Genomic DNA, 72,089 nt, shown 5'->3' on the forward strand with positions numbered 1-72,089 from the left:
ATCTCTTCAGCTTGGTGACTTTTGGTTGCATGTTTAGCTTTATGACTTCTAATTGCATGTCAATACTACACTTGGAGGCAATACTCTCCACATCTAGCACAAATAATGAAAGTAATTCTCAATTTTCTATAAAAACTCTTTTCTCTTCATCATCTTATAGACACCATCCATGAGTTTCAGACCTTCAGCATATTAGTTGGTGTGTCGACCTGCACCTTGGGCATACTCGGAGTCTGATCTTTTTCTTACCCTTCCTGATGGGTGGTGATGGTGTCTTTCTCCCAATTCTGGTTAATCTTGCCATGTAGGTATATGCTCTTTAATTTCATGATTATGCATGTGATTAGGGTTACTCTCATCCTTTGGTCTTCCAAGTAACATGGGTATGCATTTACATCACTGGTCATTCTCATGACCACTAGACTAACATTATGCTATCTCTATTACCTCGCCTCTGATTATTCCAAGAGGTCTTACTCATCTCTGATGTCTACCGTTCTGATGTTGAATGGGGGTGATATCCGATCTACTTGCTTACATGAACTTTCTATTAAAAAATATTCACTCTCGAGATCCACCATCCAACATCACATCAGATACTTTCTACCCTTTGATTAAACAAGTGTGACCTTAGGCACTCTGGTGTCTATGTCAGGCACCTTCTCCATAATGGTTATGTTACAATCCACTTCTTCCCTTTTAACCTCATTGTTAGTTGTATTTATCAGTAACAACAAATAGCACTAATATCTTTAAAAGAAATATTTTAAAGTTTATCCTAAGAGATAAAATTTGATCTAACATCACATTAAAGCCATAATTGGATGTGACATAGCCTATAAAGCGGCATGTCACCCATAATCTCGCCACCTGCTGCTAATGGCAAAACTACAAAGCTATCATGAATATTTGCACTAATTGAGCTAGATATCTCAACACTTTCCCTCAAGCTCAACTCCATACCCTGCACTCCAAGTAAGCTCATATGCCTACATAGCTTCTTTGCAATGGCTTTGTGAAGATGTCAGCTCTGTAAGGTTCCCCCCTTCCAAAATAGGGGAAACACTTAAGATAGTCTACTAAGTCTTAACTTGGAGAAAATTTCCTACTCGTCGACACCTTGACCATGCAGAGATTCAAGGATACGATTTGTAGGTAAGACCTAGTCCTATCCCGCAGGGGGAGCGTGGTCTTCTAAAAATCAAATCACCCATAGGGTAAATGATCATAATTTGGGCAACTACTAATCTTGATTTCCTAGCGACAATGCTTTTTTCCTCATCCATGCAAGGTACAGCCATTGGCCTAGTCTTCTAGAATAGAGTTGCCCAAGAATCTCTTTATCTAGCGTAGGGATTTCACTTAATCTATTGGAAAGCTACCCGACTAATCGAGTCCACCCATTTGTAGGATGGCGCTGTCGGGGCATTCCATCCTCCCACTTTCCACCCTACTCATGCGTCAATTTGTTTTCTAATTAATCCTACCACACTGTTTGACATAAATAAACATGTTTCTTAATTAAGGCCCTTTTTACAAGGTTCGTTAAAATAGCCTCTTTCCATAGTACAATAATGCCAAAGGCAAGATTTATATAAAAAAAGTTTATACAAGAGTAAGAAAATTCATATTTATTCATTTTAAGATGAAAGAGAGCTTATGCTAACATTCTTATAATTATTTTCATAAGGAACTAATATTTGGGTATTTTTTTAATAAACAAGATGCTTAGATGCAATTATGCTTATAGTTATGCTTAGGTTTATGCATAAAGAATTTTTATATTAAAAGAGAAAGTCCCACCATATTTTATGTAATTATATTTATGCATAAATTGAATAATGCCAAAAGAGAAATTTTCATGATATTCCATGCATAACATTTAAATGCTAAAAGAAGGATTTTTGTTATATTTTTTAATATACATTCATAGTATGTGCATGCATAAATATCTAGATGTCAAAAAGAGGAATTTTCACGATATTCTATGCATCAATATTTTAAATATTAAAAGAGAAATTTTTGTTATATTTTAAATAGGTATATTCATGGTATGTATATACATGGATATTTTTATTTATCAAAAGAGGAATTTTCATCGTATCTTTAAATAGGAATATGCATAACTAATTTTGGTATCAAAAAGAGAAAGTTTCATCATAATTCTATGTAGATAATTGTGGCATGTTGATACCTAGGTTCAAATGGTGAAGAGAATATTTAAGAATATTTTTATGTTAATATTTTAATAAAATGATGTATTCATATTTATTAAAGGATCATTTAGAAAACAAAATATCCTTGTTAAATTCCATTATTTACGAATAGAATTATTTATAGTCCTATTATGTCCAAGGAAGAATGAATTTTCATATTTTTGGATGTTTACCCTTACGATTAGAAATCAGAGTTATTTTATGAGATAAATGGAAAAATATCTTAGGAAATAAATCTAGGAATAAATTCAAGTAATTCTGTGCTAGACCATACCATGTGAGAAAGGTGGGTCAGTAAGATGCCTGTTGTTTGCTGCTGTAAGGTCCCTCCCAAGCCATGTATGTGTCTCTTTTAATATAGATTTCAATAAGGAGAGAGAGTGCACTTAAAGAAGAGTGAGACAATAAAGCTAGAAACATTAGGAAAGTGTTAGAATAAAAATATTAGCTCCAAAAATCCTAAAAGAAATAGGAAGACAATAATAGTTCTATTAAAAGAAATAAGAAGACAAGAATAGTTCTATTAAGACCGCGTTGGCTTCTTATAGACTAGATGCCTTCCGGTTCTTTTGACTAGTTATACGACCATATTCTGAGTTTTTATCAGAGAGTTATGGCCAAAACAATTTGCTGATTCTGTCAGGGTCTCTACACAGGGAAAACTGTAAGAAGGCAGCAAGTAGCCTTAAGGTAATCCTAGAGCTTGAGATGTATATATCCCTTCATTCTTATTTAATATCTTAGAAAAGAAGGTTAGATTGCTATGGTCTTTTGGAGAAAGAGACCAAAACTCCATAGCTTTTCTTTTAAAGAAAGAATAGTATGCTGTAGCCCTGCAAGAGAAGGCTATTTTGCAAATTGCCATAGACCTTCAAAAGAGAGAAAAGTCACAGTACGAGTAAGAGGAGATAAAGCTTGGGGATAATCAGATGATTTCAATCGTAAGAGAAGATATTAGAAGACTCTCTATTCTCATATGTCAAGTTCTAAAGCTCTTGTTAACGCAAGCAAAGGCAACGATAAACGATAAACGATAAATTTCTATAAGGTATATACATATTTTGTTTTTCAATTATATATCATTCTGAGGGGTTGAGGTATGGCCCTGGCTTCTCTATTAATTGTTAATAGTGATCTATTTGATTGATTTACTAGTTAAAGTTTGTATTCTTTTAAACAACAACATATGCCTTAATAAAGAACGTCTTATCGCAATCTCAAGTTGAAATGCTAAAATCTTTGTGAAAAGCATTGTTTTCTTAAGAAGGTAACATGGATTCTAGTCCTATGGTTTAGTTGAGTAAATGGATTGTTATCTTGGTTAAATTAAGGTACAGATATAACTCTCCCTGCCTTGACGCTGCCCCGTTCTTGTGCTTGTATAGCTGGACGATGGAGATGATAGTAAAGCCTAGAGTTGGCCCATGGTATCCCTCATACCATTTGGAGAATGAGGTTCGCCTATTGAGGCGAGTGATTGTGATGCTGCCTAGTTTTGAGGGCCCAGGCTAGTGCGGTGAATTAGCCCACCCTAGTGCGTAGACATGCGTATGAGGGTGTTAAAACCCTAAGATCTCTCTAGATAATTGTTATGCATAAACATGCATAAATTAGGCATAAACTCAACCACCCAACCACCCCCGAGCTGCCTGAGGAATGCGTGAATTATAAATGAAATACATCATACCTCTACCTTCATGTCCCATACCATCAAGAGGTATAACTCCAATCCAATAGCATGTAGCTATAGTGTGAAATGGTAGGTGACTAGATATGGACCTCTACACAAGAGACCATAGCCTAAGCCTCCAAGCTCCGAAGCCTCCCTCGAGTGTGCCCCATTCCCCTATTATATAGGAGGGCCCTCAAGTGACTCTTGACTTTCCATTTCCCATGTGTGACCCTTGGATGCCTGACCCTAACCTTAACCCTTAAGGTTAGTCTTAACCCATGCTCCACTAGAGCTTGTTCCCATGCTCCCATGCTCCCATGCTCACAAGCCTAATGTAGGTTAGCCTCCTAGTATATGCACACATAATGTGCATATAACATTGCACACATAATGTACATATAACATACTTCCCCTCTCTCAAAACATTTCACTCTTGCAATGAAAAGAAGGAGAACTGCGCTGAACAATCTCAACCGACTCCCAAGTCAAATCCTCTATTTCCCTATCTTTCCACCTAATTTTAACCTGAGGGATTAGTCAACTACAAAGTTTCCTTTCCCTGAATTCAAGTACCTTATCAGGTTCATGTGGAACTTAGGATAAATAATCGACTTCAACGAGTTCTTGAGGAGTAACTGTGTTGTCCTCACCTCCCAGTTTCCCTTTCAATCTATTGATATGAAAGACTAAATGAACTCTAACATGTGGAGGTAGTTTTAAGTTCAAACGCAATCGTGCCAATCCGATGTATAACTCGAAAATGGACCACAATATCTAGGAGATAAATTGGAGCATTTTTCTATTGACAAAGTGTGAGAATCTTTAGGAACATTAAAATAAACCAACGCTTCTGGTTCAAAAGACTGAGATGAGTGTCCCCTATCATCACCATAAAACTGTGCCCTATCTTGAGCACTCCTGATAGAATCCCGAGCTTCGGTCAGCATTTCCTGTATATCACGCAAGAAATCCCTCGATGCATCAAGCTCAATGTCCTTAAGACCGACATCAATAGGTGCCCTAGGTTAATACCCATACATAAGTATGCACGGACTAAAAATAATAGCCGTATATTTAAAACTGTTATAGGCAAATTCCATCATTGGAAGATATTTTTCCCGATTTGATGATTTTCTAGAGACATATGCACGAAGCATATATTCTACAATCTGATTCATACACTCTGTTTGCCCATTAGAATGTGGATGATTAGAGCAATTCACATTCAAAGTAACTTCCTCATTGTAAACCATTCATAGAATAAAGTAGGAAAGCATGACATTATAATAGCAGAAACCAGGGATTCATTGCGGTGCCCCGACATACCCACATCTGTATATGGAATAACTGACATCCTGAGTTACCCATATCAACATAGAGAGTCATCATCGTCTCAATGAGTCACATATGTCTGTGAGGTGAAAAGAAGAAAAAAGAACCATGCCTCTATAGTCCTTCACCTCCCAAACTTGGATACAACAACACAAACGGAGGCACCACCAGCCACTGGCTGGAACACTCTCTCACGGTTCACCACCCACCCATGCCAAAAAGACAGCACAAAACAGGGGCACCATAGACCAAAGCAAACACCCAGCAATATATTCCCAGTCAACACTGTATACAAGCTTCTCTCGACATAGAAGCCTTACTCACACAACCATACAAACACTCAAGCCTGGGTTTACTACCAAGGGAATTCCACCACGGCCACACCACCTCAGGAATTGCAACCTTGCGTCTGACGACCAAGCCCTTGCAACCACAAACACATCAACACTCTGACCTGTCACTGCCGAGGATACACCACATCCTCAATCATCGCGAACCTCTCGCCTGCGTGCTGTGCCAATCACACTTGAAAGAACCCGGCCACTTCACTCTTCAGAGGGCGCCCCACCAGCTAACCCTCAACTCTCTCTGCAGCCCATCACTTCTGTGTGTGTCGCCAGCAGCAGCTACCCAAATCTCTCTCTCTCTCTCTCTCTGTGCTGATCCTCTGCCAGCCACTTCCTCACTTCCTTTACAATGCTACCGGCCCCACTAGCCAAGCAGCAATACCCCTGTCTCCTAGCCTCTATCTCTGAATAGCTTCCACCAGAGCAGTCTTCTCACATCTAGCTTCACCTGCAACTGCACATCCAGCTGCACCCTCTCTAACTGCACCCAAGCGGCTCCCCTCTACTTTCCTTTGCGCCTCCATGCCAACCTTCACTACTCTACGGCCTAGCGCTTCGCTTGTCCGCTCTTCAAAACCCAACTCTTCACGGTAGCTCCCAGCAGTCTCTCAGCCCATCGCATTTGACGCCAGCAGCTGCTCCTCTGGCCTGCGCACTCACCTGTGTGTGTGTGTGTGGCTGCGCCAACCTGTCAGCGCCCGAGAAACCCCCAGTCTCTACATGACGGCCACCTCACAAAAGGCATCGCTCTGTCCGCTCCAGGGTGCTTCCGGCTGCCTCTTGCCACATGCCACGACCACTTCTCTTCCCTACGCGCCTGTGGCTACACACGCCCAAGCTGCTCTCTGCAAGGCGGCCACACTACACGGCGTCTCTCCTCTTGTACTCGGCGCACCCACAGCCCACGCTTCTCATGCGTTCGCCAACTTTCCAGAGCAACCTGCTGTTGGCAGCAGTGCTAAGCTCCACGTAGCTTTGCTTTTTTGCCACTTCAATATTATTATTTTTTATTTTGCCTAAAAGATGGCCACATCATATTCCTTTTCACACCAATGCTCAAAGTGACCTTGGCCCCTTAACTGCTCCCATGCTTCCACACACATTTCAAATACAGCTTTGAGTGCCCACTTTATTTTGGACGCATACACATACGAGCTACCGAACAGCTGATACCACACCTGCAGCAGCTGACCTTACTTCGGACAGGCCTGCACAAGCTCAAAACAAAAACATCCACCCTGTACACCTGGCAACGCATTCCATAGCAAAGTCTTCACACATGCCATGCATCCATATGTACACAAGCCCAAAACACCTCTCAAAAAAACGCCTGACATACTTTGCCAACCCCCCAGCCTGCTAGAGCATTCATGCTTAGCAGCAAAAGATAAAGTCTAATAGCTATCCCCACCAGGATCAAAAGGAAACAGCTCCAACTGACCATCCCATTCCCCAATATCCATGAAACACCATGGCTGCATCACTATATACCAAACATCAACCATATGCACCACAAAATCATCCACGTCCACTTCACCCACAACAAACCTCCTCGTCTTCAAAACCTGTGGCATTACAGCATTTAGCATCCCATTCATCATTACCTATGAAGGCCAGGTTTCAACATTTTGACATTTTTGCACACAAAAATCCAGATCCTTTCCAGCAGCAGTGTCCACAAACAGTTCCAGCTCTTGTAATTCAGGCATCTCTTCACAACCATACAGCTCAGCTGGTTCAGAACCCTTGTCATCTATGGACTTTGCCTTTAGCATTTCAGCAACCCGCAAAGAAGCCTTAGTTACACTCTCGACCATATCTGCATCCATGTCCATCTCTGGCTCCTGTTCATCAAGGCTAGCAACTTCCCACACATCATCCTCAAGCACACTACTCACCTCACAATGCTCTTCATCAACCAAATCTACATGCATATCTTCTTGAGTGTTGCCAACCCCCCTGGTATCATCGTCCAAAGACTCCTCAGCACACAATGCATCAAATGGAAAAACATCCACTTCATTCATCGCAGGTATCATACCATCATCAAGCTATCCCAAAAAATCCATAATAATAGGATCTTCCTCCACACTCTCCACATCCGCATCACAAACCATCACAAGTCTCTACCCCATCCTCCTCCCTTGTAGAATCTGGCAAAGAATCTTCCTCAAAGCATTCTGTATCTAACTCCTCTTCCTTCTTATCATCAACCAATCCTAAGGCATCCTCTTTACTTCCATGTGCATGCATATCATCCAAATCCAAATGCAAATGATCTCCAATAGAGCATTCCAAATCACTTTCATGTATAGCTATGACGTCCAAATCCAAAGAAGAATCCACTGGCAACTCCTTATCTGCAAAAGTCTCAAACCTTAACCCAGATTCCTCATCCTGCTTTTCATCTTGGGGTTGTTGCAAGATCAGGGTGTCCAGTTTTATCCAGTTTCTGCTGGACTGGGACAATGCTTGGAGAGCAAATTTTGGGGGGCAAGGTTCTTAAAATGAGATCAAGCAAATAATAGAAAATATGCTTGCCCTTAAATTAACCCAATATAACTTAAATTAATATAAATTAGTCTAATTAATTAAAATTAATTAAAAATATGATAAAATGATAAACAAATGATCTTTCCATACTTAGAGTGATCCAATTTATTTTTCCATAGATGCACCATTACAAGTACACTAGTCCCTATAGGTTTTAGATGATTTGTTACCATATTATAGTAGTGATGTGTGTGAACACACTTAGGACCGCCGGGGCACTTTTTCCCTCACTAGGAGGTTTTTTCCCCCGTGCATTGTATATACGCCCATTATCTTCTAGGGCTTGTCATCTTTCATTTTTGGCACTCATAATACACTACTGTGTTGTGCTCAAGCTTCCTCATCTTCTTGAAGTTGTGTGTGCATTCCTGCAACCCTAATTCCAACAATTGGTATCAGAGCAGGCTTCCTCCTCCCGGGCAGCATCACCGGCACCTGCCGCTTCATCTCCTCCGATTGCAACAAGGTTTCACGAGCGTCTGCAGGTTAGTATATGCCGTGGGAGAGCCCGTAGGGCTTGGTCGTTTCAGAATTTTGATCTGAAGTCATTTCGCCCTCCGTTTTTGCATTCCAAGTACTGCGCAGGCAAAATCGTCCTACTGTGCAGATTTTCTGTCAATATTAAAATCTGCAGGACAGGTGCCCATTCGTCTGTTTTGGGCTGTGCTGCATAGCACAGGTCGATTTTATACAGGTTTACCTCTTACAGACAGCATTTACATCTAGTAGTACAGTCATTGGCCATGGCTGACAACAATGATGTATTCCGCATGTTGGCTGCTGAGGATAAGTTGGATGGCACCAACTATCCATTGTGGGCATATATGATGCGACATGTATTGGTAGCAAAGGGGTTATGGAACATTGTGCAGGGTATTGATGCACGTCCTATTGTGGCTGGGAATGCTGCAAACACATCAGAAACAGGTACTGTAGATGATGGTGCAGGCACAAGTGCTGTAGCAGCTGTTCGAGAACCACCACTTTCAGCAGAGCAGATTCGTTGGGATGGTAGAGATGCGCAGGCTCATGCCTTGATTGCGCTGTCTGTCAAACGTACCATTATCCCACATATTCGCTCTTGCAGGACTTCTAAGGATGCTTGGGATGTACTTGCCACATTGTATCAGGCAAGAAATGAGGCTCGTGTTGCTTACCTCCGAAAACAGTTGGAGAATGAGCATATGAACGAAGGTGATTCTATGGATAGTTTTTTGACAAAGATCAAGGATTTCAAAGAGCAGCTCATTTCTGCAGATGAAATCCTGTCAGACAGTTCACTTGTGCAGACTGTTTTGAATGGTCTACCAGATTCTTATCAGGGTTTTGCTTCCACTCTTCGCTTGATGATGAAAGGCAATCCCAATGCCTTATCATTTGAGGAGTTAGTTTCTGTTTTGCTGCAAGAAGACCAGTCAAGGCAAAACAGGAGTAATATGCGTGTCGCAGATCAAGCTTTCGGTGCTAGTCAGAGAAGCGGGAAAGGTAAAGCTGGCTTTTCTTCTAGTAAGCAGAAATCTGCAAATGCTGCGCAACCAAAGAAGGAAGACAAAGATGAGAAGAAGGGTGACAAACAGAAGACATTTTGCAAGTACTGTAAGGGAAATGATCATGTCATCAAAGCGTGTCCTAAGCTGGCTGCGAAAGAGGCTAAGAAGAAAGAGGCTGGTATGGCTGTTGCAGATGCCTCTCCTTCTAACAATGAATCTGCTAATGTTGTGCTAGATACAGAATGGGCATTCAATGCGCAGTGCAGTTATGACCCATCTTTGCATGACACATGTATGTCTGCAGTAGATTCAGATGTATGGTACTTTGACAGTGGTGCCACTAAGCATATCACCTCGCAGCGCAGTTTATTCACTTTCCTTGAGTCTGCTCCCACAGGGAATACTGTCACTTGTGCCAATAACTCCTCTTATCCCGTTAAAGGAGTTGGACAGATTGTGCTGAATGTTGCAAATGGCAACACCTTTACACTTTTTGATGCATTGTATGTGCCAGGGATCAAAAAGAATCTGCTGTCAGTTTCCGCATTTGCCAAAACAGGTTTGGTTGTAAAATTTGTGGATGACAGATGTACTGTTCATGATCTCTCTTGTGGTGACATCATTGTAGCATCTGGTTCACTATGTCGAGGGCTGTATAAGCTCAATATGGATGGCAAATGTGTAGAGGATTCAGCATGTGCTATTATGGATACGCAGGCTATTTCAAATGCAAAACTGTGGCATGCACGTTTTGGTCATCTGAATTTTGCAAGTTTGCTGCGCCTGCAGAAATCTGAAATGGTGTCTTCTTTGCCTAAGCTTGAGGCACCTGTCAAGCATGTTTGTGAGGGCTGCATATTGGGTAAAATGCAGCGTGCTTCCTTTCCCAAAGATGGATCAGTGAGAGCTGAACGCAGATTACAGCTTGTTCACAGTGATGTTTGTGGTCCCATGCAAACTCCATCATTTGGAAACTACCTTTACTTCGTGACTTTCATTGATGATTTTACCAGGCATGCATGGGTATATCCTTTGAAGGCAAAGTCCGAAGTGTTTTTGTGCTTCAAACAGTTTTTGGTTATGGCTGAAAATGTGTCAGAAAGTAAGATGGGCACCCTCCGTACAGATCGAGGGGGGGAGTATATGTCTTCAGAATTTAATGCATTTCTGGCTGAGCGTGGGATAAAACACCAATGTACAGTGCCGTATACACCACAGCAAAATGGTGTGGCTGAGAGAAAAAACAGGTCTCTCATGGAAATGGCAAGATGTATGGTTAAGAGTCAAAGTCTACCACATGGTTTTTGGCTTGAGGCTGTCATGTGTGCCACTTATGTACTAAACAGGTGTCCCACCAAAGCATTACAGGTTGTCACTCCATATGAGGCTTGGCATGGCCGCAAGCCATCTGTTGGCCATTTACGTGTTTTTGGTTGCCTGGCATATGCGTTAGTGCCTGTGCAACATCGCAGAAAATTGGATGACAAAGCTGTCAAATGTATTTTTGTTGGATATAGTGCTGAGAGCAAAGGCTATCGTTTGTATCATCCACAGACAAAGCGCATTTTGGTTAGCCGTGATGTTGTATTTGTGGAAGATGCAGTTCAGCCCTTGGTTTCATGTACTAAGGAGACAGATATCAGCTCACGTGATGTCTATGATACATTGTTGCCTCTTTTCAGTGGTGCACAGTCAAGTGCAATACCTCATGAGGCAGTTTTTCAGCCTATGCAGGTTTTAAATGATGGCACAGATCAGCCTATATCTGATGCAGATGTGCATGATGCACTTGAGGATGAGAGACAAGAGATTGAGGGCTCTAGGAATATGCCTAGATGGCTGGTGCAGACTTTGCGTGACAGCAAGTTGGATGCCCCTTTGTCTAGTCGCACTCGTTCTGGCTCTCATGGTGCCTCTTATGCGTCAGATTGTTATGCATTGGCTGTTTCTAGTATGTGCGATGAAAGTGAGCCTGTTTCATTTGATGAGGCACAAAGTTCAGAAAATTGGATGGCTGCTATGCAAGCAGAATACGATGCTATTATGAAGAATGGTACATGGTCTTTATGTGACTTGCCCCCTGGCAAGAAGGCCATTGGCACTAAGTGGGTATACAAATTGAAGCGTAAGCCTGATGGCACAGTGGATCGCCATAAGGCTAGGCTTGTTGCAAAAGGTTATGCTCAAGAGAAGGGCATTGATTTTGATGAGACTTTTGCTCCCACATGTCGTATGACCACTGTTCGTAGCATCTGTGCATTAGCAGCTCATAATGGTTGGAATGTACATCAGCTGGACATAAAGACTGCGTTCTTAAATGGAGATTTGCATGAGGAGGTGTATGTATCGCAGCCTCGTGGTTTTGTTCAAAGAGGGCAGGAAAACAAAGTGTGCAGGTTAAAAAAGGCTTTATATGGTTTAAAGCAAGCTCCACGAGCTTGGTATGAAAAAATACATGCATATTTGACTGCACACGGGTTTCAGAATAGTCCAACAGAAAGCACTTTGTATGTTAAACGTGTGGATGGTGTACATCTAATCATTGCTCTCTATGTCGATGACATGCTGCTCACAGGACCAAATAAGAGTCATATTGCTGATTTTAAGGCTGATTTGAATGCCTCTTTTGAGATGTCAGATTTGGGGCATTTGCATCATTATTTGGGGATACAATTTAAGCAGTGTGATGGAGGTATTGCTTTGTGTCAGACAAAGTATATTGAAACATTGTTGCGGAGATTTGGCCTTGAAGACTGCAAGCCTATTGCTACTCCAATGGAGACAGGTTTGAAGTTGAGTCTTCATGATGCTGGAGATCACTTTGATGTCACACTCTATCAGACAGCTGTTGGTTGCCTCATTTATGTATGCATTACGAGGCCAGACATTCAGTTTGCAGTCTCACAGGTGAGCAGATTTATGCATAGCCCAGGCATTAAGCATTGGCAGGCAGTGAAGCGTATCTTTCGCTATTTGAGTGGTACTCGGCATCTTGGGTTGTTTTATCCCAAGGGGGGATCATTGCCGCCAGATTTACATGCTTTTTCAGATTCTGACTGGGCTGGTTGTTATGACACACGCGTGTCCACGAGTGGTTTTTGCTTCATGCTTGGAAGCTCATGCATATCATGGTTGAGCAAGAAGCAGCCTACTGTGGCCACTTCTAGTTGTGAAGCTGAGTACAGGGCAGCTTTCACAGCTACGGTTGAGTGTGTGTGGCTCAGACGCCTTATGGCTGATTTGGGTGTTGGGCAGCCATCTGCCACCACCATCTTCACTGACAGTCAGAGCGCATTGGCAGTTGCGCGGAACCCAGTGTTCCATGCTCGTACGAAGCACATTGAGGTGCACTACCATTATGTCAGGGAGAGACTCTCTGCAGGAGAGATCAGTTTGGCTTATGTGCCAACACAGGATAACCTTGCAGACCTTTTCACAAAGGCTCTGCCTCGTGAGAAGTTCGAAGCTTTTCGCAAAGCTTTGGGCTTACTCCCTTTTGTGGATTCGTCCACATAGCTAGACACTTCCCTATACATGAGTGCTAGCTCTTGTTCACCGCATCACTCCAGGGGGGATTTGTTACCATATTATAGTAGTGATGTGTGTGAACACACTTAGGACCGCCGGGGCACTTTTTCCCTCACTAGGAGGTTTTTTCCCCCGTGCATTGTATATACGCCCATTATCTTCTAGGGCTTGTCATCTTTCATTTTTGGCACTCATAATACACTACTGTGTTGTGCTCAAGCTTCCTCATCTTCTTGAAGTTGTGTGTGCATTCCTGCAACCCTAATTCCAACATGATTCACATCAAAAATGTAATTTTACTAATTAGATTATTAATATTTACAGGCCTTCTGATAGTCTGGAAGAATTTTGAAAAAGAGATCATTAAAAATCCAACCATTGGATTTGGAATTTTTACTAACCACCACATTCTACTAATGTCTCAGTATCTACCCACTCTTTTTATCTACAAGATTGAGGATTTTAAGTGGTAGCTATTGTGGGTACAAAAAGTGGCGTATATTATAATACTTTAAAGACCTTGAAATATTTAAAGAAAATAGATAAATATCTTAAAATTTTCTCAAAAAATCAAGTTAAGCTCCACATTATGTGAAGATATAAGGTACAAAGTGGGAATCTCATATGAGTTTATATGTAAAAGATATTAGCATTTTATGGAATCAGCTCAAATTTGGGACAGGGTGTATACATTGACTTTGTACCTAAGAAAATGAGGACTTTTGACTATCTAATGCTTAATCAAATTATGCAACTATATTTCCAACTTTTAATATGATGTTCCAACAAAAGAACTTGAAACAAAATTCCTTCATCTACTCGGAGAGATTAGCCACTAAAGGTAAACAAATGCCTGTTTTTTTACTATTTACAGGGTGCTTGAGTGGACAAAACTGGGCACCCTGATCTTGCAACCACCCCTTGCTTCACCTGCTTAAAAGTCTTTGGAAAAAAATCAGAAGGCACATAAAACATCCCCCTTTGCACCTGTACGGCCTTTGAGGCTCCTGTTCAATCAAACTTTGCATAGAACTCTTATCCACCTCAACCAAATTTACCTGCATATCCCTTGCAGACACAACACCTTCATACGGATAAATACCCATCTCCATCTGCTTCAAAATCTTGCCTTCCTTTTCCCTAGCAACCCTAACTGCATCATCAAATGACTTGGGATTCTTCAACTCAACCCTGACCTTTAAATGAGGTAACAGACCATCAATAAACAAGCTCTTCTTCAAAAACATAGGAGGAACTTCCTGCTTCAATGTCATACACCACTTACCCCACAGATATGTAAATACCTGCACAAAATCATCCAGTGATTGCCCATGGACCTGCTTCAAGATGCTCAACTCCTACCAAAGCACATTAGAATCCTCCACTTGCTGCCAAAAGCCCTTCTTTCAACCTGTCTAAGGTCAAAACACCATGTAGCTCACATGCCGCATCCTGTGCTTCAAAATTCTTAAGCCAGCTTCGGGCATCTCCCTTCAAGAAAATCTTTATCAGCTTCAAAACTTGCTCTTCATCTGTAACATGATTGCTAATGCATGCCAACTCCATTTGCTCCAAAAAGTCACACACATCTTCACCCTTCCTGCCATAAAATTCAGGATAAGACCACATCCTGAAAACCTGTAACAATCCCAAAGCTCTCCTCACTGGGACATACGCCCTTCTAGGCAAAGAACAACACCAGAGTTATCCTCAGTGGAGACACCAGAAGAATGCGAGGTGAAAAAAAAGAAAAAAGAACCACGCCTCTATAGCCCTTCACCTCCCAAACTTGGATACAACAACACGAACGGGCACCACCAGCCACCCGTTGGAACACTCTCTCACGGTTCACCACCCACCCATGCCAAAAAGACAGCACAAAACAGGGGCACCATAGACCAAAGCAAACATCCAGTAATATATTCCCAGTCAACACTGTATACAAGCTTCTCTCGACACAGAAGCCTTACTTACACAACCATACAAACACTCAGGCCTGGATTTACTGCCAAGGGAATTCCACCACGGCCACACCACCTCAGAAATTGCAACCTTGCGTCTGATGACCAAGCCCTTGCAATCACAAACACATCAACACTCTGACCTGTCACACTGCCGAGGGTACACCACATCCTCAATCACCGCGTGAACCTCTCGCCTGCGTGCTGTGCCAATCACACCAAAAAGAACCCGGCCACTTCACTCTTCAGAGGGCGCCCCACCAACCCTCAACTCTCTCTGCAGCCCATCACTTCTGTGTGTGTCGCGCCAGCAGCTACCCAAATCTCTCTCTCTCTCTCTCTCTCTCTCTCTGTACTGATCCTCTGCTAGCCACTTCCTCACGTCCTCTGCAATGCTACCGACCCCACCAGCCAAGCAGCAATACCCCTGTCTCCTAGCCTCTGTCTCTGAACAGCTTCCACCAGAGCAGTCTTCTCACATCCAGCTTCACCTGCAACTGCACATCCAGCTGCACCCTCTGTAACTGCACCCAAGCGGCCCCCCTCTACTTTCCTTTGCGCCTCCATGCCAACCTTCACTGCTCTGCGCCCCAGCGCTTTGCTTGTCCGCTCTCTTCAAAACCCAACTCTTCACGATGGCAGCTCCCAGCAGTCGCCGTCTCTCAGCCCATCGTCTCTCAGCCCATTGCCTTTGACGCCAGTGCAGCTGCTCCTCTGGCCTGCGCACTCACCTGTGTGTGTGTGTGGGGCTGCGCCAACCTGTCAGCGCCCGAGAAACCCCCCAGTCTCTACACGACGGCCACCTCACAAAAGGCGTCACTCTGTCCGCTCCAGGGCGCTTCCGGCTACCTCTTGCCACATGCCACGACCACTTCTCTTCCCTGCGCGCCTGTGGCTACACACGCCCAAGCTGCTCTCCGCAAGGCGGCCACACTACACGGCGTCTCTCCTCTTGTACTCGGCGCACCCACAGCCCACGCTTCTCACGCATTCGCCAACTTTCCAGAGCAACCTGCTGGGAGCAGCACTAAGCTCCACGTAGCTTTGCTTTTTTGCCACTTCAATATTATTATTTTTTATTTTGCCTAAAAGATGGCCACATCATATTCCTTTTCACACCAATGCTCAAAGCGACCTTGGCCCCTTAATCTATTAACTGCTCCCATGCTTCCACACACATTTCAAATACAGCTTCGAGTGCCCACTTTATTTTGGACGCATACACATACGAGCTACCGAATAGTTGATACCACCTGCCAGCTGACCTTACTCCGGATAGGCCTGCACAAGCTCAAAACAAAACCATCCACCCTGTACACCTGGCAACGCATTCCATAGCAAAGTCTTCACACATGCCATGCATCCATATGTACACAAGCCCAAAACACCTGTCAAAAAAATGCCTGACAATGTCCATCTGTAAACCATCAGGTTGACTATATAAATCACTCACCTAAAGTACGAAACTAGAGAAAGAAATGCCAACAAAGGAGTACGGAACTAGAGAGTCATCAGCGTCTCGATGAGTCACATATGTCCATCCGTAAACCATATGTGACTCATCAACGTCTTGATGAGTCACATATGTCCATCCGTAAACCATCAAGTTGACTATATAAATCCCCTAAAGTACGAAACTAGAGAAAGAAATGCCAACAAAGCAAGAATCCAAATTTCCTTATCCGAACAGAACAAGATAAAGTTGTTTGAACTCTAAAGAAAGAGATTTCAACAAGTAAAAATGCCGACAAGATTACACTCATCAAAACATGCAAGCTATAGATAAAAGAAGTTTATCTAAAGAATGCCCACAGTAAAACTTCTAGTGAATTTAGAAAATGAGATTGTCTTTGAATGTTGAGGTCAACATGCTAAGTGATGTAAGCAAAGCAACAATCTTGAGCCATAAGATAATATATGTGAGGGATCACTACCGTCCCATACCACCATGATACCACCCATACATACCTTAACAATTTGAAACTCCCTAGTATGCCGTCTAGGAAAATATGAATAAAATCTTGTATAAAAGGAATAAGATGGCCTTATCCAGACTTTCACATACTAAACCTATCTCTATATACTTGTTGAGACTACATCAAGGAATAACCCTTATCGAGTACATCATCAGAAAAGAATTTTGAATTATTGACGCCTTTCTAATGATAACTACTACCCAAAACACAATAAAGTTAGGGTAGAAAAATAACTCACCTAGATACATAAGCAACTAGGTATCCGAGTTGGAATATGTACAAGAGTACAAGGAACATAGTCCAAAATCACGTGCAAAAAACGAAGGCAAATGCTACCTTCAAAGCACATGAAATTATCCAGAAGATCAAAAGATCCTTATGCAACCATCGATAAAAGCATAGAAGCTCCTTGAATCCATAAAAACTATAGTTGATCTCATAAAAATCAAAGCATACAATCTAATGGTCATTAATCATGCCAAAAGAAGCATTAAAATTGGTGGTGGCCAACTCATCAATCCGGAGTATATAAACATTGTGTTGTTCAAATAAAACTCTAAAGTAAGAAAGTGAAACACATGTGTGTAACACTCATCAATCCGGAGTATATAAACATTGTGTTGTTCAAATAAAACTCTAAAGTAAGAAAGTGAAACACATGTGTGTAACACTCAATAAAAAATTCCTAGACACAAGTGATCTAGGCAGAACCTGATGAGTCCATTATTCCCTAATTTTTTCTAATTTTCTAGGGCCTCAAAATATAATAATTTTGAATTCCACTAAACCTATCTTATGGCATTTCAAACCTATATTTTTTCAAAAAAAATTTAGCAATTTAATTTGCTAAAATACCATTGATATTTTATAAATACCAAATTTTAAGATTTCTAAAAATAATTTCAGAATATTCCTAATTTTTCCTGAGAATCCCACTGTTCATGAAATTTCCAATTCCGCCCAACAAGTCTCAAATCCAATGAAAATTTTTAAATTTGATGGATTTTTTAATTTCTTGGGTCAAAAAATATATTCTAAAGGAATTTGAATGGTTACGGGTTCTCGAATGGACACACCACATGCCAAACACCAACCCCATATTTTCTCAAAATTTAAAATAATCTTTGTCTAATTTTTCACTAATTTTCAGGAATTTTTAAAAATTTTTAATTTACCCCGAACGCATTTAGAATATGAACGGTCAAAAAATTTCAGAATTCCAACAGTTTTCCCGGAGTACGAAAAGCCAAAAGTTTTGGGAAAATGAAAAGACGGATTTAAGATTAATCATTTTTCAAACAAAAATCATGGTTTTCAAACAAAAATCAAAACTGTAAACTTGCATAGAAACCCTATTTTCTTAAAAGACTGTCTTACGCCAGAATGCTGGAGGGAGCATTTGGCATATATGTTTATCTAAGGGAAGTTCGGTTGCAACAGCTGGCGGGGAGTGTTCGAAGGACAGCTCACGTGGCAAAGCCTGCCGAGGTCTTGACCAGCCTCGGTATGGTTAAAATGGTGCGCTTCCCGTACGATGGACAAGGGCCGACGAAGCGGTCCCTGAGTGAAGTGCTAGGACACCTAAGGAGGATCCTGGAGGGTTCTGACCAGGCGATGCACGGGCTCGCGGTGCTGAGGACACCCATTCATATGTCGAGGAAGATATTGTATGACAGACCAATGTTATTGTAATCTAACTGGATCTCGTTGTTGACTCGTTGGTCTCAACGGAGAGTCTACAGTGATACTGTTTTGTGAGAAACAAAGACTCAATGGAAATTTTAAAGTATGGCATGTGAAACCAGTAAATTGTTTTGTCAATGGATTATTTTTATATTAAAGTTTTAAAGAGGAGTGTGTGCGTATCTGTTTTCTAAAGCTAAAATTAAGAAAGGCATTTCAATTATGGGTGGGTGAGTACTTGTTTGGTTCCACCGATTCCAGTGGTAGGGTGGTGGCTAACCCATGGGCCGGATGGGGTTAGGTTGGAATCATGGAGTTTTAATAATCAAACTGAAAAATCTTAGGATTACGCTAGGATTCAAGAAGATAGTTAATTCCCTGCTGATAAATTTCTCGATTGAGTGGATCAATGGTTGTGCCTAATCTTGATTAGGAAAAAAGCGTTGAATTGCTCAGATGATCAAATTATATCAGTGATAGTTTCCTTCTATCTGTTTATTCAGGTAGAGGATAGTTTAGATTTTGATCTCGTTAGAAAACTCGTTAAGAAAAATTCAAAAAGGTGGAATCGTCCTCGCTTTTCGGGCATGGGAAATTTTTCGGTTTCGGTTTTCGGAGTGACCACCAGCCTAGTCTCCTGCCCGGACGAACGCATTTAGAATACGAACGGTCAAAAAATTTCAGAATTCCAACGGTTTTCCCGAAATACGGAAAGCCAAAAGTTTTGGGAAAATGAAAAGACAAAAAAAATTCGGAATGTGAAAGGTCAAAGGTTTCTGGAATACGGAAGGTCAAAAGTTTTTCCGGAATTCGGAAAGCCAAAAGGTTTCAGGGAAACCCAAAGGTTTTCCGGAAGATGAAAAGCCAAAATTTTTCAATAAGAATTTTTCAGGAATTTTTCAGAGATTTTTTAACCTCAAATTCTAAATTTTTTGAAATTTTTCAAGCTTTTTTAAGCTTTTTTTTGAAATATATTCAAAAGCCTTTTTTTTAAATAAAAAACTCATTTTTTTTTAAAAAATGAAAAAAAATAAGCTTTAGTAAGCTTATAGCTTACTTGGAGTGCAGGGTATGGAGTTGAGCTTGAGGAAAAGTGTTGAGATATCTAGCTCAATTAGTGCAAATATTCATGATAGCTTTGTAGTTTTGCCATTAGTAGCAGGTGGCGAGATTATGGGTGACATGCCGCTTTATAGGCTGTGTCACATCCAATTATGGCTTTAATGTGATGTTAGATCAAATTTTATCTCTTAGGATCAACTTTAAAATATTTCTTTTAAGTTGTTTGTTGTTACTGATAAATAGAACTAACAATGAGGTCAAAATGGAAGAAGTGGATTGTAACATAACCATTATGGGAGAAGGTGCCCGATAGATACCAGAGTGCCTAAGGTCACACTATGTTTAATCAAAGGGCAGAAAGTATCTGATGTGATGTTGGATGGTGGATCTAGAGAGTGAATATTTTTTATAGAAAGTTCCTATAAGCAAGTAGATCAGATATCACCCCCATTCAACATTAGAATGGTAGACATCAGAGATGAGTAAGACCTCTTGGAATAATCAGAGGAGGCGAGGTAATAGAGATAGCATAATGTTAGACAAAAGTTAGTCTAGTGGTCATGAGAATGACCAGTGATGTAAATGCATACCCCATGTTACTTGGAAGACCAAAGGATGAGAGTAACCCTAATCACATGCATGATCATGACATTAAAGAGCATATACCTACATGGCAAGATTAACCAGAATTGGGAGAAAGACACCATCACCACCCATTAGGAAGGGTAAGAAAAAGATCAAACTCCGAGTATGCCCAAGGTGCAGGTAGACACACCAACTAATAGGCTGAAGGTCTGAAACTCATGGATGGTGTCTTTAACACTAGTTCTGTAATTGGACACGTAAGTGTCCTGAGACACTAAAGTGTCCTGAAAAGTTCTTGAATTTTTGTGGGCAATCTATTAAGAGTTTTGAAATGCTTAACATCCACAGATGTTCCTCAAGACCCAAAAAATCCTTGAGATTTTTTAAATTGCACTTTTCTTAGCTTTTGCAAGGTAATATTTTAATTTTCTTAGACACATGCTGAAAAAATGCATGATTTTTGCTGCTTTCAAAATAGTAGTAATTTGGACATAACTTTTAGAAGGGACATAGTTTGATCATGAAACTTGGCTTGATGGAAAGCCCATGATGTAAACTAAATCTTGGAATCATCAAACGATAATTATTGGATAAATTTTTGACTCGCTAATATTGAAATGACGTTTTTATACAGGTGGAGCATGAATTTTTCTCCTTCCATATGCAAGCTAATAATGTAAAACTTGAGGTGCACCCATGTTATATAGGGTAAATACTACTTTGTTTTGAATTTTCCAAAACTTTAGAGCTACTTTTTGGGCCTCTTCTCATACATGGCCTTTTGTGCAACCTGTTTTTAATACATAAAATGTCTAATTATGAGCCTAATTTTGATTTTCATCAAAGGGGAAAGCTGTGTAAGTGCATTATTTGTTGTAATTATAGGTGTAGACTACTTGTGCAAGCATATTTATGATTAGTTTTTGATAAAAGATGATCAAATTTTGCATTTTTATTTTTTATAGTTTTTTTAGAACTAGGCGAGCCTACTTAAGTGGAGGCTAAGTTAGTGTCATACACATCAAATTATGGCTTATTTATCTCATCTCAAGCATGAAAACCAATAATCAACATTCTCATTGATAGGGCTACATTATTTTTTAGTGGCGTGATTGAGTTTTGATAATACCCGTTACTTTTGCTGATTTTATGCAACTTTTTTAGAAAAAATTCTACGAAAGAAAAAAGATTTTTTTGGTGAACTTCTACCTCCTTGGACTGATGTATGCTATCAAAATATCTTGGGAAAAATGCTATTGATATCATTGGATTTTTTTTTGAGAGAATGATGCTTGCATATTTGGAAAAATCTTGAAAAATGTTCATTTTCAAGACATATGCTACTTTGTTGCTTCTGTACTTCCAAATAAAAAGGCATTTTATATGTTTAGCATTTTTTACATAAGCATAGGGTTATGTTCTACATGCCCAATGAAGCATTTTGGTTTTTAAAGCCTACATTAGGAGTTTGTTTTTTTTTCGCAACCCCCAAAAAGGACACTTAAGTGTCCTGTTTTGGTACCAAACTAGTGTTAAGATGATGAAGAGAAAAGAGTTTTTATAGAAAATTGAGAATTACTTTCATTATTTGTGCTAGATGTGGAGAGTATTACCTCCAAGTGTAGTATTGACATGCAATTAGAAGTCATAAAGCTAAACATGCAACCAAAAGTCACCAAGCTCAAGAGATCTCATGGATGTTAGAATAAGAAAATAATCCATCAAAAATTAGAATGTGAAAAAGGTTCAAAAGTTCAAAGGTTTTGGGGCATCCTGAGGAATATTCTTGAGTTCTCACTTTTAGGTACTTTTGGTGCCTATAAAAGGTTCTAAGGTTTTGGGGCATCCTAAGGAATATTTGAGTTCTCACTTTTAGGTACTTTTGGTCCCTACAAAAGGCTCAGATTTTAATAGAGAAAACACACTAGTAGTTCTTGGCTCATTCTCACTTTTTCCCTTTATGTGTGTCCACATCTTGTGCTAGATTATTACTATTAATCATTCATATTCATTAACAATGATCACCATGATTAATCACCACTTATTGCCACCTTAGGCTCTCTCTAAACCCTAATTATAACATGGGGTTAACAAGGGAAAAGAAGAAAAAGGAGTCTAGTTAGGCAGCTCAAGAGATCAATCCACGAACACTTTCAAATGTGAGAGTTAGATAGAGAATGAAAAGGCTAATGAAAATTATGTCAAGAAGATAAGATGGATGAGGTAAATCTTGGAGTAGAGGATGATCCAAATCTTGTAAAATTTATGGAAAGTTGGATGACCAACCATTCAAAAATCAAATTTGACAGAGTTGATGTAGAAATATAAAGACGTATTTGCTTGGAACTACACTAATATGGAGGGTATTGACCATAGTTTTTGTTAGTGCACCTGATCAACTTGAAAGAAGTGTTGAAAGAACGGTAGAGAGAGAGGAGATACACACACAGGAGCAAACCCTAATGTATATTGCAAACCCTAACCATAGAGGGAAGCCATGTCCACTCTCACACAAAGCATAATGCACTAATCCATAATCCACACAACACACTATGAGTTATGTCCACACTCTACTAACCCTAGCTAATGTCCACACACTATGACCAGCTCGACACGCAGTCATTTATGTCTCACACATGTTCCTACCTAATCTACCAGCACATAGCATAGCTGGCTCACACTGACATCGAGCTTGAATCTCAACAGCCCCTCTCAAGCTCATGATGTACTGCTGATGAAGATGTAGATGAGCTTGGGATATCAAGACTCTCAACACTCCCCCTCAAGCTCATCCCATGTACTCCCAACATAGTCCGGAAGTACTCAAATTTCTCCCTGCTAAGTGGCTTCGTAAAGATATCTGCCACCTGCTCATCAGTCTTCACATACTGAAGATCAACTGTACCATCTAGCACCTTTTCTCTGACAAAGTGATAATGGACCTCTATGTGTTTGGTCCTCGCATGAAACACTGGATTCTTTGCCAACTGTATACTGCTCATGTTGTCACAATGAATGACAACGTTGCCACCAATAGGCTCACATAAATCTGTCAAGAGACTCTTTAACACTAGTTTGGTACCAAAACAAGACACTTAAGTGTCCTTTTTTGGGGGTTGCAAAAAAAAATCAAACTCCTAATGTAGGCTTTAAAAACCAAAATGCTTCATTGGGCATGTAGAACATAACCCTATGCTTATGTAAAAAATGCAAAACATATAAAATGCCTTTTTATTTGGAAGTACATAAGCAACAAAGTAGCATATGTCTTGAAAATGAACATTTTTCAGGATTTTTCCAAATATGCAAGCATCATTCTCTCAAAAAAAAAATCCAATGATATTAATAGCATTTTTCCCAAGATATTTTGATAGCATAAATTAGTCCAAGGAGGTAGTTCACCAAAAAAATCATTTTCCTTTCCTTGAATTTTTTCCAAAAAAGTTGCATAAAATCAGCAAAAGTAACGCGTATTATCAAAACTCAATCACACCACTAAAAAATAATGTAGCCCTATCAATGAGAATGTTGATTATTGGTTTTCATGCTTAAGATGAGATAAATAAGCCATAATTTGATGTGTATGACACTAACTTAGCCTCCACTTAAGTAGGTTCTTATCGCCTAGTTCTAAAAAAACTCTAAAAAATAAAAATGCAAAATTTGATCATCTTTTATCAAAAACTAATCATAACTATGCTTGCACAAGTAGTCTACACCTATAGTTACAACAAATAATGCACTTACACAGCTTTTTTCTTTGATGAAAATCCAAATTAGGCTCATAATTAGACATTTTATGTATTAAAAACAGGTTGCGCAAAAGGCCATGTATGAGAAGAGGCCCAAAAAGTGGCTATAAAGTTTTGGAAAATTCAAAACAAAGTAAAATTTACCCTATATAACATGGGTGCACCTCAAGTTTTACATTATTAGCTTGCATATGGAAGGAGAAAAATTCATGCTCCACCTGTATAAAAAACGTCATTTCAATATTAGCGAGTCAAAAATTTATCCAATAATTATCGTTTGATGATTGAGGATTTAGTTTACATCATGGGCTTTCCATCAAGCCAAGTTTCATGATCAAAATATGTCCCTTCTAAAAGTTATGTCCAAGTTACTACTATTTTGAAAACAGCAAAAATCATGCATTTTATCAGCATGTGTCTAAGAAAATTAAAATATTACCTTGCAAAAGCTAAGAAAAGTACAATTAAAAAAATCTCAAGGATTTTTTGGGTCTTGAGGAACATCTGTGGATGTTAAGCATTTCAAAACTCTTAATAGATTGCCCACAAAAATTCAAGAACTTTTCAGGACACTTTAGTGTCTCAGGACACTTAAGTGTCCAATTACAGAACTAGTGTTAACCATATAGCCTCACAAGTAGCAATGGCTGCACCTCTGTACTCAGCCTCTGTACTGGATAAAGCAACTGTAGGTTGCTTCTTGCTACTCCAACTCACCACGGCACTTCCAAGTGTAAAAGCATATCCACTAGTAGACCTCCTGTCATATGCGCTACCTGCCCAATCAGCATCTGTGTAGCCATGTATGTCCAAGCTTTTACCACTCTCATAAAATAGACCATGATGTGCTGTGGTCTTCACATATCTCATGATGCGTCTCACTGCATCCAAATGTGGTTTCCTGGGGCTCTGCATAAACTGACTCACTAGCCCCACAGCATAACTCAAATTCGGGCGTGTGATAGTCATGTATACGAGACTACCAAACCATCTTCCTGTACATAGAAGGATCATCCAATTCCTCGCCATAATCAGCCCGCAACTTCACATTTTGCTCCAATGGTGTACTCATAGGCTTACACCCTGTCATGCCATACTTTGCCAACATATCCAATGCATATTGGCGCTGTACTAACCAAGTACCTGCATGATCTTTCACCACTTCAATGCCAAGGAAGTATCTCAACTCACCAAGATCTTTCATGTCAAATTGCCCACTCAAAGCTTTCTTGACATGCATCACATCTGCACTATGATCACCTGTGATAATCAAATCATCCACATAGATGACGAGTAAAACAATCCCATGCTCTGTCTTCTTCACATAGAGTGAAGAATCTGCTGTAGAAATCTGAAAACCAAGTGAGATAAGATATCTGCTCATCTTATCACTCCAAGCACGTGGTGCTTGCTTCAAACCATATAATGCCTTTTTCAACCTGCATACGTGAGTGGGATATCTAGGGTGTACATACCCTTCTGGCTGTGCCATGTACACTTCCTCTTGTAGATCTCCATTCAGAAATGCATTCTTGACATCCATTTGATGCATTTCCCAGCCATTAGCTGCAGCCATAGCAATGACTGCTCTCACTGTGCCCATCTTAGCCACTGGACTAAACGTCTCATCATAATCCAATCCTTGGGTCTGTGCATAACCCTTTGCTACCAATCTAGCTTTATGTCTCTCAATAGAACCATCAGATTTGCACTTCACTTTGTAAACCCATTTACATCCAATAACATTCTTGTCCTTTGGTAATGCAACCAAGTCCCATGTATCATTATGGACCAATGCGTCCATCTCAACATCCATTTCTTTTTCCCATACATGCTCTCCAATAGCCTCTGTATAGCATGTAGGTTCCACATGCTTCACCATAGATGTCATATATGCATAGTGCATACCAAAATCTCTATATGTCAATCTGTCAACAGGATATCTGACTCTCTGGGATACTTGATGCATAGTTACCACCATGTTGTGCATAGTTTTCACCATAATGACCACCACGTTGTGCTCTTCCCCCTCTCAAATCATTCTGTTTGCGGAAACAATCTCTCGCCATATGACCATATTTGCCACAATAATGGCATTCCACATCTTGCATAGAATTTTGTTGGCCTTGCCAACGTCCTCTACCACCACAGGGGTTGCCTCTACCTCTTTGAGGGGTATATCCACGACCACCTCGAGCACCATATGAAGGCTGAAAATTCTGTTGTGGAGGCCTATCCTGCCATCCACGACCATTACCACCACGTCCACGTGATGCGAATCTCCCCCTGCCTCTAAAGCCTCTCTGCGAGTAGAAAGCCTGATTTCTGCCATCATCATGGCTAGAAGATGCATCCAAAAATGAATCACTGAGCTTGATTTCCTCAACCAACAAGAGGAAAACCAACTCATCAAAGTCGGGTAAACCTGTACTCCTCACTGAGATAGATGTATCAAAAGATTTGTATTCCTTGCCAAGACCACGCAAGGTAATATCCACCAAATCATCATCAGGCATGGGGGCATTTATTGTGGCCAATGCATCTGCAAACTTCTTGATTTCTTGCACATAATCATGTATGCTCCTTTTATTCCTTTTCACATTGTGTATGTGTTGTCGCAACTGAGACTTGCGAGCACTCGTATCTGTATCAAACATCTTGACCAAAGTATCCCATGCATCTTTGGGATTCTCAGCATCCTGTATGTGTATGAGCATAGCATCAGAAATACATATAGACAAATAATGCAGCACTTTGAATGCTCTCTCTGACCATTGCTTATGAGCAATAAGCTGCTGCTGTGTAGATTGTCGAGGAAGCTGAGGTATTCAAGTCCCCAACACTCCTAGGTACATGTGCAATCCACCAATGGTTGGATTTTAGCCAAAATCACACTCCAAATGCTTCAATTTTGGGCTTCTTTTTCACTGTTTTGTGAGAGCTCAAAAACCAGAGATTTTCACACTTTCATTTGCATCCAAATTGCTCCAAAGTTTGTTCAAGGCTTGCATATGGGTTGCCATTACATCCCTCATTGTCAAATACATATGTCTTTTGCCAAAATCACACGTATTTCCACCATACATCAATGTTCCCAAGCTTTAATGGAAAGCTTCAAAAAACCAGAATTTTGCTTTGCTTTGATTTGCTCTAAAATGCTTTGTTTTTGCCTGTATCACCTGCAATCCACTCAAGGATGTTTAGAAGACCTTACCCGGTAGGCCAAGCTTTCAGATCTGATAGTATTTGGTGTGCTCCAAGCTTCACAGCTCCAATGGCAAGCTTCACAGCTTCTCTTCACAGCTTCTTCTCCCTCTTCTCTTCACTCACTCATAAACCGTAATAAACAGCACAAGGCTCTGATACCATGTTGAAAGAATGGTAGAGAGAGAGGAGACACACACACAGGAGCAAACCCTAATGTATATTGCAAACCCTAACCATAGAGGAAAGCCATGTCCACTCTCACACAAAGCATAATGCACTAATCCATCCACACAACACACTATGAGTTATGTCCACACTCTACTAACCCTAGCTAATGTCCACACACTATGACCAGCTGGACACGCGGTCATTTATGTCTCACACATGTTCCTACCTAATCTGCCAGCACATAGCATAGCTGGCTCACACTGACATCGAGCTTGAATCTCAACAAGAAGATGTAGTCCCTATTAGACAACAATGGTACATGATGAATCACAACTATGCTAAGGTCAAAGAAGAAATTGACAAGTTGCTAAATGTGGGTTTCATCTATTCCCAATTGAAAAGGCTAATTGGATCCCACCCATAGTTATTTTACCTAAGAAGAATGGTAAGCGAAGAGTATGCATTGATTATAGAAAACTAACATAATCTCTGACCCATTTTCCTTGCCCTTTATAGATTCTATGCTTGATGGGGTGGTAGGTTCATGAAATGTATTCCTTCTTAAATGGATTCACTTGAAGACAAGGAAACAACAACATTCATCACAGAATGGGGTGTCTAATGTGATGACTTGTGGCTTGAAAATTACCTCAACTACATTTCAAAGGATGGTCCTAGAGATCTACTATGACTGATGTGAGGCCCCTACCCCTCTTTCTATATGATAATATGGAAGTGAAACTACACTAAGTGTAGAGAAATTCACTCAAGGCCTCATATCATAATATCCTAATGCACTCCTTCCTAAAGCTAAAGTTGTAATTCTAATGGCATCTTGGGGCCCAGAATCTTGACCTCCTCTAGGTTTACTAGCCTTTGGGACTTGTTGTCCCTGATTTCTCTTTGGTTTTGATAACCTAGATTTTGTTGGAGTTCTCTTTGGGGGAGAGGGCGTGCAACATTTTTGTTGGGCTATCTCCTTTAGAAAAGCTTGCACAAAATCTTTGGCCATTCTCACTCCTTAGGGTATGAAAGAGGGCTTCACATTCTTCACTAACCTATCTAGAGGAGGATCCAACCTTTGAACAAATCGGGTCCATTATCCATTATGTGGGCATAGTAGACAAGTCTTGCATAGGACTGAGATGATTAAGCTTCGAGGATAAAGAGGACTCTACCACAGATCCTATATTCCTTTACAAAATCAAAGCTTTCCATAATCATAGCTAAGCTCAGATTTGAGGCATACTGTGGAAGATAGTCTATGTCTATCACCATAATATATTTCTCTTCATCCTTGTCCCATTGATGATGCCACATGAATAGGGATTGATAAGGTTGTTGGAAGTAATATTCTTTGTAATTAAGATAAAAGGTTACGACCATTACTCTATCACTAGCCAAATGCTTAAATGTAACTTGGATGGTGGCTTGTTGTTTCCTGGGTAGAAGACACTATATTTTTTATTTACATGTCATTACTACAAAAGATAAGTTATTTTCATATAAAAAAAAGACAAAGCAATATATTTTATTCTAAAAGTTATATTTGAGTACAATGAAGAAGGCTATCAAGCTATCAATAATCAAGACTGCCCTCATGGAGTGGTGATACATACAAATGGAGATGTCATAATAAACACGATCATAGGCTCAGCTATAGTAGTTGAGATCCTATGATGAGGAACATAGTTCCTAAGAGTTCTATATTTCAAATGATGGACTTTGTGGTGATCACATTAAAGAGGTTCATAGAGAACCATCACTTTCACAATGTTCAACCAAATGAGACTCATCGTCATCGCATGAGGAAAATGTTCTCTACTAATATCTTATCCAGGCTATAGAGTGCCATGATCCACTACCTTGAGTGCTAGACAACACATCAATGTCACATTATCTACATAAATATCCTCGCACCATAATCATGATCGGAGCTCAAACTTGGATGGCATACACAACACTAACCTTGAACACTCATGGACCATTGTGATGGACCAGAGGTGTTATGACCCATGTTATTTGAATAATAATCATGGTCATTTAAATTTGTATATATTTTTTATGATGCCTATTTCTCATGAACACGTTAGGATTGATTGATGTGATGTCAATTGATTGTTACTACTGACGTGGTTTATGTTTATGAATTTAGGTGATGAGGTGTGCAAGGGTACCGATTTAGGTGTTGCACAGTGCGGGGGTACCGATTTAGGTGTCGCATGGATGGTGGATTGAGTCATGGCGTTTGGACCGATCTCACAATATTTTGTGGCTGTATTATGGTATTTGATATTATTTTGACATCAGTGTGATGTGTGTGTGCATGCATCAATTTATTGTACAGTGTGCATACGAGCATTAGTTGATTTATTTTGTAATGTGCATATGTGCACAAGTTAGATTATTGCATTAGAAAAATAGTGCAAACCTTAGAAGGTTAATTGAGGACCAAGGCTAAAATTGAGGACAAAGGTTAATTGAGGACCAAGGCTAAAATTGAGGACAAAGGCTAAAATTGAGGACAAAGGCTAAGTAAATGGCAAAGTCCAAATATGGATGTATACTTTATTTTTGGCTTAAAGCCTACTTTTTGGAATATATAAAAATACCCACGCGAGAAGAAGCCACTCACGTTGGGGGGGGAAGATTGCACCCAGTCTTGTGTTGCCTTGTGTTGATGGTGATGTATTTCTTTCTCTTGCTCTATGTTTTGATATGTGCTTTAATTTTTAATTTAATTCAAGTAGTTGTTTTGATAATTGATATAATTTTTATTAGTCTTTTGATTATTCTCTTCAAGAAAATTAAAGGTCCGGTTGCAGTGGTATCAGAGCAAAAAAAAAAAGGAGACCATATCTATAAATATACCATCTCTTCTCTAAATTTGGGTTAGTTGAGTGACAGTTTCGGGCTGAGAAATGCTTGAAAAAGCTTTTATTATAAAGCTTTGTTAAGTTTTTCAAATAAGCTTTCAAATAAGCTTAAAGCTTAACATATGAGATTAGTAAAATATTTTACAAAAGAAAAATATTTTTTAACTATTTTCATCATATTTTAAAAAAATAAAAATTAAAAAAAATCTCATGTGCATATAGTTAGTTTGGATTTCTTCTACAGATTTTTAGAACTTATCTCAAGAGAAATTTTGAGACTTTAGTCAAATTCTTGTGAATAATGTTGTTTTCTAAATCCTTATGAAGTACGAATAATATAAACAGCTTGTTAGTGAAGATATCATTAAAATATTGCTTTAATCTACGGCTAGTTTTCTAATTTTAAAGAGTACATAGATTATTTATTGGAAAAAAAATTATGCATTTGTGTATTGAGCTAACTTGGCAGGACTCACATCTAATTCGACATTTCATATGAGATAAGAAACCCTATCTTTTCTCTTTTAAATTTTTCCTATTCTTTTAATTGTCAAGAAATGGGTGAATATATCGTACTATTCAGGAACAGCTTGACACCGAAGAGGTTAACACACTCAACACACTAACCAAAGGTGGAGGTATGTGTTAAAAAAATTATTTATTGTATACAATTTCGTGTTTGCTTTTGTATCTATTTTTTGAATATTCTTTTCTTCTAGACCTAGTTAGAAAACTTTAGCTCCTAAAAAGAATTTTAGATACCGTGACCTAACTAGAGAGATCAAGATAAGATTAGCGAAAGTTATCTTCAAGATCTAGTTGCCCAAATTCAAGTAAAAATGATTGCTAGACATTTCATAGAAGATTAAGACCAATTTGAAGATTCAAGAACCAAGCAAGTTTCTCCAGTCTTTGATTCAAGTTATCAATTACTTCAAATTTAGTGATAATGAGAAAAGTAAAGAAATAGCTCTCAAGTGACTAGAAACCAAGTTTAAGTTGTATACTAATCACAATTACAAAGTTTATACCAATTCAAGTAAAGTTTTATCTAAATTTTCAAGTATTCTAGTTTAAGATCTATCTGAGTACAAGATTCTTTCAAGTAAAGTTTTGTCTAAATTTTCAAGTGTTCTAGTTTAAGATCTATCCAAGTACGAGATTCTTTCTAGACCAAGAATTGCTCTAAGTCAAAGATATATTCAACCACAAGATTTAAACCCCTTAAGAATAAGATTTATTCAAGAATTGCAATTATGATTGATTAAAGACTAATCTCTCAATTTTTGTCAATTCAAGTATTTTTAATCTAAGCCAAGATTCATTACTAGTACATCAAGTTCTTGCTATCAACTAGGGCACAAGATGTCTAATTTTATTATTCAAGTTCTGATTTCAAGTTTAAGATTAAGCTTAAGATCAAGATCCTCTTTAGATTTCATTGTTTACAAGTAAAGATTCACAAATTCAAGAATTATAAACCTATTCAAAGACTATAATTTTTGAAATTTAGTTAGACAATTACAAGATCAAGATTAAGATCAAGATCAAAAACAAATCTAGAGAATTCATCAAGTTAAGATCAAGAACAAATCCCCAGAATTCATCAAGTTATTGACAGTAATGTAAGTGATTATTTTTCAATCTTAAGTTAATAAGAATTTCCATTTCGACCTAATTCATTTTTGGAATAAGACTTGTAGTCTAATTTTGAGGATAGAGAAAAGTTATGTCGGAATGAAAGTTTCAGAGGGAATTAGCTACTCCATCTCAAACTTCTATTCTTAAGGTAGTGTCGTGTGAAATTAATCTATGGTATGGGACATTAGATTGGTTTTACATACCTACCCCAGACGTATCTATGTCTTCTATCTTTCACCAGCGAGTGTATGTGGAAGGTACCTAAGTGGTATGGGACACTTAGATCCCTTTTACATGCGTTCATTTGTTTGGTTTTATTTTTAGAAATTGTTTGATGTGATGATATTGTCCTCCACTTGTACCATGAAGCCATCCACTCATTGATTATGCAACTGAGGACAGTTGATTCCCAACAGGGAGGACTGTTATGACCCATGTTATTTGAATAATAATCATGGTCATTTAAATTTGTATATATTTTTTATGATGCCTATTTCTCATGAACACATTAGGATTGATTGATGTGATGTCAATTGATTGTTACTACTGACGTGGTTTATGTTTATGAGTTTAGGTGATGAGGTGTGCAAGGGTACCGATTTAGGTGTTGCACAGTGCGAGGGTACCGATTTAGGTGTCGCACGGATGGTGGATTGAGTCATGGCGTTTGGACCAATCTCACAATATTTTGTGGCTGTATTATGGCATTTGATATTATTTTGACATCAGTGTGATGTGTGTGTGTGCATGCATCAATTTATTGTACAGTGTGCATACGAGCATTAGTTGATTTATTTTGTAATGTGCATATGTGCACAAGTTAGATTATTGCATTAGAAAAATAGTGCAAACCTTAGAAGGTTAATTGAGGACCAAGGCTAAAATTGAGGACAAAGGTTAATTGAGGACCAAGGCTAAAATTGAGGACAAAGGCTAAGTAAATGGCAAAGTCCAAATATGGATGTATACTTTATTTTTGGCTTAAAGCCTACTTTTTGGAATATATAAAAATACCCACGCGAGAAGAAGCCACTCACGTTGGGGGGGGAAGATTGCACCCAGTCTTGTGTTGCCTTGTGTTGATGGTGATGTATTTCTTTCTCTTGCTCTATGTTTTGATATGTGCTTTAATTTTTAATTTAATTCAAGTAGTTGTTTTGATAATTGATATAATTTTTATGAGTCTTTTGATTATTCTCTTCAAGAAAATTAAAGGTCCGGTTGCAAGAGGAGTGCTACATGTTTCACATCCACCTCAACATAAGTATCATAATTCTAGGATCTAGTTCTCTATTAGCTTGTCACCTATCCAAAAATCATGAACACTCTAGGTACTGACATTAGGAGGAGCCACGTATGTCTAGATACCAACACACATACTTAGCCACCAGGCATTAACTTTAAGAACATTTACTTTTGTATGCAAAGTTAATACATTGTATCAACTTTAAAAATTTTATTTTTTGTATGCAAAGTTGATGCATTTTACATGAACTTGATGTTGTGCATAGAGTTAACGTATAACATCAATTTTGTGTGGCAAAATTGATGCATTGTATCAACTTTAAGTGTTTATGTATGTGAAGCTGATGCATAACATCAAGTTTGTGTGGCAAAGTTGATGTACTGCATCAACTTTATTTGTTTGTGTATGTAAAGTTTATGCAATCAATCAACTATATACACAAACACTTAAAGTTGATGCACTCAATCAACTATATACACAATCACTTAAAGTTGATGTAGTGCATCAACTTTTCCACACAAACATCAACTTTGCATATAACAATATATATCTTTTAAAGTTGATGTGTTGCATCAACTTGTCACACAAACTCAAGTTTATGTGACAATGCATCAACTTTTCTTAAAGTTAAGGCCTTGTCACACAAACTTGATGTTGTGCACGAGCTCAAGTTTGTGTAGCAAAGTTGATGCAATGCATTAAAGTTTCTTAAAGTTTATACCTTACATCAACTTTACTATACAAACTTGATATTATTCACAAAGTTGTAAGGTTTATTTGAAAAAGTTGACGTTGAGTCTATATGATAAAATTAATGTACTTCATCAACCTTGTATACATAAATGAAGTTTTTAAATTGGATGCATTGCATCAACTTTGCATTAACTCAATGCATAGCATGAAGTTTTTGTGGCAAAGTTAATGTAATGTATCCCCTTTTAACAACTTTGTTTGTGTATGCAAAGTGTATGCATTTACTTTGCCACAAACTTGATGTTGTGCATCAACTTGATATATAACATCAAGTTTGTGTGGTGAAGTTGATTATATACAAAAAATAAATCTTCTTAAAGTTGATGCATTGCATCAAATTTGCCACTATACAAATTTAATATATTGCATCAACTTTGCTACACACAAACTTGATGTTGTGTATCAATTTTGTCATTATGCAAAGTTGATATATTGCATCAACATTGCCACACAAACTTAATGTGAGTTGATGCATAACATTAAGTTTGTGTGGCATAGTTGATGCAATGCATCAACTTTGCATTCTTAAAGTTCATGCATTTCAGCAACTTTGCTGCACATACTTGATGTTGTGCATGTATCAAGTTTGAAGCTGATTGTATCAACTTCTCCATACAAACTTGATGTTGTACGTTGCCTCAATACATGACATTAAGTTTATGTAGCAAAGTTGATGCAATGCATGTACTTTAAAAACTTTGGTTGTGTACATAAACTTGATGTTATGCATCACATTAGTGCACAACATCAAGTTTGTGATGCAATGCATCAACTTTAAGAAAATTTGTTTATGTATACAAAGTTGATGCATTACATCAACTTTGCCATACAAACTTGATGTTGTGCATCGAGTTGATGCACAACAAAAGTTTGTGTGACAAAGTTGATATAATGCATCAACTTTAAGAAGATTTATTTTTGTATACAAAGTTGATGCATTGCATCAACTTTGCTACATAAGCTGTGCATCGAGTTGATGCACAATATCTAGTTTGTGTGGAAAAGTTGATGCAATGCATCACCTTTTCATAAAAGTGGATGTATTTCATCAACTTTGCCATAGAAACTTTATGATGTACACATCGAGTTTGATGTTGTGCATCGAGTTGATAACACAACATGATCACAACATCAAGTTTATGTGGAAAAGTTGATGTAATGCATCAACTTTAAGAAAATTTATTTGTGTTTCCAAAGTTTGTGCAATGCATCACCTTTACATAACACTGGATGCAGTGCATCAACTTTGCCTCATAGAAACTTGATGATGTGCATTGAGCTGATAACACAATGGCAAGTTTGTGTGTGAGAAAGTTGATGTAATACATCCACTTTTAAAGACTTGTTTATGTATGCAAAGTTAATGTATTACATCAACGTTGCCACATAAACTTGATATTATGCACATTGAACAACATCAAGTTTGTATGGCAAAGTTGATGCAATGGATAAACTTTTTTAAAAAAAAAATTGTATGCAAAGTTGATGAATTGCCACACAAAATTGATGTTATGCATTGAGTTTATGCACAACATCACGTTTGTGTGGAAAAGTTGATGCAATGCATAAACTTTTACTTTTTAAGGAATTTTTATGTAAGCATGAGATGGCTTTAGATAAAGCCAATACACTGTGAGTAAGGCTACATGAATCTATGATGAGTTATTCCATACCTAGCCCCACAAGAGTTGTATGTAAAGGCATTTCCCACCACGATGCGCAGTTGGACCTAACATGCTACATAGCCAGGGAGTGGGGGGCATGCCCCCTTCTTAGAGAGTCTGGGGGACAGTCCACCCCCCCGAGCCTAAAGGGTCGTTATAGTAAAACCTCATTGATTTTTTCAGTCATCGATAGTGTAATTGGTGGTCATTTAGTGACCACAAGCTTATGTGTGTTTTTTAGATCCTCAGGTGGCAACAAACCCAAGGGGTCTTAGCTTTAGGTGTATACATAGATGAAAAAATGTCTGTGTGGATCGTAAAAAATGAAGAGGATGCCTCACCAACTAGTGTTGTTGATGATATAGGTGGTAGTGATGATGAATAATCATAACTGTGCCCCCCAAACATACTATATATGAAAACACCAGTGCACAGCAACCCATTTGGGGTTTACTGCGAGTTGTAATATCGAATAGCAAAGAGTAAAAGAATGTATGATCAATCTATGAAGTAAGAGTGCCCAAATCTATAACTTGGGATGTACTACGAGTTGCTAATATCAAATAGCAAAGACTAAAAGCATGTATGGTCAACTATGAAGTAATAGTGTCCAAATCTACAACTTGGAGGTTTACTACTACGAGTTGCCAATATCGAATAGTAAAAACTAAAAGCATGTATGATCCAATCTGGTAAAGCAGAATTCAAATGGGTCTCTAAGAAAGTACAAGTTAAGATTGTAAAAGCCAAAGGATATGCACATACCTATGACATTAACTATGATGAGGAGGCTTTCAGTTGTTGCTAGTATGGCAAACCATGAGAGAAATCATTTCTATAGTTAAAGCTCAGGGATGGTCTTTACATTAAATAGATGTAAAGAATGTATTTTTACATGGTGATTTATAGGAGGAGGTCTACATGGTGCAACCACTTATAGGAGGAGGTCAACCACTAGGATATGAGGACCATGAATGCTTAAATTTTATTTGTAGGTCGCGTAAAGACTTTTATGACTTCTTGAAGGAAGCACCTAGAGAATGATCAAACAAGATAGGAGAGTATCTTGTCACCATTAGATTCTATATGTCTATATAATAGAATTTTCACTTTATGTGAAAAAGATTTTATAGAAGCTTTATTCTAGTAGTCATCTATGTTGATGACTACTGACTTGACTGTCGCACAAACAATTCAGATGTTGAAATTCATGAGGTGAAGATGCTCCTTAAGAGGAAGCTTGAAATGAAAGATTTGGTTGAGGTGTGTGATACTTCATGGGATAGAGGTGATTCGATCCCATCACGTGATTAGATCACGTGATGGGATTTGGCTGTTATAGGAAGTATGCTTTGGACATACTCTCCAATTATAGAATGATAGGTTATAAGTCAATCTCAGTGCCATTGGAGTAGAACACAAATTGGCTACATATAATACATGTTATCTTTTGGAGGACCCTACTATGTACATGTACATTGTTGTAACATACCCATTGTAAATAACAATGTACTTGCTTCAGAGTTGAAAAATATAACTTAGTTTGTCATTTTTACGATAAAAAAACTTCTATTTTTGGAAAATGAGCCATTTTTGCTTAGAAATTTATAATTTTGAATCCAAATTTGGAATCTACGTGTAATTTTACGCTTAAAATAGTTTTTTCTGAACTAAAAACGGGTACCCGGAATGGGTTTAATTAAGCTTTTAAGCCTTTAATCTGTAAACTTTCGACCTAAAATAGTAACTATCCAGGTGTCTAATCAATGAACGGAACACGCCTCCATGGTCACGGGGCAAGGCCGCACATTTCCGTCAAAAAAAATTTTTGACCCCTCGGGACGACGGCGGCGGCGGCGGCCGACGTGGGCCCCACCACGGGCGCCGCCCGTGAAAAAAACCGACAATCCACCCGGGACACCCAAGCATGTACACGACCTAGACGCACCCTCCAGCACACCCCTACACGTACCCCCTCCTCCCAGAACCCTCTATCCACAGGTGTCGCGCTCTCTCTCTCTTCGGGACACCTCCACCCCCATGTGTCACACTTTCTCTCTCCTCGAGACACCAGGTGTCTCACGCCCACACTCTCTCCCGGACACCTACACCACCCAGGTGTCACCTTCCCGCACCCGGATGTCCACCCTCCAGCACCTATAAAAGGACCCTCCCAGCCCCCTTCTCCAGACAAGCCCCCAGCAAGGCCCTACGCGCAAGCCCTCCCTCAAGCTCTAGGACATGTCCTACACTCTTCTCCCCCCCGTGTGAATAGACTTAAAGTGTGCTTCTCCTCCAACCCTTGCCTTACTCTTCCCTTGGCCTTCCTAGACGTACACTCTTCTCAAGAGCTCTCCAAGTTAAGGACACCCTCTCAATTTCCCCCCCCCATATGCGGCGACTTAAACTTAGGCTAAGAGGTCGTTCCTACCCATAAGCCCAACAAGCTTTTCCTATCCCAAACGGACTCCGTTTTCGAATCTGTTTGAACCAGTAGAATTCTCTCTTTTCTCTCCAAGTCCCCAACCTCTTATATTCACCCCGTTCTCTCTCTATCCTCTTAAAACTCTAGTGCTCCTATGGCGCCGAAACGCCGCCGAATTGAAGAACCACGCGCTGCCCAAGGAGGGGATGAAGTGAGTCGCGTCCCTGCAAAATCGACTTGCCCCTCTTGAAGCGAATAGGCACGAAAACGATAACTAGGTTGGTCATTTAACAAGTTTAAGTAAAATTCTCTCTTATGAAGCTTAATGCAAAGATTCGAAATAATAGGAAAGGAACCAAGGTTAAACCCCTAGTATAGATGGCCTAAAGTACCTTATGGTTACTCTTAAGTAAAGTTATAGAAAAATAATCTTGCTTTTGAATCATTGTCTTTCCGAAACGATGTTTTTTGTTAATGTGTGAATTCATTGAATAAAGGCTATGTCTCTTTTTATTGGATATACTGCTGGTTTATTGCTAACATGCAGGTACAGCTTCTCCCCCCCTAACTCCGTGCTTGCCTGTGTAGCCGGGCGGAGGATATAGCGAGGCCGGGAGTCGGCCCAGGGCAATCCCCTCCTATGCCACTGGGAATTGGATTTCACCATCAGGGTGATGTATATATGCTGCCTAGTTCTGTGGGTCCAGGCTAGTGCGGTGACTTAACCCCCACCTCATGAGGAGACGTCCCCTCCGAAGAGCGAGAGGGTTTGGTACAAGCGTCACTACCTGAGGGGGTGATAGGACGGCTTGGCCCTCATCGGCTGGCTGACGAGACGAGGGGAGACGGTCCGTGAGGTTTACCCAGCTGGTTGAGGCTAGAAGATCGAATTCTAGATCATTGGTGTGGTTGTGGTTGTGGTTGTGGTTGTGATTGGATTGTGGTTATGGTTTGGACATGGAAGTTTGGATTGGAATATCGGCCCGGTTCTAGGGTCTTTGTAAATATTTTTCACTGTAAGTATGTTTGTTGATTTCAATGTTGTGCTAAGGAAGATTTCTTTTAAGGAATCAAGTGTAATTAATTAACAAAGGAATTTGCTTTTAAGTGTTTCACAGTGTGGTAGGACGTAATTAGAAAACAATTGAACGAGTGAGTGTGTGGAAAGTGGGAGAATGGATGCCCTGACGGTACCATTCTAAGGATGGGTGGAGCCGATCAGTCGGGTAGCTTTCTACTAGTCGTAACTTACGATACTTAGGAAATAGTAGAGTCCCGAACAAGACTTGTTTTAGGGGACCGAGCCAGCGGCCGTGCCTCATGAAATACGGGGGAAAAAGGCATTGGCTTCCTTGAACCAAGTGTGGGTCTTGTTCCATCTCCACGCACATTCTGTGCTGGGGTTTAGAATTTCCTTTAGGATGACTATGCTTCCCCTGCGAGATAGAGTTAGGTCCTTCCGTTTGCTCGTAACCTCGTATTTCTACGAGATCAAGGTGTCGTCAATCGGAAAATAACACGAGACTTAACCGCCTATCAAAAGGATTCCCCCGCCCTACGGGTCGGGGAACTTACACGTGGTATCAGAGCAGGTTTAGACTTGGGAGATTTTATATTGTATTCTCTTGTTGCTCTAGGAATTCTTGTTAAACTAATCTAGTTACGGCTGGACGCAGGAGGACGAGATGGATCGCCTCTTCCGACCCTACTTGGATGAATTTGTCCTTGTCTTCTTTGATGACATCTTGGTCTATTCTCAGTCAAAAGAGGAACATGAGGAGCATGTACGCAAAGTATTGCAAATACTGCGCGAACATAAGCTCTATGCCAAGAAAAGCAAATGTACCTTCTTCACTTCCCAAATTGAATATCTAGGGTTCATTGTCTCCTCAAAGGGCATCTCAGTAGACCCTGCCAAAGTCAAGGATATATTGGAATGGCCACCCCCTAGGACAGTCAAAGAAATCCGTGGGTTTCTAGGCATCACAGGATGGTATAGGATCTTCATCAAGGATTATGCCAAGATAGCCGCACCCTTAACTGATCTCCTCAAGAAGGAATGTAAGATGGTATGGTTACCAATCCACCAAATCAGTTTTAGCCAACTTAAGACTATCCTCACCTCAGCACCAGTTCTGAAGCTCCCTGACTTCACCAAAGAGTTTGAGGTTGTCACTGATGCTAGTGGCCTTGGTGGTGTCTTAATTCAAGAAGGAAGGCCTGTGGCTTACACTTCTCGTAAGCTTAAATCCTATGAAGTCAATTATGCCACCCATGATTTGGAACTCCTTGCAGTTGTTCATTGTTTCAAGTTATGGAGACACTATCTCCTAGGCCGTAAGTTTCTGCTTGTAACTGATCACCAGAGTTTAAAGTGGATCTTCACCCAGCCCAATCTCAACATGAGGCAAAGGAGGTGGATTGAGATTCTGCAAGAGTTTGATTTTGATATCGAATTTCGTCCTGGAAAGGATAATGTTGTAGCAGATGCCCTCAGTCGCAAGTCCTTCCTAAGTGCAATCTCTATGCCAAATAACCCCATCCTAGAGAAGGTAAAGCAGGTTTCACTTCATGACCCTGAGTACCAAAAGCTAGTAAGCCTAGTTCACAAGGACGCACCCACAGAAAAGGAAAATATATTGATCAAGGGATACACCCTCGATGATGAATGCCGCTACTTCATGCATAGGTTATGTATTCCCAAAGATCTTGCACTGAAGAAGATGATCTTGTATGAAGCTCATGATAGCCCCGTATCAGGACACCTAGGTTATGCAAAAACCTTGAATGCCTTAAGGAGAAGTTACTTTTGGCCTGGAATGAAGAGAGATATCCTTCAATACATCAGACAATGCCTCTCATGTCAAAGGATTAAAGCTGAAAGAATCAAAATGCCCGGGAAACTCCAACCTCTAGACATTCCTCAGATGGTGGGAATGTATCAGTATGGATTTTGTCACAAGTCTTCCCACAACACAAGGAGGGTATGATTCTATCTTAGTAGTTGTGGATATGGTTACCAAAGTGACCCATCTTATCCCAGTAAAGAAGGCATTTAAATCTTCTGATATTGCCCGCCTTTTCATCAAGGAAATCTTTAGGCTTCATGGATTGCCAAAAAGAATAGTCAGTGACCGGGACTCTGACTGTAAGATCCCTGTTCCCACCGAGTAACAGATTCGGGATACTAGCAGCGGAAGTAGCACTTCTCGCGCGGGACAGGGGTCCCACATTCGGGGCCTCGCCCACGGATATCCGGATAAGAGACTAATCCGTCGGTTGTTCCAAAACCGAACCCGGAAAAACTTCCTTTACCGAAAAGCACGGGCGATTCCACCAAGATAACTTTTTACTCTAACGTAGTCAAGATCATTTCTGATCGAGCTGATCTAATTACATCTATAAGATACTTGGTCAGGTCAAGGAAGAAACTTGCACTTGGATCATTGGTATCAACGCTTTTTTCCCCATTCAAGAGGCACAGCCGTTGATTCCTATCCATAGAACAGTTACTGTCCGGGATTTATTTTATCTATCGTAAAAACAAAAGTTTGAGTCTCGATTTATGGATCCATCAGTCCAGCCTAACCCCATCCAGTCCCATGGGTTAGCCAACCGCCCAACCACTGTAGTGATGGGATCCAATTAAGAATTTGGTTAGGTTTTGTCCCGAGTACCAAGGAAAAGAGTTCCAAGGCCCCCTGGCCGGATGTTCATGCAAAATAAAACTAGTCACACCACTCACACACCCAATATGAAATTGCCTTTTCACAGATTCAACCAGTTTAAAACAATCCTTTAATAAAACCATAGTATCACTGATCACCATCTTCCAATTTATCCAGTTGATTCTTAATTTTCCCATCATTCCTTCATCAGAGTATCTATGGCATCATTGGCAACTAGAACGCTCAGGGGCCGTTTCGATAGTTCCTAGCCCATAATACTCGGTAATATAATCACTTATCAAGATGGACTCTCGTTGAAGATCAGCAAGATCAACCAACAGATCCATATAAAGAGCCATGGACTCATCCATTGAAGACCAGCAAGGTCAATCAACCAGATCCATGCCCGATTTCAGAAAACAACTCCTACTCTTGTTCCAATATCTTCCTCGACGCACGCGTGGGTATCCTAGGCGACCCAGAGCCCGAGCACTGTATGGTCAGCACCCTCTAGGATCCTTCGCAGGTGACCTAGCGCTTCACTCATAGGCCGCTTCCTTGGCCCCTCATCCACCGTACCGGAAGCTCACCATTTTAATCGCACCGAGAGGCTGGTCACGACCTCGGCCGACCTCGCTACGCGAGACGTCCTTCATTGACTCTCCGTCAGCAGTTGCAACTTTATCATCACGACCTTAATCACAAGACGGCCAAAATGCTCCCCCCAACATTCTTGACATAAAACAATCATTTACAAACAGCATTTACAAACAGTTTACAAATACAATTTCTATATTAACTCTCATTTTTCCACATTATCCCTCATCAACCCACCTTACTTATTCCACATTCCATATCCACATTCACATCCATACATCCACATCTACATGCATACATTCATATCTACACGCATACATCCACAACTCCATGCATACATCCACATCCACATTCACATTCACATCCATACATTTACATCTACATGCATACATCCACCTCCACATTCACATCCACATCTATACATCTACATCTATACGTCTATACATCTACATCTACATGCATACATCCACAACTCTATGCATACATCCACATCCACATTCACATTCACCTCCATACATCTACATCTACATGCATACATCCACCTCCACACTCACATCTACATCCATACATCTACATCTACATGCATACATCCACCTCCACATCAACATCCACATCTACATCTACATGCATACATCCACCTCCACATCCACATCTACATCTATACATCTACATCTACATGCATACATCCACATCTCCATTCACATCTACATCTATACATCTACATCTACATGCATCCATCCACCTCCACATCCACATCTACATCTATACATCTACATCTACATGCATACATCCACATCTCCATTTACATCCTCATCTACACATCTATTTCTACATGCATACATCCACATCTCCATGCATACATCCACCTCCACATCCACATCTACATCTCCATGCATACATCCACCTCCACATCCACATCCACATCTACATCTATACATCTACATCTACATGCATCCATCCACATCTCCATTTACATCCTCATCTACACATCTATTTCTACATGCATACATCCACATCTCCATGCATACATCCACCTCCACATCCACATCCACATCTATATCTACATGCATACATCCACCTCCACATCCACATCTACATCTATACATCTACATCTACATGCATACATCCACATCTCTATTCACATCTACATCTATACATCTACATCTACATGCATCCATCCACCTCCACATCCACATCTACATCTATACATCTACATCTACATGCATACATCCACATCTCCATTTACATCCTCATCTATACATCTACTTCTACATGCATACATCCACATCTCCATGCATACATCCACCTCCACATTCACACTCACATCCATACCTCTACATCTACATGCAAACATCCATATCTCCATGCATAATAATATTCTTTTAATTAATCTAGGATGATAGTTCCTAGAATATGGTAGGAAGTCCTCTTTTTATGCTTTGAATGAAATTATTTTATGCGTAATTTCTATAAAAATTTTGCCATAGCTCCGCTACTATGACTGATAAATCTCAATTTTTTCTAAGGGATAAGGCTTACCATTAAGGAAATAATTAGAATGGTCTCTAATTGGATCATCAATCCATAATGGATTGAATCATCGATAAACATAAACTAAAAGTATAGAAAAAAGTCATTAATTTGGCCTCAAGCATAGCTTAATCTTGGATTAAGGAAAAGCCTTATGAAAAGCTTCATTTGGATTGAAAAGGGTCATGAGTATGACCATTTCTTAAGTGAGAGAGAGAAAGACCATTAGAATTAAATAGAATTTTATGTAATTCTTTACTATCATTAATTAATTAACTTCAATAGCATTTCAAAAACCATATCAATTTAGCTTCTCAAGCTTGAGAGGGGTTGAGAAGAGAGAATCATTGAGAAATTATAGAAAGATCAAAATTCACTATACTTATCTTATAATTTGCTTGATTCTTTGATCACGGTAGAGGCCCCCAACCAATCAATTGGTTTAGTATGTTGATGGAGCCACCAATGGGGATTGAAGAAAGAGAGAAGTATCAAAAACTAGTGAATTATTAAAGAATTCACCGTTCTTGGCTTAGGTAGAGTAGAGTAACAATGCATAAGACATTATATCTTTTTCAACAAGGGAAGGCTTCTATTTATAGGAAAAATTGAGCTCCTAACCAAACAAACTGATTCTAGAATTTTCCAAGTCAGTTTGGTTGAATTTGGACTAGATTTGGACCTAGTTTGGTTACTTTTTGATTCGATTTGGTTCCATTTTGATTTGGTTTGGTTCAAGAGATATGAGAGATAAAAATATCACATTATTTTTTAGTTTAAAACTCATTCAAGCATGTGAAATATGCACCTCCTTTAAAGAACTCCCCTTCCTTACATATGTGTCAAAATTCTATTGCTCATAGTTTTTTTACTAATAAACCTTGTACATTTTCAACTCTTCATCTTATGTGAATTATGCACCTTCTTTAAAGAACTCCCCTTCCTTACATATGTGTCAAAATTTTATTGCTCATAGTTTTTTACTAATAAACCTTGTACATTTTCAACTCTTCATCTTATGTGAAATATGCATCTTCTTTAAAGAACTCTCCTTCCTTACATATGTGTCAAAATTTTATTGCTCATAGTTTTTTACTAATAAACCTTGTACATTTTCAACTCTTCATCTTATGTGAAATATGCATCTTCTTTAAAGAACTCTCCTTCCTTACATATGTGTCAAAATTTTATTGCTCATAGTTTTTTACTAATAAACCTTGTACATTTTCAACTCTTCATCTTATGTGAGCATTTACTCATTTTGGGTATCTTCTTTTTCAAATTGGATTTATCTCCTCCCTACACATGGATTGATGGTATTGGCCCATAGGAACCTTAATTGGACCTTAATCCAAAAATTTCTGAAAATCTAGACCCTTAGACTAAGGTTCTTTATACCTATTTCCAATTAATTCCAATTACACATTGGAAAATTCTTTCTGAATTTCTGTTTCAGGGGAACTTATTTTAATAAGATGAGTTATTTTTCTATCCAAAAATATTCATAATCTGAATATTCTCTCTCTAGAATAATTTTCTCTCTCTAGGCTAAAACAGTTAGAAACAAGGTCTTTATATTTCTAAAGAGGGATTGATTACAGGGGAAGATACTAGACATCAAAAAGGGGTTGGGGGAGGAATCTTACACTGACTTCACTTCAAAGTTCTGGACATCATTATTCCAGGCTATTGGAACACAACTTTGTTTCAGTACAGCTTACCACCTAGAAACAGATGGTCAAACTGAGAGAGTTAATCAGGTTATAGAAGACATCCTGAGAGCCTATTGTGGGCGTGAACCAAAGAAGTGGATTCAGTATCTCCCTCTAGTGGAATTCTCTTACAATACATCCTATCACCAAAGCAAAGGGATGTCACCATTCAAAGCTCTTTATGGTCAGGAATGTTTGTCTCCCTTAAATTTCTCTGACCCACACTAAAGTTGAAGCCTCCAGGATAATGCTTGAAGAAATGGAAGAACAAACCAAAGCTATTCGTAAGGATATTAAAGCCGCCCAGGATCGACAGAAGCATTATCCTGATACCAAAAGATCTGAAAGAATTTTTCAGCACAAGGAGACAGAGTTTTTCTTTGAGTGCGGCCAAAGAGAAGTTCTTTATCTCTTGGAAAATTTAGGAAGTTGAGTCCAAGGTATTGTGGACCTTATGAAGTCATCAAATGTTTGGGAAAACATGCCTACAAACTTCGCCTCCCAACCCACCTCAAAATCCATGATGTATTCCATGTAAGCTTACTAAAGCCATATGTGCCTCATCCTGATCATGTTCTTGATGATGAACAAGTTGTAATGCCAACTCAGGGAGTCCTTGAAATGAGACCTAATAGAATCACCGACTCTAGAGAAAGAGTGCTTCGCAATAGAATCCTTAGGGAACATTTAGTGGAATGGAAAGATTACCCTGAGGAGGATGCCACTTGGGAGGAAGAGTCAACCCTCCAAAAGAATTACCCAGAATTCGTGTCGAGATGAGGACATCTCGAGTTCTTTTAGTAGGGAAGGATGTAACATACCCATTGCAAATAACAATGTACTTGCTTTAGAGTTGAAAAATATAACTTAGTTTGTCATTTTTACGATAAAAAAACTTCTATTTTTGGAAAATGAGCCATTTTTGCTTAGAAATTTGTAATTTTGAATCCAAATTTGGAATCTACGCGTAATTTTATGCTTAAAATAGTTTTTTTTGAACTAAAAACGGGTACTCGGAATGGGTCTAATTAAGCTTTTAAGCCTTTAATCTGCGAACTTCCGACCTAAAATAGTAACTATCCAGGCGTCTAATCAACGAACGGAACACGCCTCCATGGTCACGGGGCAAGGCCGGACATTTCCATCAAAAAAATTTTTTGACCCCTCGGGACGACAGCGGGCGGCCGGCGTGGGCCCCACCACGGGCGCCGCCCGTGAAAAAAACCGACTATCCACCCGGGACACCCAAGCGTGTACACGACCTAGACGCACCCTCCAGCACACCCCTACACGTACCCCCTCCTCCCAGAACCCTCTATCCACAGGTGTCACGCTCTCTCTCTCTTGGGGACACCTTCACCCCCATGTGTCACACTTTCTCTCCTCGAGACACCTCCACCCCCAGGTGTCTCACGCCCACACTCTCTCCCGAACACCTACACCACCCAAGTGTCACCTTCCCGCACCCGGACGTCCACCCTCCAGCACCTATAAAAGGACCCTCCCAGGCCCCTTCTCCAGACAAGCCCCCAGCAAGGCCCTACGCGCAAGCCCTCCCTCAAGCTCTAGGACATGTCCTACACTCTTCTCCCCCCCGGTGTGAATAGACTTAAAGTGTGCTTCTCCTCCAACCCTTGCCTTACTCTTCCCTAGGCCTCCCTAGACGTACACTCTTCTCAAGAGCTCTCCAAGTTAAGGACACCCTCTCAATTCCCCCCCCATATGCAGCGACTTAAACTTAGGCTAAGAGGTCGTTCCTACCCATAAGCCCAACAAGCTTTTCCTATCCCAAACGGACTCCGTTTTCGAATCTGTTTGAACCAGCTTTTCTCTCCAAAATCCCAACCTCTTATATTCACCCTGTTCTCTCTCTATCCTCTTAAAACTCTAGTGCTCCTATGGCGCCGAAACGCCGCCAAATTGAAGAACCACGCGCTGCCCAAGGAGGGAATGAAGCGAATCGCGTCCCTACAATCGACTTTGCCCCTCTTGAAGCGAATAGACACGAAAACGATAACCAGGTTGGTCATTTAACAAGTTTAAGTAAAATTCTCTCTTATGAAGCTTAATGCAAAGATTCGAAATAATAGGAAAGGAACCAAGGTTAAACCCCTAGTATAGATGGCCTAAAGTACCTTATGGTTACTCTTAAGTAAAGTTATAGAAAAATAATCTTGCTTTTGAATCATTGTCTTTTCGAAACGATGTTTTTTGTTAATGTGTGAATTCATTGAATAAAGGCTATGTCTCTTTTTATTGGATATACTCCTGGTTTATTGCTAACATGCAGGTACAGCTTCTCCCCCCCTTAGCTAACTCCGTGTGCTTGCCTGTGTAGTTGGGCGGAGGATATAGCGAGGCCGGAAGTCGGCCCAGGGCAATCCCCTCCTATGTCACTGGGAATTGGATCTCACCACCAGGGTGATGTATATATGCTGCCTAGTTCTGTGGGTCCAGGCTAGTGCGGTGACTTAACCCCCACCTCATGAGGAGACGTCCCCTCCGAAGAGCGAGAGGGTTTGGAACAAGCGTCAGTACCTGAGGGGGTGACAGGACGGCTTGGCCCTCATCGGCTGGCTGACGACGAGGGGAGATGGTCCGTGAGGTTTACCCAGCTGGTTGAGGCTGGAAGATCGAATTCTAGATCATCGGTGTGGTTGTTGTTGTGGTTGTGGTTGTGATTGGATTGTGGTTATGGTTATGGTTATGGTTTGGACATGGAAGTTTGGATTGGAATATCGGCCCGGTTCCAGGGTCTTTGTAAATATTTTTCACTGTAAGTATGTTTGTTGATTTCAATGTTGTGCTAAGGAAGATTTCTTTTAAGGAATCAAGTGTAATTAATTAACAAAGGAATTTGCTTTTAAGTGTTTCACAGTGTGGTAGGACGTAATTAGAAAACAATTGAACGAGTGAGTGTGTGGAAAGTGGGAGAATGGATGCCCTGACGGTACCATTCTAAGGATGGGTGGACCCGATCAGTCGGGTAGCTTTCTACTAGTCGTAACTTACGATACTTAGGAAATAGTAGAGTCCCGAACAAGACTTGTTTTAGGGGACCGAGCCAGCGGCCGTGCCTCATGAAATATGGGGGAAAAAGGCGTTGGCTTCCTTGAACCAAGTGTGGGTCTTGTTCCATCTCCACGCACATTCCGTGCTGGGGTTTAGAATTTTCTTTAGGATGACTATGCTTCCCCTGTGAGATAGAGTTAGGTCCATCCGTTTGCTCGTAACCTCGTATTTCTACGAGATCGAGGTGTCGTCAATCGGAAAAATAACACGAGACTTAACCGCCTATCAAAAGGATTCCCCCGCCCTACGGGTCGGGGAACGTACAATTGTAGGGAGTTTGATTTAGATAACTATCACCAAGCTAGATTTAAGATATGTCACTTGGATTGGTGAGTTAATTTATGTAGGATCCAAGAGGAAGTCACACTTGGATGTGGCTAGGAGGACACTTAGGTACATAAAGTCTATAATACATTGTGAAATTGTTTATAAGGCTTGAGTATAGGTACAATTATATGAATATGTAGAAATGTAGATTTAGTTGGTAGTCTCTCAGATATAGGAGATCTACTAATGGCTTTATGTTTTCTATTGGGAGTGTTATCGTTATCCTCCAGAGTAATAAGAAGAAACCAAAAATTGCTTCTAATGGTACTTTATCGATTACGAAGGTTGAGTATAGGGGTGCTACTATGTTATTTATTATGATAATATGAGTACTAGCATCATACAGTTGGCTAGTAATCAATGTATCATGCTAGGAAAAAGCCCATTAGGGTGCATTATCATTTTTTGAGGGAGAAGGTTTTAAAAGGTGATGTGGATTTGGTATATGTAAGCATTGATGATCCCAACAGAGCTTGTAACATGCCCATCTTCATTAATAAAGAAAGGTCCCTGTAATAGATAAATTTATGAGTTTTTATGGTGTAAAAAATTAGTGATTTTATTAAACAAGACAATTTCACTTAGAATCTTCAAATTCCGAGTCCAAATTTGGAATCTGCACACGATTTTACTCTAATATAGGATTTTACAGCATCCAAAACAGATACCGGATCAAAGCTTATACTTGAATTTTAGTTATTTTTAGTCTAAAAAAATGACGACCTTTAAACCTTAATAAATGCACGACCGAGTGTTCAATTAATAGATGGTCTGCACCCCCTAATGACCAGGGGAACATCCTAGACATTTTCGTCGAAAAAACATTTTTGCCCCTCGGGCAATCTGGGCACGCAAATCGAGGCCGACACCCCAAATTTGGAGACCCCGTCCCAAAAAGGACCATACACACTCACCAGGGTGCCCATACGATGGCCGTATATAAGGACCAAAGGCCGGCCACCCATTGTATGGTCCACATATACCGCCATGTGGACATCCATGCTGCCTTTGACCTAAAGGGTACATGCGTACCACACCCCTGTGCACCACCACCATACCTTTCCCTAGGCCCATGCAGACAATTGATTGGTACACTTTGACAGTACATCGTTCTTTCAACCGTACTTTTCTCAGCACCCACACTCGTACCCTCTAGCTATATAAACCCCCTGGGGCATTCCATGGTCAGCACCCCTTTGTGTAGAGTACACCCTGATCAAGGTCATACAGCCAATCCGTACCGCCCTTCTGCACCTGCGTATTGTACTTGCTGCAGTACCTGTAGCTGTCCCTTGTAGCCTTCCTCTCAATGCTCCCGAATCAGCCTACTCCCAGATAAGGCCATTCTCAACAATAACCCCACTCTTGTGAGGAGAGGGTGTCCTTAACTCTTCTCCCCCCCTGTGTGAAGAGACTTACAGCAGCCCTCACCCCTTCAGCAAAACGTTTTTGCTTTTAGGAGATCTCACCATGTGGCGACCTAATCACCTCAATGCCCAAGAAATATCTGCGCTCCCCCAGATCCTTCATCTCAAACTTCTGTCTAAGCAAGATCTTTACATCAAAGATCTCTACATCATGGTCCCCCGTAATGATCAGGTCATCTACATAGATGACAACAAGCACAACCCCTCTATCACTGTGTCCCACATATAGCGAGAAATCTGCATTGGCTACATGAAAGCCAATAGTGACAAGATATTCAGAAATCTTGTCAGACCATGCTCTTGGTGCTTGTTTTAAGCCATACAAGGCTTTCTTCAACCTGCAAACATGCTCAGGGTGACTCACATCCTCATAACTAGGTGGTCGCAACATATACACCTCTTCCTGCAAATCCCCATGCAAGAATGCATTCTTTACATCCATCTGATGATGTAAAAACCATTGCTTTGACGCAGCCATTGCTATCACAACTCTCACTATTGCTATCTTGGCAACTGGGTTGAAATTTTTCTCACATAATCAATGCCATATGTCTGTGCATATCCTTTGGCTACCAATCTAGCCTTGTACCTACTTCTGCTTCCATCACTGTTATGTTTTACCTTGTACACCCACTTGCATCCAATGGCTTTCTTGCCTTCAGTCAATTTCACTAAATCCGAAGTCTCATTTCCATATAGTGCATCCATCTCCCCATCCATCTCCTCATTTCCATATAGTGCATCCATCTCCTCATCCATAGCTTTCTCCTAACACGCATTTCCAATAGCCTCATCAATGCATGTGGGCTCTACAACCTGCACAACTTTTGCCATGTATGCATAGTGATGTGCCACATAACCATCATAGGTAAACCTCTGCATAGGATTCTTCACTCTCTTAGATCTTCATAGCTTTGCCTTCATGGCTTCCATAGCCTTCTTTATACCAGGTGTTCTCATAGTTGGTATCCCAAGCTCCTCATCAAGGCTCATCTCTGAGAGCCAGTAGACCCTCCGTCAACATGAGAATGCCCTACAGAAATGTCAGGCGTGGCATACTAATGGGCTCAACCACTTTCTCTTTGCCTTTATGTGATGTACTAATCACATTTGTAGGACTGGTATTATGATGCAACCTGCCACTTTCCCTTTGCCTTTATGTGATGTACTAATCACATTTGTAGGACTGGTATTATGATGCAGCTTGCCACTTCATGGTCTATCAACTGAACCATTAGATGAGGACTCTCGTGGTCCACTCAAAGACTGTGATTGCTGACTTGCATTTTGTGCAACCACATTTCCACTCACATCAGCCCCAACAGCTTGTTTTTCAGTAGCATACCAGCTGCTCATCTCATCAAAAACAACATCCCTGCTTACCCTCAACTCACGTGTAGCAGGATTATAACACCTGTATCCCTTTTGCTCAAGGGAATATCCAATAAACACACATTTTTCAGCTTTTGGATCCAGCTTAGTTCTCAGCTCATTTGGCACATGCATATATGCAATGCATCCAAAGACTTTCAGACGAGACAAATCAGGTTTTCTGCTAGTAAACCTCTCCTCTGGAGTTACATCATGTATGGCTGCAGTTGGAGTGATGTAAACTGCTGTAGAAACAGCCTTAGCCCTATAGCTATGCGGCATATTCTTCTCTTCCATCAATGCTCGTGCAATCTCAGCAATGTGCCTGTTTTTTCGCTCTCAGCAACTCCATGTTGCTGGGCAGAGTGTATCTGCATGTAAACTGTCTCCGAATACCATTCTTCTTTAAAAATTCAGAGAACTCATTAGAGAAGTACTCTCCCCCTCCATCTGACCTTAGGCACTTTATATATTTCCGTGTTTGCTTTTCAACCATAACTCTAAAATTTTGAAAATGAGTGAACACCTCACCCTTCTCCTTCATGAAGTATACCCACACTTTCCTTGTGTGGTCTCATCAATAAATGTCACATAATACCTGCAGCCTCCCATAGACATGGTCTTCGTAGTAGGACCCCATACATCTGAATGCACAACATCTAGTACATTTCTGCTCACATTTCTATTACGTGGAAATACATGCTTTGTTTGCTTTCCAACTTGGCATGCTTCACATATTCGTTGCATACCTTCAACTTTAAACTTTGGCAGCCTTGTCACAATTCCTTTAGTCTGCATAGACTTCATTCTTTGCACATTCACATGTCCAATTCTTTTATGCCAAATGTTTGTGTCTGCAACAATTCCTGAACCATTTGCAAACATCGCAGCACTCACTTTAGGCATGTTTACATTCAATGTAAACATTCTTCCCACTCTGTTGCCTTTTGCAAAACCAACCTGCACTTGTCTTTACAGTCTTCAACATAACAACCATCAGGGTTAAACCGAACCTACAAACCCTGCTCAATCATCTGGCCAACTGAAACCAGATTCTTTGTTATGTTCGGAACATGAAGTACATCTGCAAGGTACTTCACTTTGCCATCCTGCATAGACAATGGCACATCTCCAACATGGGCAATTCAATGAGCAGTGTCATCCCCTATTTCCACAAAACCTGGTCTTTCATGGTTTTTCATCTCCTTGAACCACTCCCCATGACTTGTCATGTGGTTTGAAGCACCTGAATCAACGTACCATACATCATCTTTATGTGTTACTTCTACATTTTCAGACATGGCATTAACGACATGCTGCATAACAAACAACCTTTCATTATCCTCATTGTTTCTGCACGAGGATGCATAGTTGTTTTGCTGCAATGTCCCATTTTGCATGTCAGCCTGCTTCTTATAACAATTTGCCTGCACATGTCCATGCTTACCACAATAAAAGCATCCACGTGTATCATTATACGCCTTTGCCAATTTCCACGACCTCTTTGACTCCCCTTGCCTCTGAATTGGCCTCTTCCACTTGCGTGTTGTTGTTGTTGTTGTGAATTATGGGAGTGTTATTGTTGCTGCTGCGGCCATAATTCTGATTACCTGTTCGGCCACCTCCTTGGCCACCGTGTCCACGGCCTCCTCTACCTCGTCCTCTTCCTGAACTTGTGTAGAAGCCCTGTTGCTCTGAACTATTTTTGTTTTGTGAAGACTGTTGGTCTTCACCCAAGCTCTTCTCTTCTATAATCAACATAGACACCAAATCTGTGAAATTGGGAATGTTTTCCCGAGTCTGAATAGACGTCTTGAACGCCTTGTATTGTGGCCCGAGACCATGTAGACAGACTTCCACCTTATCATCATCATCTACTGAAATGCTAATAGATGCAAGGGATTCCACAATACCCTTGATCTTCAATGCATAGTCATTCACAGACATACTCTTTTTCTCCACAGTATTATGAAGTTCATTCTTCAACTGTATCTTTCATGCCTTGGTATTCATTTCATAGAGTTTTACCAAGGTGTCCCACGCCTCCTTGGGGGACTTGGCATCCTGTATGCGCCCAATCATGGCATCCTGTATGTGCCCAATCATGGTGTCCTGTATACTGATAGAGAGCCAATACATAACTTTTCTGGCTCCTTGGTTCCAATCCTTGAACTCTTTCACATCTGCAATAATCGAATTGATCTCCGGTATCTCCGGTATCTCCGGTGCCTCTTCATGCTCACCTTCTATGTAGTCCCAATAACCCTTTCCCATCAGGAAATTTGTCAACCTGAACCTCCAAGCATGGAAGTTGTTCTTATCAAGCTTCTCAATAACAATCTGGTTTATGCCATCATTTGACATCTTGCTAGACACACAAATTTACCAGAAACAACACTCTGGTTTTGTCCTGCACAAACTGCTGTATTTTCTGTAGCGGTATTGTAGTACACTCAAATGTCACAACCAGTGAACTCAATGTGCATACATACACCCAATGGCAAGTGTTGACCTCCTTGCAGCACACACAATGTCTGCAGCAGCACAACCAATCTGTCTTCCTACAGTTCTTAAAATAGAGTTCTGTAGAGAATCGATGACTTACCCGCAGTGCTCAAAATCACCTGCTTTCTAAAAAACGGTAGTCGTAGCGCGCCCAGAACGTGTTTTCGGCCCAAAAATTTGAGTCCGATAGGATAATATAGTTTCCTTATAGCTTTACTCCCGCGAAGAAAGCTCCGTTTTGGATGCTATTAAATCCTATATTAGGGTAAAATCGCACGCAGATCCTAAATTTGGACTCGGAATTTGAAGATTCTAAGTGAAAATGTCTTGTTTAATAAAATCACTAATTTTTAACACCATAAAAACTCATAAATTTATCTATTACAGGGACATTTCTTTATTACAGGGACATTTCTTTATTACAGGGACATTTCTTTATTAATGAAGATGGGCATGTTACAAGCTTTGTTGGGATCATCTATGCTGACATATACCAAATCCACATCACCTTTTAAAACCTTCTCCCTCAAAAAATGATAATGCACCCTAATGTGCTTTTTCCTAGCATGATACATTGATTACTAGCCAACTATGATGCTAGTACTCATATTATCATAATAAATAACATAGTAGCACCCCTATACTAAACCTTTGTAATCGATAAAGTACCGTTAGAAGCAATTTTTGGTTTCTTCTTATTACTCTGGAGGATAACGATAACACTCCCAATAGAAAACATAAAGCCATTAGTAGATCTCTTATATCTGAGAGAGACTACCAACTAAATCTACATTTCTACATATCCATATAATTGTACCTATACTCGAGCCTTATAAACAATTTCACAATGTATTATAGACTTTATGTACCTAAGTATCCTCCTAGCCATATCCAAGTGTGACTTCCTCTTGGATCCTACATAAATTAACTCACCAATCCAAGTGACATATCTTAAATCTAGCTTGGTAATAGTTATGTAAATCAAACTCCCTACAATGTACATGTACATAGTAGGGTCCTCCAAAAGATAACATGCATTATATGTAGCCAATTTGTGTTCTAGTCCAATGGCACTGAGATTGACTTATAACCTATCATTCTATACTTGGAGAGTATGTCCAAAGCAGCATACTTCCTATAACAGCCAAATCCCATCACGTGATCTAATCACCTCTATCCACTTATGATTGGTGATAGCCAATCTGTGTGCTCAATCTCATCGATGAAATCCGCAGCTATGAGTTTATCAATTTCCTCCTTTACACTAGCTGCATATTTAGGATTCATTTGATACGGTTTCTTCTTGGATGGTATCGATCCTTCCATGATGGGGATAGTGTGTTGAGCCACCTCAGGTGGTACACCCTTGATTTCCATATATTTCCAAGAAAAACAATCCTTGAACTCTTTTAGGAGAGAAACGAGTTCATCTTCTTCAATAGCGGTTAAGTCATTAGTAATGTAGATAGGTTTGGGATCCTCCCCTGGCTCTGTAATGTCTACCTCCTTAACTCCTGTTGGCCCATTGTAAGATGTGGATTGGCCATTTTCCTCTACTATTTTGGTCATTAATTGGACCACTTTCCATTCATCAATGATGTAGGTTTTGAAATGGTTTAGCAGCACTGAGAGCAGGTTTGGCTTGTCATCCTCATCATCCTTTGTCCGAGCCATCGCCTTCCTTACCTCTCGCTCGGCTTCATCCATAGCCTTATTTCATTTTCTTCGTTCTGCCTTAGTGAGTTTAGGCGTGTCAGGCTCTTGAAGCGTAGTTTTTCCCTCTTTTTTTCCTTCCAAAGTTATCTTAACTCCTCACCCTAGTTCTTCAAGAACTCATCATGCACCTTAGTGACCTCAAGATATCTTAGCCATTGGGCATCCTTGGGTTTTTACTTCGCAACAGGGCATCGCGTCGAGTGTTATACCTCTTTTGTTTCTGCCACTTCCTGAGACGTTAAGTGTTGGTTTGTGATCATGCGGTTCAAGTACTTATGTGCTTGAGGCTTCATCCTCCATGTCCTCTTCCATGAGTTACACATCCACCATGTGCACTGAGGTTGTCGGAATCGTTCCCGATTCAACATACTTTGTTCCTCTGGGAGGTAACACATCTATTGTGTCAAGTACATCCATCCAGTTTTCACCAAAGTCGAGAGGTGGAAGTGATGTGCACATCTCGTTCTCTTCCTCTTCCCATGAGTGTTCTTTAACTAGTTGGTAGACCTGTAAGGATGTGGTTCCTTCTTCAGTTGGTGACCAAATCATTACCAAACAATTGCCCTTCCATGGGGTGTGACTTCCATGTATGGAGATCAATCTTATAAATCTGGTGGCAGAGAAAGTCCATTAACAACAAATGCATATAGTAACATAACGAAAAGACCTTAAACCTAACATTTTTCAATAACACCATTGGTCTTAAGGATGTTCCATCTACCATTTTAATGATTAGGTCCGCTCTTTCTAGATCTGGTTTTCCCTAGTTTTCCCAACATCACTTGGTGATAATGCTTATGCCTGCACCGCCGCCTAGGTCCACTCTTTCTATCTCTGGTTTTCCCCAATTTTTTCAGCATCTCTTGGTGATAATTCTCACGCCTGCACCACCGTCTAAGATAGCAAGTGCTTGGTACCCTTTATGGTGGATTAGAATTGTGACGTTTGTATCATCACTCTCATAATACCTTCCCAATTGGTTGACAGGTATTTGGATGAATCTAGGTGCTCCACTCTCCTCAGGTTCTTGGTTTTTCCTTGCTAGAGGTGTCTGGCTCTCCTCCATCACGGTCATTGGGTTTATTCTCCATTCTACCCAATCCTTGACATTTGCCCATAGTGCCGGCGTGTTGCATAACAATGGTCCAAGCAGCATTTTGGCAGTTATAGTAGATAGTATTGCTAAAAGACTGCCTATGTTCCTAGGTTCTCTGGCAAGTGAGGGCTCCTTCCACGTGTTTGTCTCATATTCAATCTTAGGGAATGAATGGTTTGACAATTCCTGATCTGCCTCCGAAAACATTCTTGCCATCATATCACTATGAGTCCCTTTCTCGGACTCTTCTGGAATTGGAGTAGGACATCCAATTTTCTTTCTTTTAATAGCTCATTCCATGGATACACTCTATCGCTAGCCATATTAGCCCTCAATTTAGCTTCATGGTTACGTTGACACTCCTCTACATAGGCCTTACATTAGGAACTCAATGGAGTCTTTTTGGGCCCTTTAATTTGCCATGAGGTTATGGAAACGTTTAACTTTTTGACAAATAGGAGCCCGCCATGTAAGCAAAAACCATGGGTGATTAAGAGAGGTGTAAGAGTGGTCAAAGGGTGCACTTTTCCCCCCAAAAAGAGGAGGGGGGGCAATTTTAAAATTTTTGGTCCTCCATAACTTCTACATACAAGCTCCGATTTGAGCGGAGATTACAGATCCGTGATCTACGCATCAAGAGCTTTCCATAGATATGTTACATGATATGGTTTTATTCGCTAGATTTTAAATTCCATTTTTCTTCCAAAATTCAAATTCGAATAAAGTAGCCATTTTGAAGCTTCAAATTAGAAAACGTTTCTTCTTAAGAGAAAAGGTTTGACTCCCTTAAACTGCCAAATAAAAGGGCCCAAGAAGACTCCATTGAGGTCCTAATGGCTTCCTCAAGATTTTTTATTTCCTCCTCAGTATTTGGATATTCTCCCACACCCTTGGGGGTTACTGATCTCTCTTTTGCCTACTCATCTGGCCTCAACGGCACTTGATCGCCTCCTTCCTTTGATTGGGTGGAACCCATGTCAATGGTATCTTTCTCGGATCCATCTTGAATTATGACCAACGTGTCACCCTTTCCCAACTTTTTCACTCTTCTACTTCTCCCAATCTTAGAGGTTGTAATACTACCTAGGTTTTTCCCTGTGTCCACCTGTTTTGTTTGTGCACATGTCATGACATTTACTGGTATGCAATATTCCCAGGCTACACACTTATAGTCCTGATGGTGGCATGGTTAGATGTAGAGGCATTGACATTGGCACAATATGGGCTGTCCTTGATGAGATGATAAACACCACACTTAACACATGAAAGAGTGGGCATGGCGTTGGTCTACGCTGTTAATCGATGGGGGTTGAGTTTGACCAGCATTAGCCACATTTTGAAGAGAACACTCCACTACTGGATGAGGTTCATTACAATGATAACAGTACATGGGTCTCCTTCTCATAGTCGAGTTTATGTTGTTTCCCTTCCACTTTACCATGGTTTGGACCATTGGTACTGGTGTGCTATTTTGTAAGACATAATACTCCGGTGTAATCTCAGTTGGTTCCTCATAGTAGTCCTTATTCATGTCTATTCCATGCATAGATTCCCCCTCTTCCAAGGGTTCTTCAATCAACACCTAGTTGATCTTGGCTTGTGGTGGCTGTGTTGGTAGAATAGGTGTGGCGGTAATGGCAATATATCCTGCATCCTAACCATTCCTCTTAGTAAATAGGACGTATTCGGCTGCCTTGCAACCATGTTCGATTGCAATGGTGGTGCTAGTAAGGCTAGAGGCACTCTAGGTCCTAGCAATTGTGCAAAAGGCTGGATCCTCGGGTACCTGCACATGGCAGTATTGTGGTTTCCTAGTCTTTGACAATGAGCACAATAAAGTAATTGCCTCGGTCTTAGGTGGGGACACTTAGTGCTCGTAGCATTTTGTCTACCAATTGAGCACCAAATCAAGTCTCTCCGAGGGGGTAGAGATGAGCATTTCTTGATGCTTCTCTCCCATCCCTGACTTTTAAATTTTCCAAAATAGCAGTGCTAAGTTCTTCAATTGTCATGCTGCCAACTTGCTTGTCCTGATGACTAGAGACTCGTGATGTTGCTACCACCGAAGCTGCCTTGGCATCTTCGAGTTGTGGCAACTCAAGCATGTTATCTTCATATTCAATGGCCAAATTACAGCACGTATCCAAAGTATTCGGTTGGGCCATTAGGAAAAATCCGAACTCATTTTGGGGCCTTTTAGGGTTTAGGAAAAATAGCCCTCGACCAATCAATGGAGGGACAACGTAACGTTGGAGGCAATAATAAATAGGAGGAAAAAAGAATAAAAGTCATATTCAGATAGAGAACGGCGAGTTTGCATTAAATGAAGATATCTTTTTCATTTATTATAATTGATACTATCATCTTCGGTGCAGAATTTGCAATGCAAAATTTGGTGATTCGGACATTGCCGGAGCGTCCGGAGCGTCCCAAAACCCCCAAAACGACACCGGAAGCGCTGAAAACGGGCATCCGGAGGCCCGAAAAGTTCGAAAAGGGTCGGCCAAGAAGATTCGCCGCCGGCAAATGCGATTTGGTGTCAGTCTGGCAGTAGACTGACACCAAATCGCATTTGCCGGTGAATATTCCTGGCCGGCCCTTTTTGGCCTTTTCTGGGCTGCCAGACTGACACCAAATGGCGAATCTTCCTGGCCGGCCCTTTTCGGCCTTTTCCGGGCCTCCGGATGCCCGTTTTCAGCGCTTCCGTGTCGTTTTGGGGGTTTTGGCACGCTCCGGACGTGCCGGTGATGTCCGAATCACCTGCTCCCAGATTGACACCAAATTGCATTTTTTGACGAATCTTCGTGGCCGGCCCTGACATCTCTGTAGTTGCATGTACTTACTTTAATATTTTTGCTGATTTTGGGTGAAGAAAAATAAAAAAATCGTGAACTTCTTACAGGGCCCCAAAATGAGTTCCCTCTTTTCCTAATGTAACACCAGATAATCATGCATCTTATGATCTTGGAATCCTCTTCGGAAGCAGGGTAATAACTAATCATCAGTTAGCCTTTCCCTTGCTTTGCATCTTGAGTTTAAGTGCTTGAGCCGAGAAACATAATCTCGCATGTATTTGTTTTCTTTTTGCTTTATATTATGGGTTGGCCATTGGACTCCACCTATCACCACTTCGAGCAGTTCGAGCAAAGTTCGATATGAACACATTCTTAAGCCGTGTGAAACTGACTTTATCTTTAGGCTTTAAGTCTCGGGGGGTGCACTACTAAGAAACCCTATGTATCACATGCGTTCAAGGGGTATTAAAAAACCCCTTACTTGTAAATTTTTCATGAACAAAATGACTCCTTTTTCTTCATAGACTTATGGGTTTTCTTTCAAAATAGATTAAAAAACCCCTCCTGTAAATGTATTTCTGTAAATTTATCGTAAAATTTTTAATTAAAAAACCCTTTCATTTGAACTCACGTGATATACTTTCATATTTTTAGGTGAGCCCCCTGAGCTTTAAGGTTCGATACCATTGGTGAGCTTTCCCTTCTACAGTTAGAGAGAAGGCATGTATCGTAGTCAGGTCACTCATTGGCCCACATGTTTCACATGTTGACCCAAAGATCTCTATGTGCTGGATAGGGTCCCCATCTCCTGAGAAGTTCTACACGAGTTTTGAAATAATGTGTGGCTTCAACTGAGATGGTTTGGATTCAAGGGTTGTGCCTAGTTCCCTTACCATGCCTCTACCCATTTTTGCAGCCATATTCAATAAATCCGCCCTTGTGGCTTTATTTAGATCTAAGTGGGGATCTAAAATTGGCCTCCGAGGAGCTACCCCCCTTCCTATACCTCTTCCTCTACTTGCGTAGTTCCATCTATCTAGTTGAGGTCTATGGTGGCTGGGTGTCCTCGATATTCCTCATCACCTGTGGCCTCAACCCACCTTTTATTGAATTAAGAGTTCCATGCTTTGCAAGAAAGTGGGATCATTGATCATTTCGTTTATCTCCTCTCTTGTGTAGAGCCGGTTCTCTCCTCCGGTACATGCCATAGGTAGATTGTCTACTTCTTCGGGCAATCGGAGGTCTTCCTCAACCTTGGGCTCCTCCCTGTTTACAGGTTTTAGGGCTGGTAATCCTCCTTCTGACATTCCCATCCCCATGTTATCCCTGGCTTCTCAAGATGTTTCTCTTTCCTTGCCACATGACCGTAAACAGATTCAAATTAACAATCTCCCTCTGTTCCACCATCAATCTTCGTGTATCGAGCTCTTGCCTTTGTAAGCTCAGAATTCGCATTTGACGCTCTGCTTCTGCCATCTTTATGTCAACTTCTAATTCCTCAAATGTGGGGAAGAAGATTTGACTTGTGTTGGTAGCATTTTTTGTGTCCCATCTGACCCCCTAGGAGTCATTCCACTAGATCTCAAGGGGTTAGTATTTATGGGTCTAGACGTTAGGGACATATGTGTTGGTAAGTCCGGTTTTGGACCATGTCCCGCACTTGTTGATGAGCTCGTGCCCGTAGATTGCGCTTCATCTTGTATGCCGTGTTGGAGACCAAAAAATCCTGTTGCCATATCAAAGATTCCACTGGACCTCACCGAAGAAGCTGGTTTCCCTTCTTGTTCAAATCCGAAGAACCTTAAACCTTCCTCCATAGATTCTTCACTACTAGTTTCTGTAGTGGATCCAATTTCTCCAAGCTGCAACATGCAATTGAGTGCTTGCTATAAGCGACCTGAACCAACACTTCTCTCGTAGGAGGAACCTGGGTGATTAGATGCACTGTCGTCTCGGGAATAAGTTGGTCTCCAATAAGTTTCCATAACCTCAAGTGCATGAGAATACAATTGAATAGGCTAACTCACTACTCCAATCGTTAAGCTCTGATTTCTGTCGAACTGATGTTTCACGTCGTGAAATGGCAGACTACGTTTCACGTCGTGAAATGGCAACTCTATTGCACGTTGTGAACAACTTGTGTTTCGCGCTTTGAATTTTTGGCTTAGAATAGCATTAATCCGAGTCGGGGAGACTCCTATAATGCACATATGACCCTCTCTTACCTTTGGTCTGGCAATCCTTTACTTCGTGAATAGCCCTTTTCATGTCGTGAAATAGTAGGTCTCTGTGAAATAGTAGACTATGTTTCACGTCGTGAAATAGGAGATTGTGTTTCACGTCTCGTGAAACGTATTTCACGTCGTGAACTGTTTTGTTGCACTTTCACGAGATAAGACTTTTCCATTTTCTTGTGTTAGTCGTGTCAGGATGAGACGCACTAACTTTAGTAAGGAAATCCTGAAATTTTTAGCACTAATGGTGGGCGGTGTTTCACATCGTGAAATGTGTTTCACGCCATGAAATGCTTTCTTGCAAAAGAATCTACCTTATCCCGAAGAAAATACACCCACATCTTGATAAAGTCATTGATTTAATAAAAAAGTAGGAAGAAGAACAATCCAAACATTGGTAGGGGTATTAGCGCTTTCGAATAACTTTCCATGAGTAGGAGGATTGTAGTTTTCCATGAGGAATGTCCATTGTGCATGGAGGGGTCCATGGCAGTGTTCAAGAAAAGATAGGTTCAAATTAGCCTAAAGCCTACGAGTCAGCTCAAAAAAATTTGAGAAGGAAAAGCTTCCTTCTCATTTTTTTTAAAGAAGGAATAGAGCCGATTCATTTTAAAAGGAGAAGGATTTTATTATATATAAATAATATAAATATACATAAATATTAGCTTAAGTTTGCTTAGTGCTACTGAGAGCTTAAGCCTTAATTGTGGGCGCCCGACGGATACGTATAAGCCTTAAGGACCAAGGTATTACGAGCATGTGTGCCTGTGGGCGGTTGGACACATATGAATGCAAGGATTTTAGGTAACTTGCCATTGGCCAAGGTATGATGCATCATACCTTGCCATTGGCCAAGGTATGATGCATCTTTATCTGCGCAGGCGGCAGGCCGCAGGAGCCATGGCCCGTGAGGGTTATGTATATGCTGGCAGCTGCATGCAGTTCCTCGGACCTCCCTGAGCCCTCAACTTTCAAAGTTTACTGTTTCAAGGCTCATAGCAATTAGCATCGTAGCTCCAGCGGCCAGCCTCCAGCTTGAACGGCGAAAACCATTTTGTTTTTTGCGGCTTGCCTTGCACGCAGCACAACCGGGCCACCGGCCATCGTAGCTCCAGCTCGCCTCTGCTTAACTCTGCTGTTGCCTCGGCCATCGTAGCTCCAGCCCGCCTCTGCTTAACTCTGCGAGTCTATTGTTGCCTGTTGTTATCGAAAATGGCCTGCACCACCATCTCCTTCCTAGTGAGGAATTCATTAAGGTCTCTCTGTGGCATCTGTTTCGATGCATGTTTGTAAGAGAGAGAGAGAGGTACACCGTACGATTTAGTGACATTGTTCTTTGTGTGTCTGAGCAGTGAATTGTGAAAGTTGAAACTCTCTCAGAAAATTAAGGTAGACGTACTGGGTGCTAGGCCCTGGCAACTAAAGATTTTGGGTTTCTCACCGTACAAACTTGGACCAGTGAGCATGCAGAAGAAAGTAAAGACTAGTAAGAGGCAAGGAAACCTTCTTCAATGGGTTCAAGGTAATCCTAAAGCTCCATGTAATAAAGAAAAAATTACTTTCGCAAGTATGTCATCACATATTGCAGAAAAAAGTAGACCTCTCTACTCTATCTCCTGAGGAAAGGGTAGAGGAGGCAAGAAGACAAGGTCGACCAGATCTTTTCCAAGTAGAGTGGTTGGAAGACTTCAAGTGGCTTGAGTACAATAAGAAGGAGGCAAGGTTGTATTGTAAGTTTTGTAAAAAGTATCCACATCATCATAGGGCATATTCATTGAGTGGATCAATCAACTTCAAGGTAAGTAATCTCAAAGCTCATTGCACTACTGATAGGCTTGCTATGCAAGCATGTTTTATGGAGGGAAAGGAAAGCATACAAAGTAGCATTAAAAAAGTGAAAGACTTGAAAGATGAAGCTTTGTTGACACTATTTAAATCTGCATATTTCATAGCTAAGAGAAATGAATCCTTTGCACATTTTCCACACTTGATATCTCACATGCAAGATTGTGGTGTCCCATACACTACAAGCTTGTATAATGATGATAAAGCTTGTGCGAAAATGGTCTATTGTATTGCTAATTATTTGATGCATGATACGTTAAAGAAAGTTGCTAAGAGTCCATGGTTTGGGGTGCTTGTTGATGAATCCACCGATATTGCCACTCATGGTCATATGGTTATCTACTTTTCTTACGTAGAATCTGAGTGCGTACCAAAAGTCTCTTTCTATGGGATTGTGCGCGTGAGTGATGGAACTTCAAAAAGTTTGTTTGACGCTGAACTCAAGAAGTGTAAGTTGGACCTATCCAAACTAATTGCTTTTGGATCTGATGGATGCTCCACCATGACAAGTAAGGAAAATGGACTTTCAACTCTTCTAAAGAAAAATGTCAATCCTTTTCTTACATCAATACATTGTGTAGCACATAGAACTGCACTTGCTGTCTCTAATGTAGCTAAGAGTGATAACACTTGTAAAAGGATAGATAAACTTGTCAATAGTTTAGCTACTTTTTACAATGCGAGCTCTAAACACAAAGAAGCACTACGTGATTTGCAAGAGGATTTGGCTTGTCCCATTTTGAAGTTACAACATACTTATGATATTCGATGGTTAAGTCGATATAATGCTTTGAAATCTGTTTGTAGATCATTAGATGCTATCTTGACTGAGGTAAGAGAGAAAAACTCTCATCTCTACAATGACATTGCGGAGTTTAAGTTTATTTATTGCTTATTTTTCTTGGCGGATATACTCAAAGGTTTGGCTTCCTAAAGGAAAATGTTTCAAAAAGATCATGTTGATGTAACCACAATCAATGGTCTAGTTGACAACGAGATTGATCGCATCAAACAATATTACATGGAAGAACCACGACCCGACTGCAATGCTTTTACACATGGAGTAGGAGGCTTTGAAATTTTGCCAGAATATGGATCCGAAAAAGGTCACCTCTTTTCTCTTCGTGAATCACTTCATGGTAATGTTTTCTTTGATGAGTCAATAAAATGCGATAATTTTAGTGAAGATTTAAAGAGAGCTTTAGAATTTCAAACCTCTTTTTCTTCTTCTATCATTGCCAACTTGCAAAACAAGGTTTGAAGATAATTCCATACTTAGCAACATGAAGATCCTTGTTCCTGCACAACATCCACTCTTGGAGCAACCATTGAAAGCATATGGCATCGAACAAGTTAGGAAGTTAGTGTCATTTTATGGTAAGGATCATGTACTAGGTATGTTTGAATTTAAAGCATTGGTTGATGGTGATGAGTTAAAAAAAGAGTTTAGAACTTTCAAAAATCAAGCTCCAAAAGACTTTGTCCGATATAGCCTAGTAGAAGTCGCTTCTTCAATAGCCAGCAATGCTTCATGGAGAGCGATATATCCCAATTTACTAACGCTATGTCAAGTTGCATTAGTTCAATGTTGTAGCATTGCAGTGTGCGAAAGAGGCTTTAGTGCGAGAACCATGATCAAGACTCGCCTTCGAAATAGGCTTGAGACTAAAAGTCTTGATGCTCTTATGAAGATTGCTATTGAAGGGCCAGAAAAATTGTGTGAGGAAGAGCTTCTAGAATGCATTGAGATTTGGAGTGCAAAGGCTCATCGACATCTTTTTAGTTCAGAAGGTATTTGTTCACTTATTGTTCAATAGTGATTTCTTTTATTGTTTTTTGAAACAATTATTATCCATGACTAACACTTTTATGAAGAGGGGAAAAGAGGAGTAGATAGACTACTCCTCTTTTTCCCAAGGGAGCATGGTGTAGCCATGTAAAATGGCGAAGGGGTTCAAATCCCCTACTCTCTCTTAGGTTGGAGATGGCGAAATTTCTTTGTTTACGAGACATGCTTTTGGAGGTGATTACCTTGCATGCTACTTTTTAACTTTACTCATTTGATATGAAATTATCATGAATAGATATCTATTTGCTTGTTTATTATTTACAGATATTTCATGCAATTATAGAAGCATTCGATGTTCAAGATTTTAGAGGATTGGGTGGATGCTTTAAACTTATGTTGATTCCAAATGTGACTCAAGTTTAAAGGTATGATTCTTGAAACATTTACACCACTTAAAGTTATTTTTTTAAAGTTTCATGTTTTGGGTTTGTTATTGCTTTCAAGAGAAGCATTTTCCATCTACTAGTCTCCAATTAGTTTGGTTAGCAAATCTTGCTACTTGTTTTCTAGCAAAGTATAAATTTGTAGTATGTAAAACTTGTTCAAATTTACCCAAGAAGGTCTTTGGCCGGCTCGTGTAGATATGAAGAGGATATGAATTGCTCATTTTTTTCGAAACCGGTTCACTCATTAGAGAGGAGGATTTCAACATAGCTCAATTTATAAAATTTCCGGAACACTGGTCCATGGTGCAAGAAGGGGCTGGTTTGCATGCGAATGTCAAATGTTCCAATTGGCCACCATAAAGGGCCTAAGGTTGAAGAGACAACGGGCACGAGCGGTTGATTGTGGCCGGACAAACGGTATGAAAACCCGAGCATTCAGAAGTATGATGTTTCTTAGAGTGAGTTAGGCAAAAACAACAGGAGTCCGTTAATATATATTCGATACTTGCTAGATTCTAGTTGTTTTTTTTTTTTTTTGCTGTTTGCACACAATTTTTTACATATTGCAGACAAATTCTTTGTAAAATTATCACATATTGTACACAAAATATTGCCAATAATGGCCATGAATTTTTCAACAAATTCACGAATGTTTGTAACGGACGGAATTGTGTTATCATTTAGTGCTATGGCCACCCAATATATCTAATTATTATTGATGAAGAGCACGCCATAGCTATCAATGTACCATAACGCAGTAACCTAGTTTACTATAATACTATATATAGTATACTGTAGCCGCTGCTAGCCCTACCTTGCTTCCTTCAAGAGCCAGCGTCTAACCAATGGCATCTCCTACCATTAAGCAGCTTGATCATACTAATCTCCCTATTAATCCTTCGCAAGATTTTGAGTTTCGAATTCATCTTAATCACCATATTCACGCTCCTAATCCGTCGCTCGCTACAGCTGATGAGCTTTTCTGCAATGGCCAACTTCTGCCTCTCCATCAGCACAGTACAATTAAGCATACTGATCGCCTTCATTATAGCCTCTTGCAGGCGTTTTCTGCAGAAGAGAAAGTGATTAATCCTTCTTCTAAGCTTGCTTTGTCCTCAGTAGTAAGGGGCCAAGACGAGAAGTTGAGCTGCTCTTGCAGAGTGATTAATGATAAATTAGTGGGGAGCATTAGCGATCATAATGATACTGCAGCTTCTCGATCTGAGAGTGCATTGGGTGCTCGGTGTTCTAGCGTCCGTTCTACCAGCTACCGTTGGGAGGCTTCAATGGGAAGAGATAATAACACTAATTATCATAGCATTAATCCCCGCAGTTCTTACATTGATTCATGTCAATCAGAAGACTGCAACCAGCAATATTGTTCTGTGAATGGAGTTGGCCTTGCAGCATTACTGCATAGAATCAAGTGGAGAACGGACTATGCATTCAAATGGAAATCTCTCTCTGGTGGCGGCCCGCAGAAAGCTTCAAAATTGTGGATGGATGATCAAAGCTCCAAGCTTGTTTGTAATTCCGAGAGTGCACACTCTCCTGCAGATGTGATTAGTAGCCCATGTAGTGCTAATCCAAGCTTAGGTACAGAAGCTAATCAGAGGCAAAGGGGCTCTAAGGAGAGATGGCAAAGCTGTGCGAAAAAGCTTAATCATTTCTCTTTTGGGAGTATTATAAAAAAGGAACAGCAAAGGACTAGTGTGAGAGAGAAGCCATTTAGGCAACAATCCATTAATGACAGTAACAAGCAATCTAGCAATGGAAGCAATTGCCTGCAAGAGCTGCACAGTGCCGTCCAAGATGCCATTGCTCACTGCAAGCAATCCATGGCGGGCAGGAATTCAAAATAATGTGCTTCTTTGTGCTTTAGTATTTGATGTCTTATTAGATAGAGTGTTCTTCTTTGCATCAACGTTTAATGTCTTGATTAGAAAACTAATTTTCAAATCATTTCACAATAGTATCTGCTGTTGTCTATAAGCGTCTCATTAATATATTAGAAAAGTGTAAGTTGATCCTCGCCATCTATTTTGAAAGTAAATTGAGCAAAAATTAATCAGATCGATATGAGTGCTTTATGTATAAACTTTTCAATCAAGCTTTGACTTGTGTTCGTCTCTCTTAATAGGGTGCTTTGATACATTGCCCGAAAAAAAAGATGTTTTTTTCAACCATTAAAATTAAAGGCAATGCTTAGACTTAACTGAGATGTAGTCTTGAAAATCATTAAAAATTATACAAATGCCGAGATTTATAACTAAAATGTATAAATTTCATCCTTTAAATTCAAAGGCAATGTTGAATTCCAACCAGGATTTATTAAATTCAGTCGCAAAAAAATTACACTACAAACTGGGTCGTGCTTTGATATATGTCACCTTGTTTAGACAAATTATATATATGCCATTAATAAAAAGCATAGAAAGAATATGCACTCTTTTTTCAAATGAAACCATGTCCTATTTATGTTAAGCTCACCCTAACATTTCATGAGAAGTTGCCGATCTCCCGAGCTCGAGCTATGCTCAAGAGCTCCACCGTAGCCGCTTGTCACCGCTATCCTCCTGCACTTGTTATCACACAAAGGCGGTTGCTAATCCAACGGGTGGTGCAACCTCTCTCACCGAAGATCATGTAGGCTCTCCACGAAAGACGATCATGATGGTAGCCTAATCACTCAACCAAGAGGGAGAGAAGAATCAAGAGAGAACAATTGATTAGTACTAATCACTCCCAAACCCTAACCCTAAGCACACCACACATGCTAGATTAGAGTTGCAAGAGAGAGGAAGAGAGAACACTCCACTTCTATTACACAAATGGGAGGATGAGTTACGAACAAGAGAAATTGGCTTTTATAGTTCCAAGCCTTTTTCCACTAGGCTGCTCGGGAGTAAGTGATCCAAGGTACCCAAAACATAGTTACAAGGCTTTTCTCTATGGTTTGGCCAATTGACCGAGATCCTCTTGTTTGTCCTTCAAGGCTCAATACTTGGAAGCATCTTTAGGGTGTTTCCGTCATCAAATGACGGGATTTACATTATAGTGTGGGTGCCCATTCTGTAAGTATACATACATAGTTGTCGTAGGAATGTGTTAACCAATATGTGGTTAACATAGTCCCCTTCCTAAACTCGATCGCATCCTCGTGATCGATAAAAGGTTGTCGAGGGACACTGGGAAGTGTCGCACTTGGTTGGTTCTCCTGGATCTCCGAAAATGAGAGGGAGCGGGGGAGTTAGTAAGTTGGAAAGAAGTTAATGGAGTACTGGCGATTAAGTATCTAGCTAGTCGTATGGGCTCGTATAAATTTGCTTTCTTGTTTGTGCCCAGTAGTACTCTTTATTTTGTTTTTGGAGTTTTTTCTTTTTTTTCGCCTTTGCGGTTTGGACATCCTCTTGAGAGGAGGTAGAATACATGAATAAGTAGACTAGCACGGAATGCTTAATGACTAGTATCCAACTGGTAGGTGGTGGCATGAATGAGGGGTTGGTAAAACAATGGTGTTAGTAAGCAATTGGTGGCAAGGGGGGAATTTCGGAGGAACAACGAGGTAACTCACATGGAAACTACTTGCACTTCGAGATGTTGTATTCGATGGCGATATACATGTAGCTCTAGCATCTTTATCAAGACACTGTAATGGGTATGTTGGCTTCCGTGGGGGTGTTGAGTGATTGGGGTGCGGTTTTCTCTCTTTCTTTCCCTCTTTTTTTTTCTTCTTCTGGTTGTTTTAGCTCATAGCACTGGGATCCTGTGTTGATAGAAGTGGTAGTTGATGGCGAGGATCCATAGGTGTTGAGCATAAGAAGAAGTTATAGGTAGGATGGATTAGGCATAAAGCACAGTTATTGGGGCAAAGAGGGGGTGATTAAGAAGATTCACATGATGGATTGTACCATTAACTAGGCTTGTGTCCACCATGGTCCCCCCATCTAGAGATGTGCCTGGATGGGTATCCATGATGAAGCTTTGTGTGGTGTGTGCGCATATGACAGAGCCCTGTGAGACTTGTAGATGTTATGCATGGGTGAGTGCAAAAGGTGTGCCCGTGATCCTAATCACCTAGAAACTCTCGTTTCTCTTATTCTTATTCTTAATTTTTTTGGTCCTCTTGTGGATGAGGAGACTGACATCAGAACCCCAAAAGAGGATTTTATACTAATTCGCCCAAATGGCTAGATTTGTGAGCTTACCCTTGAGTTTGTCTTTGAGGGGTTGTATAAGCTCTGACATTTGTAGCATTGCCCCTCGGTTTGGTGACAAAGTCGAGGGGCAAGGTGGAGCATCGTAGACAAGGCTCCTTTGGTTGAAAGGCTTGGCAAATGGAGGTTTGGAGTGCCCATAGGTCGGGTGTGGGCAAGTCCGTAGGATGTAGTTGATGAAGTGGGGACTTGCTTGTTCATTGGTCGCTAAAATATCTTCATTGATTAGACAGGTACTAGCTTGGTTGGGGTGGTTTGGGCCAACTGGTGAGGATTATGGCATGGGATCCAAATGATGGAGTTGCCATCATTGAAGCCTTGGGCTTCTAAGAGATTTTTGGGCACCCATCGTTGCCAAGTAATGAAGGCCCGTGGTGACGAGGCTTCTTGGTTTTTTGTTGATGAGGCTTTGAGCTATGAGTAGGTTGTTGATGCTGAGGACATGCTTTTGATTGTGGCTTTGGGAGCCAAAAGTGTGTTTTTCCATCGTGGAAGCCTTGATTTGTGAGCATGTTGGTAGGCACCATCATCGTTGGCTTTGTTGTGCTTGGGGTTGCCTAACCTTCGATTGTTAGGCCTTTTGCCACCAGCTCCTTATGGAGTTGTTGTGTTCTTGGGTAGCCATAGGCGAGTGTTGCCTCCATAGTGTAGACTTGGACTCTAAGCTGGTGGGGTCGGGTCGTGGGAAGTTATCTATCTGCCAAGCTCGAGCTATGTTGCTCAAGAGCTCCACCTTAGCCATTCATCACCGCTATCCTCCCACACACGTCACACCGAGGCAGTTGCTAATCCAATGGGTGGTGCAACCTCTCTCACGGAGATGTTGTGGGATCTGTACGAAAGATGATCACGATGGTAGCCTAATCACTCAAGCAAGAGGGAGAGAAGAAGCAAGAGGGAACAACTGATTAGCATTAATTACTCCCAAACCCTTTAGGGAAGTAGGAAGGCAAAATTTTTTTGAATTATGGTCAAATCACCTTGTTGTCATGAGTACAAGGTACATCTATCACTTCTTAATCTTAGCATAAACCTCTCAATATTTTATTTGAGAAATTTTACCTTTTCAGAGCCATCGGCAAAAGACTCAAAAAGATCCATGTTACATGGATCTTGAATCCTAGATCTCTCATTCGCTGGACCATTATTTTTTTAATAGTTTCTTATACGGCCTTTTTTGAGTCCAAATTTCACCTGATGATAGAGATAATAGTGAAGTGGCTAACTGCACACAACTGTGACTCACAACAACTACATACACAAACTTGGCTTTGGGGTAATACAGTGGGTATGGGAAAGACAACAACTACTGTAAATTTTCTTGCTCAAGCTAAGACAACACATAGAGATGTCAAGCAAGTTGAGTAGAGCAAGATGTAAAGCTTCATTGAGCTAAGCAGCTATCAGCAAAAAGTGGCTCCACACAAACACATTTCGTCTATGTGTGCACCACATCAAAAGGGCTCCATAAGAGCTAGTATAAGGCTCGTATAAGGCATCATAGAACCTTGGGATCTCTCAACGGTGGGGTCAAAAATGACCGCCATATCTATGGTGCCAATGTGTGAGAGATGAAAGGAATCCTTAGGGTTTTAAAACCCATTA

Source organism: Cibotium barometz, chromosome 43 (genome assembly GCF_041138505.1).
Source record: "Cibotium barometz isolate CiBa-2024 chromosome 43, ASM4113850v1, whole genome shotgun sequence".
Classification (NCBI taxonomy): Eukaryota; Viridiplantae; Streptophyta; class Polypodiopsida; order Cyatheales; family Cibotiaceae; genus Cibotium; species Cibotium barometz.